Here is a 72089-nt window from a genome sequence, read left to right on the forward strand (position 1 = left end):
TTTTTTTTTTTTTTTTTTTTTTTTTTTTGCCAACTGTCATAAATCTTTCTTGTCACACTTCCTCAACAATCAATTTGTCTGGCTAATGTCTAAACTAAACTCCATTAGACATCCTTCCAGACCAAACAACACACACACTCACATACACTTACAACAAACTTCAAATCTGCAATCAATAACATTACAACACATCCTGTCAAAGTGTAATGAACAGTTAGTGACAATTTTCCGATTTTTCTCCACAATGATAAATGTTTATAAAAATATGTGTGGAAGCAGAAAAAAATTTTATACAATTTTCATAGATGACGAAACGTACACACTCACACAGGAGTGATGATGAAACTCAGTTACGAGTTTTATGAAATTCATCTCCATCGTCTGACTCAATTATTTTGCAAAATAACATTCCAGAGACGTGATATTCATAACGGAATGGTGCATACATACACATCGACATGTACGAGTACATACATGATGTGAAATTATCATCCATATAGATGTGTTGGTGTGTGTGTGTGTGCAGTATTAGATATGATGTCAATGAAGTTTTTTTCTTTTCAGAAAAAGAAAAGGATAACAGTAGGCGGAATTGTATTACGCTCATAATGGTTGTGAGCCTAAAGGTATGCAGCAATATTTTTGTGACACCTGAAAGATAGGCAAAATTTTGATTAAAATGAAATAAAATGCGAAATTGAAGGGATGGTATAGGGGGGGACATTTTTTAATGAAGTAGAGTTATTTTTTATGGTAATCAAATTCAAAGGAACAAAAACGAAAGGAATTTATTAGGAATGAAATTATATTTTAATTTAGATTTGTCTTCCATTTATTTCTCGTAGATTTTGCAGGCATTCTTAGGAGACCAAAAATCACATTTGGAGATGTTGAATTTGAAAAAAAAACTTTCAATCGTGCTGGAGAATATTCTATTTTTCTCTATAAAGAAAAAATTTAAATTTTCTTCAAAAGGGGACTCTTATTTGTCTTTTTCAGAAACTTATGGACATTTTCCCAAAAAAAAAAAATATGTATATAAAATGCGTGTCTGTTTAGTGTCAAAAATGTCTGTTTATTGTTTTGCCTTGTAGGAATATTTTGTGTCAGTAATCATTCATGAAAAAAATTACCAAAAATACCTGAAAAATGATTTCCTTTACACAGATGACTGTAATTGGGCCTGGACTTGTGGACTTATGTGTGTCAAGTAGTTTTACATTTTGGGTGAGGCAGAGACCATACAGTCAGTCAGTGGTGAGTGATGTGGCAATAACAGGTTTATTATTCAATTTTTTTGGCGTTCCCAAAGTAGAAATGTGGAATATGCCAAAATGACGTGAAGGGAACATTGTTTGGAAAATGGCTTTATTGTTGGTTACAGCCAAAATAAGATTTTTGACCAAAGATGTGCAGCAGGAAAGTGCAAGAAGTTTTGGTAAACAAAAAAGTATATATTGGTTTAATGACCAATATTTAATGCAATTGCAAAAAACTTAATTATTGCCTTAATATTTATTTTTTGGCACAAAATATTCAGATTTTTTTTTTTTTTTTGCATTCAAAGATTTTGTTGTTATTTTTACAGTTAGGAAATAAAATAATACCAATGATAATTTCCTTAATCTGTACAATAGAAAATGTGTATGATATTGTTAATTTTTTCCCCAACAATAAATTTTAAGAACAATTAATATAATTTTTAAATATATATATATATACAGTATTGTTCGAAACCTAAGCAACTTTTTCTTAGTAAGTAATCATGGTCTTTTATTATCTTGTTAAATTGAATTATGAAAAGTACTTATTTTATTAACTATTACATTATACAGTCGACACTATACGGTCGACTCCGCTTTATTGAAACGGAAAAAAATTGGATTTTTGAACTGAAAATAATTTCAGTTATCCGAACTCATCATAAGCGAAACATTTTTTACTTCTACGAATTTCAATCATCTCTATATCATAGCGAATATGTATGTTTCGATTTTTTTAAGAAAATAGACGATAGAAATTAAAACTGGTTAACATGTTCACTGCTTATGGGAATTTTATTATGAACAGTAAAACTTATGAACTTGTAAGGAAATCCATCGTCTGCCTGTTACAATCGTAAGACCTATCTTAAATACAACGTTTGATTTTAAGAACCTAAAATATCGGCCGATTTTAAGTCTTTTTAACAGCTGGCTAAGCTGTAATACCCAATATGAGGTTGTAATGAGTATAATACTTCCTTGCAAAATTTGACACCAGACCTCAATCCCATTGAGAACCTTTTCAGCATTTTAAAACGAAAGATTGGTACACGTCGCTTTAAAAACAGACAGGAACTAATGAACTGCTTAAAATCAGAGTGGGAAGCTATACCAAAAACAATTCTAAAAAATCTTATAGAATCAATGCCAAAAAGATGTGCGGCAGTGATAAAAAATAAAGGGTATCATACGAAATATTGAAAGTTGCTTAGGTTTCGAACAGCTGCTTTGTGAGTTAATTTTGTTTTCATTTCTGTATTTTTTTCCAAAGAAATATAATTTAAATTTGTTGTTATTTTCAGATTATAGACACATAGTATAATAGTAAATAAAATATATATTTTTTATAAATCAATTTAACGATATCATATAAGACCATGGCTACGAACTAAGAAAAAGTTGCTTAGGTTTCGAACAATACTGTATATATATATATATATATAAGTTTTTTGTAAATAAAATCCAAATTACAAAATAATTTCTAAGCATTTTTTTCTCCGAATTATTACGTTTTTTAAAATAATTTTCCTAATAAATTTTGAAATTCGTTTTTTATTTTTAATGAAAAATTATAAATACAAAAAAAAAATCAAAAATGTAATACCTCCTTTTCTGAACTGCAATATTCCATTCTTTCCCATTAGCAAAACACTACAGAAACAGGCCAAAGTCATTGAACTATGTCCAAGATTGCCAAAAAACAGAAACCATTGCAAAACACACCGAACATCAACGAAAAATGATGAAAGGAACAAGACGGGCATAAATATTCCACAAGAGTGCAACACAATTCGATATTTGGTCTCATATTATGTATACAGACAACAAAATGTTCGGCAGAAAAGCAACCAAAATTGTGAAGTTAAACATTCGCATTAATGTCAATGGTGTCTGTCTTGCTGCAGCGTATTTCCTGCGAATTGAGTAGTTGCAGTATTACTCAAACACTTTTTTAACAAAAAAAAAATTAAGAAGAATAACATACAAATATTCCCCTTATATTTCATTGATTTCCACACAATTTCAAGAACTGAGTAATTGAAAGAAATTCAATCATTTTGATATATTGCAAAAACTTTCCGAAGACCTAAACAAGGTATTTTGGTCAAATTTTCCATAGACAGGTCATATTCGATACATCTCCAAGAGAATATTCTCCAATATTTAAATCAGGACCGATAATAATGAATATCTCCCCCACCCCCTAAGAGCAAATAATGATTAATATGATTTTGATAGATTTAATTTAGTCCTGCAGGTTGTCATATACATTTCACCCCCAAATTATACAATCGAAACAATTAACATTGTCTAATGTTAATCAGGACATTTTTTTATTAAAAAAAATAGAATTTTTTAATTTTCAGTTCCCTTTCCTTGAAAAGGAATGTGATTATCCTGTTTAATTGTACATGATGAAATTGCTACTCGATGTTCCATGCAATCGCCTCATTGTGGTGGTGAAATTATTCACTTTAAATAGCCATGTTCTCATCGGGGTGGTTCATAGTTCGCACACAGCATTGGCTGGAATGCAAACAATAGAATATCTTTGCAAGTAAAAAGAAAGTGAATAACATATATAGAAATAAAATTTGTGGTGAAATCATTTATGTGCAATTAAAAAAATAATAATAAAACTTAACAAATAATTAACTAAAATTAACAAAATAATAAGTCTGAATTTCTCCTATAAGAGAAGTTGTATTGACATTTAAATACAATTTTATTTTTTGAAGATAAATAATCGGATTTTTTTTTATAAAAACAAAGCTGTATTTTATATTTCCGCCATATACAGAATTCTAAATAATTTGATTCGATTTAAGTAGAAAAATAATTATATTTTTGTGAGTTATAATTTTCAATCTCCAATTTTTTCTTTGGAAGAAAACGTTTCATAATAAAAATAATTGAAAAAATATATATTTTAGTGAAAAAAATTTGTCTAAAAAAAAACATTTTAACAAAAAATTACAAATTTGCAATAAATAATTACTAAAAATTCCATAAGTCTAGCGACATTCGCACAGCCACAAAACGATTGACAGCAAGTGTTAGTTTTAGTAACCCCATTTGTTTAACTTTTTTATTGTTATTATTTTTCTATTGTTGTTGTAGTGGTTTTTGTTGTTTTATTGTGAGAAAAAAAAATAAAAAAATGCAAAAAAACACACTATTGTCCGTACATGTGCAGCAATTAGTGGCACAAACATTGAAAAAAATCTCGTGTTGGTGCTTCAAGTGTTAATTAGAACGTATCACGTTATCACAAAAAAAAAAAATAAACAAAAAATCATCCATCAAGGTATTCCACTATGGCCAGACATCGGTTTTTTGTTTTACAAAAAAAAAAAAAAAAAATACACACAAAAAAAATGAGAGTGGCTAGATAGATAGTGAATACGAACATCCCGAAATCACCAGGGGATGGTTGTAATGCGTATGGAAGTTGTTAATTATATATTTTTTTATTAATTGACAGCGGTACTTATTTCTTCTATTAGTTAAAATCGGCAAGGTGGATGACATGTTGATTACATTACTTGATTAAAATTCTAAAGAAGGTCTCCTGGAGAACTTCCGTCGATAAAATACCTTCCACAGGCCTTCTCCATAGAATGTTCTACAGCAGTTCCATGTTCCTACATTATAACATGATGTGGTCTTCTATAAAAAGTAAAAGAAGTCTTGCCGTACCTCTACTGGACTTCTTCATAAAATATTCGTTAGTGCTCCTGTGGTCTTCCTAAGCTATTTAACAAAAAGTTTCATTAGATGGCCAGCGGTCTTCTCCCTTTCACTTTTGTCCATTGTGCAACATTGTTGATATATGGAATGTTGTATGCACTAAAATTCTTGAGAATCTCTACAGATGGAAGGTCTCCTGGAAGGCTTCCATATATAGAGGGCCTTATACAGATTTTTTCCATAGAATATTATATTGCAGTTCTGTAGTCTACTATGGTCTTCTATTAAAAGTTGTGTTGTACTCCACAGAATTCTTCGATAAATTAAAAACCTCTTCTCTAATAATTCATTGTAATCTTCTGAATGATTTTTTTTATTTCATTTGTAAAAACCGAGAATCTCTAAAGGTGGAAGGGATCCTGGAGAGTTTCCATAGATATAAAATCTTCTACAGGCCAATGACATGAGCTGTGGTCTTCTATAGAGACCACTGTGGTCCTCTATAAGAATTGCCTTCCATAAGAATTCTGTCTTCTTCTATAACAGGGCCTTGTGAATATCTGAATAGAAGTTGTCCTGGAAGGGTTTTATAGATAAAACACCTTCTACAAGCCTTCTCCATAAGAAGCCATGCGGACTTTTGTACTTCTGTACTTTTTGAATATCTGTAGGTAGAAGGTATCCTGGAGGGAACATTGGGCCTCCGAGATATTTAATACAGGCCACCTCCATAGAACAGTGCGTCCTGTGGTCTTCCAGACGAAAAGTGATGTGGTCTTGTATAACAATTCATATTGTCCTCTATAAGGGGACCTTTTTGTATTCTGTTAGAAGTCCTACGATCATATATAAGAGGACATTGTGGTTTGACACATGAAATTCCCGAATTCTTATGAAATAGAAGATCTCTTCTCAAAGAAAACCTTCCGATTATCCATATCCACCGACCTTATATATTCTATAATGTCTTCTTCATCTTACACATGTAGAATATCCTGCAATGGCGCTTCTATGAAGAAGTAGTTTTGTACCCTATGTAAGACCTGAGGTCTTCCTTATAGGGACCTAGTGGTCTTCTACAGGTGGAAGATCCCTAAAAGTTTTCTATGATCTTCTCTAGATAGAAATTTTTTTCTATAAGAACTATAGACCATCTTTCGTATATCTAGAGATCTTCTCTAAGAAGTTTTGTAGCTTTCAAAAATAAGTTATTTCAGAGGTTCAGGCACAGAGGTCTTCTAGAAAAATTTTGAGGTCCTCTACAGACCTCTAAGAAAATCATTTCTAAAAATAATTCCTTATTGAGGCAGATTTTTGTATAGAAAAAACTTCAGTATAAATGTGTATTAATGAGGCTATATTTTTTCTATAAAAAAATAATCTTTTTACTGAGACATATTTTTCTATAGAAAAAATCCTCTGTGTTACGGAGGAAAATAATGCTGAAAATGTTCCACCGCAAATTTCCTTCTAATATTCTTCTTTAAATAAAAGATATCAATAGAACCTTTCATTATATTTGTAAACCTTAAATTGAAATGAAACATATTTTTCCGTTTTTCTCAAAATATTTCCATTTATTTATATTTCAATTATTTTTCTAAAAATATTTATTTTTTGTTTGTCTAGTTATTTTGTTCTAGTCTACACCTGTCAAATCAAGATCGTTTCATTTTTTTAATTCAATTCCAATGCGAATGTGTTGCTATTTGACGATTACCTGATCTTCTAATGTCTCAAAAAATCATAAACAAAAAGATAATTGTTTATGTTTTTTCTATTCTTCTTCTTTCATTCCACTCTCCTGTCACGCTTACCGCTCGTGGGGTATTTTTGCAAAAAAATAAACGAAAAAATTGGCACACGCATTTGCTTTAGCTATAGCTTCCAAATAAAACAGCTGGTTGCGGTTTTTTGCAAAACAAAAAACACCCAAACAAATCGAACAAACTCTCCAAACATATTGTTTTATGCTCCCACTCTGTATCTCTTTGTTGGGAGCTCCAGTTTTATAAAAGACTCCATTATACACTTGTTTGTCACACAGCCATTTATTAACACTCAATAATATTAATAAAGAAATACGCTCCAAATAAAATACACTCACTCAATTATGGGGGGAATATGGTTTTGGCTCTCTGTCGTTCTTCTCTTTTATTGCCTTTTAAATTGGCCACTTGAAAAAAACAATAAACAAGTGACGTCTCTTATATTTCTTTTATTATGGGAATTTTTAGTGTTGGAGCCAAGGCATGCGCTCTCTGTCTCCCTTTCACTCTCTGTTATATTTCATCGAATAACGTTACACAGAGTTTGTGTGTGTGTGTCTTCCTCCATTGGCCGTTAAGAGCAAGAGAAATGCTTTCACCTACTACTCTTGCTGTGTGAGTGGTTGGATGTCACCCTTTTTGTTTATTTTACAATGCAATTGCTGGTGGGATTCTCTTGTACTCTTCCAATATTGTCCCCCATATGTTCAATTGAAGAGAACCTATTCTCTCCCCCTTATAGGAAACAGTAGTTAGTCGTTAGGCTTGTTAGTCGACTGGCTTGTTTCTCCCTGCACACAAATTGTCGTGTTTTGTCACACAATATTGAGAACTAATAGCAACAACAACCAGCCAGCCAGCCATCCACACAGTGTGAGTTGTTGTGTTGGAGGTTTCTCGGTGTCTCGGTTTCTGAGTGTATTTTTTATTATTGCCGTTCACAACATCAAGTTATTCAGACTATTTTTGCATCTTAACGTGCACTAATCGTAGGAACGTTGAAGATAACGCTTCGCGAGTTTTTGTTGAATAAAAATATAATACTAAAGAAATTTACACACAATTTCTTCTTCTTATTCTACTTCTGTTTGATTTCAAATTTTATTTGATGTGTGTGTGTATTTCATTGTATCATAATAATAATTAATAATAATAACAACAACAAAATATAAATAATAATAAAACAAAAGAAAATAAATTGTTTATTTTTGAAAAATTAAATTTGACAAAAAATTTTAAAAATTCAAAAAAAATAAAAATACTGAAATAAAAGTGTTTTATAACGCGCAAAAAAAACAAACAAAACCCAATAGCAACAACAACAAAAATACAAAAGAAAACCAATTGCATTTTATAAGTGTGTTAAGCTTTTTCCCCTGTAATTTATGCATTCAATTTTATTCAAAGAAGAATAAAAGTAAAATTAAAAAAATAATAAAAAATTAAAAATATGTACACAAATTTTTAAAAAGGTATAATTAAAGAAAAAAATTAAAAAATTTGAATACAAAAAATTCTATGCTGCTTTCATCGTTATTTAAAAAAAAATAAAAAGAGAAGTTTTAAAAAATTGAAAATTTTGGTGCATCAACCTTTTACACAACAGATGCAGTTTGCTGCATAACCTATAAAATTTTTTTGAATGAAAGAAAAATTTGCAATTTAAAATAATTTGAATAAAAAAATAATTGGAAAAATTTGTAGAAAATTAAAGTGTTAAAAAAATTTTTAATAATTTGTGTTAGATTGCTTAAAAAACTATAAAAATTGCATCTATTTTATTTTGTTACAATTTTTTTACAACAACAACAAAAGTATTACATAAAAATATAAATTAACAAAATTAAATCCCCCCAAAACCCATTAAGTAATAATTCAAAATTATAAAAATAGAAATTAAAAAAAAATACAACAATTTTTTATTACAAACCGCCTTTATTTGCATTTTTTTGTGTATTACATAAAACCGAAAAAGCCTATGCAGTTGAATGAAAAATAATAAAACAACAACAACAACCACACACGAATAAAAAAATTAATTGAAAACAACGTAAAATGTTAGTCTCTGACTGTGTCGTCGTCGTCGTGTTCATTCTCATCATTAGAGATTTTTTCATCTTGCTGTAACAGGCCAACAAATGGCAAAAAATGTGGGCAAAAATACAGAGGAAATCAAAAACAAACAAAACTAAGTTTGCAAAATGTGTATATGAGTGTGTTTGTGTAATTTACAATAAATTGTTCTTCTTCTTGATTCTTTTTTTGTGTTGTTATTAATCCTCGTTTGTTTTGTTTAATGGCTTTTTTAATTCATAATTCTGGTTGTTTGTTTGCTGTTTGATAACAGTACAACGAGAGAAAGCCTCCAACTGTAGTGATTATACCCTTCACCACACTGTGGTACAGGGTATTATGTCTTTGTGCATATGTTTGTAACAGGCAAAAGGAAACGAGATAGACACATGGTTCCTTTTGAGAATATGCATAGAATCACTTTTTAAGTCGATTTATGCATGTCCGTCCGTCCGTCTGTCCGTCTGTCCGTCTGTCTGTCCATGTTAAATTGTAAACAAAGTACAGGTCGCATTTATGATCCGAATTGGATGAAATTTGGCATAGGTCACTTATTCGGCCTAAGGACGAACCCTATTGAAATTGGGAAAAATCGGTTCAGATTTAGATATAGCTCCCATATATATATTTAACCGATTTAATGTAAACGGTCCCTATATATCTTTCGATTTGCACGAAATTTGGTACAGCCTAATCATTTACGTCTAGAATGATGTCTGCCAAGTTTCATGAAAATCGGTCCAGATTTAGATATAGCTCCCATATATAGTTTCGTCCGATTTCATGTAAATGGTGCACCAAAGTCCACATATATCTTTCGATTTGCACGAAATTTGGTACAGCCTAATCATTTAGGTCTAGAATGATGTCTGCCTAGTTTCATGAAAATCGGTCCAGATTTAGATATAGCTCCCATATATAGTTTCGTCCGATTTCATGTAAATGGTGCACCAAAGTCCACATATATCTTTCGATTTGCACGAAATTTGGTACAGCCTAATCATTTAGGTCTAGAATGATGTCTGCCAAGTTTCGTGCAAATCGGTCCAGATTTAGATATAGCTCCCCTATATATGGGGAGCTACATCTATCCGATTTCATGTAAATGGTGAATCAAAAGTCCCTATATATCTTTCGATTTGTACCAATTTTGGCATAACGTACTGAATTGAGCCTAGAATTATGTCTGCCAAGTTTCGTGAAAATCGGTTCAGATTTAGATATAGCTCCCATATATAGTTTCGTCCGATTTCATGTAAATGGTGCACCAAAGTCCCTATATATCTTTCGATTTGCACGAAATTTGGCATAACGTACTGAATTGAGTCTAGAGTGATGTCTGCCAAGTTTTAAGAAAATCGGTTCAGATTTTGATATAGCTCTCATATATAGTTTCGTCCGATTTCATGTAAACGGTGCCCCAAAGTCCCTATATATCTTTCGATTTGCACGAAATTTGGCATATCGTACTGAATTAAGCCTAGAGTGATGTCTGCCAAGTTTTGAGAAAATCGGTTCAGATTTAGATATAGCTCCCATATATAGTTTCGTCCGATTTCATGTAAATGGTGCCACAAAGTCCCTATATATCTTTCGATTTTCACGAAATTTGGCATATCGTACTGAATTAAGCCTAGAGTGATGTCTGCCAAGTTTTGAGAAAATCGGTTCAGATTTAGATATAGCTCCCATATATAGTTTCGTCCGATTTCATGTAAATGGTGCCACAAAGTACTTATATATCTTTCGATTTGCACGAAATTTGGCAATATGCTAAGTTTCGTGAAAATCATATATAGTTTCGTCCGGTTTCCTTCGATTTGCACGAAATTTGGCATAACGTACTGAATTGAGCCTAGAGTGATGTCTGCCAAGTTTCGAGAAAATCGGTCTATATAGCTCCCATATATATTTCATGTTAATAGTCCTGTTTCATATACCCATAGTGGTGAAGGGTATCATATAGTCGGCCCCGTCCGACTTTACTACTTTCCTTACTGGTTTTTTATTGCAAAGAGAGGGAGCCTAACATTTTGCCAGTGAGTGACAGTTACGGGAGTAGAAACCCGATTTCGGGTGATTTTGTGAATGATTTCTAAGTGATTTATGACAAATTGTTATTATAAACAAATATTAATTATTTATTTGATATTTGTTGTATTGTGATTCTGTTTTGAATTGTTTTGTTTTTTTTCGCAATCCCTTCCCTTGTTATTAGTCTCCTATTAAAGTGCCAAAAGATAAAGAGCCTACTTAACTAACTGTTGTGCACCTTATAAAGAGCACATCACATTTTGGCAAGTTTATGAGAGTGCTGTGTGTGTGAGAGATGTTTATTGTGAATGATGATTTAGGAGGCTGGCTAACTATGTAAATAATAATAAATTATTGTTGTTATCAAGTGTTATTTACATTTTTTAATATTTATATTGATATAAAAGTGTGTTATTTTTATTTTTTAATTCACAATCTTTGTTTTTTCTCTGTTGTATAAAAGTGCAAAGAGAGCAGCCTCATCTCAATTGAGCCTTATATGAGTGCAACATATTTTGCAAATGAATGAATGATTGTGCTGTTTGGGAGCATAGGAGTCCCCGTTGTGATATTGTGAATTTTTGAAGGCAGAATGTGAAATACAGACATATACTGTTTAAGGACTCTTGTTCTTCTCTGTTATTGTTGTGAATTCATAGTCCTTGTTTTATTAAAGTGCAAAGAGTGCTGGTTTTTTTCTTGAGAGCATAAATAACATATTTTGAATGAGTGAATGAGAGTTGTGAGGGGACAGCGGTGATGTGTTGTTATTGTGAATTCTTTAGGGAATGGGTGTATAAAATAGCTTTGTAATTTACTGTAATGTCTTCTTATTGTTAGTGCAATTAAGAATGATTCGTTTAATAGAATTTATATTTTTAAGTCTTAACTCTTGTTTTTTGCCAAGAGAAAGGGAGAACCCTTTTTATAAGTATGTGAATAATAGGAGGGAGACAAAAATATCCCTGGCAAATTTTATCGGTGATTTTAGGCTGAACATTTGTGTTGTTTTGCTTTTACATTGTTGTTGTTGCTTTTTAAAGAAAGTAGAGCCTAATATGCTATGTTAGGTGGCTGTGTAAAATAGGAAAAATATAGAAATGATTGCCAAAGTGTTTTATACGAATATTTTGAAGCAGTTTGGTAAAATGAAATAAAAGATACTTTCTAATGCAAATAAAATCCGAAAATAAGGAAAAATGAAAAATATTGGGTCAATTTTAAATGTTAAAAAATGAAGTTCCCATACCAATTGATAATATTTTTGAAAGCGAATGAAAATTTCGATCAATTTTAAGAAAATGGCCTCGTTATACACTTGCACAAATGACAAAATAAAATATAAAGTATTATTTAAAAAAATTAATTCTCTCTCTTGATAAAATTTTGAAAAACGAATATAAATTTATTTTTAAAAGATTTTTTTTTTCAATTTATTGTCACATATGATAGATTTAATAATTTTGAATATTTCTCTGCTCCACGACTTGCAGGAATCTACTAGTTATCAATGTTTCCTTTATAAATTTTAAATATGTATTGGTCTTGAACAGATTTCAATGCAATTAATTGTTTCTGTGATATTTTATTATTATTTAGTTCAAAAAATAATACATTATAGAGGGAAGTTAGTTAAAAAAATATTTTGTTGAGAATTTTTAATAAAAAAATATAAAAATAATAATGAAATAATGTCTCCTGCTAGAGTTAGAAATTCACAGTTTAGTAGAAGATAACTTTGTAATACATTTTTTTTTTAACAAATTACTGAATTTAAAAAATTTAATTTATTATATCAATAAAAAAATTATAAAAAATGTTTTCATATCAATTATTTTCCATTATATGAATTATCAAATTCGAAAAATGAATTATCATTTAACATTCATTTTTTATATTGATATATTTTGGTCAATAAATGCAATTGGTTGTCAAGTATTAATTTTATTATTTTGTGCATTTAAATGCAAACAAATGTTATTGGCTTATGTGGGAAGATAATACTCAGACACCATAATCATTTTTCAAAAGCCAACCAAACAATATTTGATTTTATAAATTATTAAAAAATTATTTATTTTTAAAATAAATGATTAATTCTTTAAAACAAATTTTAAATAATAATTAATAAATAAAATAATGATTACATCAAAAATTGAAAAAAAAAATCATAAAAATTGATCATTTGGTAAGGCAGGGACGACTATAGTTTCGGATCTCGCCACTGATCCTCTTCAGTTCCCTTACTTTTTTTGATTTGATATTGAACAAATAGTTAAAGAAAGTAAAATTTTAGGTGCTATTATTCAATTTTTTTTAATTAATTTTTTTTTTTTTTTTTGTAATAAAATAAAAACATTTTCTCTATTAAAATATTAGTTACAAATTTTATTGAAAAAAAAAAAATATGTAATGTTTATAAAAATTCTGAATTATATTTAATCCAAAATAACTAAAATAGTCAAATATTTATTAAATTTAAAAAAAAATAAAATCAGCACAAATTAGATGAGAAATAATTTGATTTTAAACAATAATACATAACAAAAAATAATAAAAAAATATAAATTCACCTCATTTAGAAGCATTTGATGTTACATTCAAAATATAAAAATATGTCTTATTTAAGTAATAATATAAAACCAATTCCAAGTAAATCCTCTTATTTTCCTAATCAATTTCCTTCATTTAAATCGCAATTCCATTAATTTTATCTGTCCTTCATGGCAACCCTAATCCATTCTTTATATTGAAGACAGCATTCAATCTTCACACACAAAATATGTCTTTTGGTACATCTTCATTACTCTCAATATTCCATTTGTAATGGTTGCTGTTGTTTTTGTTGTTGTTGTCATACAACATTTACCATCATAAAACGACAATTTGCCTTAAACATTGTCCAGACATGTAATTACGATATTTGGGATACAACTTGGAGTTCTGTTCTGTACGTACCCTCATAATTTTTGCCATGAAAACAGAAAACAATTTTTCCATAAATTTATAAAATAAGAACAATATTTTCCGAGACCCAAAGACCGACCTACATTATTTTATGCCTAACACACACCTCCTTATTGCATTGTATTTTTTCTCACTTTGTATCATCTCTAAATGACATAATTGTGTGATGATGCTGGACTGGGAACAAAATTGTAAGTGATGACTGTTGGATGAGGGAGTGTGCCACACAGTAAACCATCATCATTTAAAGTGATTTAAATTTTGTATTTGGTTTTTTATTTTTCTATAGCAGAAATGCATTTTTTGTCACTCAGTTTTGTTTTTTTTTTTTTGCTTTTGTTTGTTAATTTTTTTGGTCTGTCGCCTAAACAATTTTTATTGGTCTTAATGAGGTTACACAATATATGGCAGAGAAGTGGAGGAATGCAAATTGAAAATAAGACAAAATAAAACTTAAAAAAATCAACAACAACAAATGAAAATTATTGTTGTAGTTATTTATTGTTTAGCAGATTTTTAACATAGATATTAATTTTCTTAAAGAAATATGACTTGATTTTTAATGTTTTTCATTCTCAAAATTTTTTGATTTATTTATCAATATACTCGTAATTATATAAAATTATCTTTTTCTTTATTTTATTATTTGGTCCTTCGAGTCTTGAATTAAAAATATAATAACTAAATATGAGAATCAATATTTTTATTTGGCAAAATTGATGATTAGCAGATTTTAAACATAGATATTAATTTTCTTAAAGAAATATGGTATAGGAAATTAAATGAGAAATAAGTTCCACATCAAGAAAAAAATCTGGATATTTTTTCATTAATTTAGAAAAATTTTTTCCTCTATTCCAAAAATTTCAATAGTCTGCTTCTGTCAAATACCATTTATATTTTTCCTTTAAATATTAAAACTGGTTCTCAAATGTTTTTGTACAAATTTTAAATATTCAGGGTACCTATTGGTATGAAATTCTTAAAACTATGCATTTTTTGTACCCAATTCGATTTTTCTATTCTATTTTTTTTTTTTGAAGCACAAAATTTTGAAATAATGCCCTCAAAACTTGTTTGCCAATTTCTTGAAAGATAAGCCCCTATATGGGTTAGTATATTGAAAGTTGTACTCATAGTGGTTGATTATTTTGCACTAGCATAATATTTTCGATATCCTTTCTTATTCCAAAATTTCACTATTTTACACTATGCACATTTTGTGGAAAATATTCCTCTTCAATAGAAAATTATTTTTATTATTACAATATTTGTTTTTATTTTTTTCCTATGACGAAATCAGTTATTTCTTTCCCTTTCCCAACATGAATTTTATATTTCCTTGTTTTCCACCATTATCGTTCATCAGATGTTTTTTTTTTCTCCCCATTCAGGGAATAGCCACCATTGCTTTTCCTATGTATTTTATTAATTTACACATTACTAATATTATAAATATTTATTTATATTTTTGTTTTGTATTTTTAATTATTACTATTCATATCAACAAAAAATACTTATATGTATGTATATATTTACGGAATAGATTGCAACCTGTTAGGTTCACTGGGATATTGCGACGGGCGGGGCAGTTGCATGGCTTTAAAGTGTTGAGCGAATGATTGCCGCTGTCGTCAGAGTGTGCATCACGCGATATTATAATTTTTTTGCCATATAAATATATATTTTTTACACTGCAAGTACCGAGTGCAAGTACTCGTGATTTTTTGTAGGAAAACTAACAACTACATTTGTAGATGTGTATGTGTATATTTAAAATTGTGTTAGTTTATTTTTTATTTTATTTTTTTTTTTTTGTTTTTTTTCTATTGTTTTTATTTGAAGAGATTTTTATTATCACCACAGAAATTACAAATGCATATATATAGTGAATGAGGTGTTATGTGTCTCTAATGTATTAATTTCCATAGCGAACATTTTTTATTTTATTTATTTTTTTATAATTTAAATTAATTAAAATAAAATTGTGTAACAAATTTTGTGGCGATTTAAATTATTTATATTTAAATAAATGCTTATCGATATATAATCATATGTTCCTGTCATTCCCAAGGAGGGTGTGCTTTTTTATGCTTTTTCTGTGAAATTTGAAATTCAAATAAACCAGTCTTACTCAAAATAAATAAAAAATGCACTCTAACTGTTCTCCAAGTAGGTGTTAGTATTGAAAAAATATAGGCAGTTGACAGATATCATTTGAATTGTTGCTTCTAGCCTACATTTGGATAGGCAGTGGTGCAATAGGCATTTCCTAATAAACCGTTTCAATTTTCTTTTTTTCGGATATTTTTTCAACAATAATTTCTTATTTACAGTGATTAATGACTTTTAATTCATATGTGAAAAAAAAACAGATAAAAATTAAATAATTTTACTCGAAGGACCATAATAGCTAATAACAATAAAAAATCCTATGGATTAAAAATGTAACTATTCGTATATAAATCATAGATCAAAGAAAGGTGTATTTTTTTACTCGAAGGACCATTTAAAATTTTTACCCGAAATGTAGTCTCAAATATTAATTATTTAATTTCAGGTCGGAGGACCATTTAAATCTTAAATATGTGGTCCTTCGACGGAATTAATATTTGAGATATTTTTTTATATAATTTACTCGAAGAATAGCTATTATATGTTATTAAAAAAAATGTCCATCAGTTAAAATATATTAACATGGTGAAAACAAATAAAAACCTTTTCTAAGGTTTACAAATGTAAGTATTCCTATAATTTTTTTTACTCGAAGGACCATTAAAAAACATATTTATATTTCGCTTATAATATTTTCTATTTTTACCCGAAATGTCAAAATATAGTTATATCAATTAGTAGATCCTGTAGTTCAAATATTAAAATCTCAAAAATACAAATGAAGTTGTCAAATATTAGTTATTACATTTCAGGTCGAAGGACCATATAAACCCTAAATATGTGGTCCTTCGACCTGAAATTGAACAATTAATATTTGAGCCTACATTTTTATTTTTAATACGATTTTAACTAAATAATCATCTATTTAATAGGTATAACTCTTTTGGTATTTTGAGCCAAATAAAAACTCTAAGAGTCAATTTTAATTTTCTTGTAAATTGGTCCTTCGTGTAAAATAAAACTTTGGAATTTTGATCTGAAATTGTAATATAAATACAGTCAATTTAAATTTTCTTGTAAATTGGTCCTTCGAGTAAAATAAAAATACGTGGTCTTTTGATCTGAAATTGTAATATAAATAATCACATTTGTAATTCTTAAACATGTTTTATTTTTAATATGATTCACTTATTATTGAAGTTATGATCTCCCTTATTGACATAACAATTTTGGTCCTTCGAGTAAAAAAGTAATGTAAAGATTATTAGACCAGAATATTTTTTTTTTAATTTGATCGTTCGTGTTTAATTAGAAAATAATGTGGGGATATTTTTATGTATTTTTTATTAATTTAGTTTGAAGGTTGTATTTATATGAAATATTATCATAGTTTGGTCCTTCGAGCGTTGAATAGTTCCAAAAATTCAAATTGATATTAAATGATTAAAAATTTTAAATTATTTTCGATGTAGAATCTTTTTGGTCCTTCGAACTACATTAAATTTATAAAAATAAATATATTTTAATAAAAATTATGAAATTATCAAAATATGAAAATATAAATAATAATGAAACTGTCTATATCAAAAAATTTAAACATTTTTTTCAATATTTTGTCAGCTCATAACTGGTGATTATGAGGTGACAAAATATTGAAAAATGATTTCAATTGGCCCTTCGATCGCATATAAACAGATCTCACAATTTTAAATTAAATTTAGTTCCCTGTGTTCCAATAAAAAATGTTTGGTCCTTCAAGCTATGTTAAATGTGTCAGAGGTGTATAGAAATGGCAAACAACCAACCAAAGAGTTTATTTTTTAAACATAATTTTAGATATTTGGTATTATTTGTTGGTCCTTCAAGGATACTAAATATTTTAAATTATATTCCTTGACGAAATGTTGATCCCTTCACCCTTTAGTACTACGAGTGTCAATTGGTCCTTCGATCTCAAATAAAAAGATCCACAATTTAATTTTTTTTAATTAAGTATAGAAAAATTATTCGAATTTTGATCGAAGGACCAAACTTTGTAGACTGAAATATCTGCACAAGGCATTTATAATCCTTATTATTTGTTGAACATTTTTTGAATATCATTTCCATTTATATTTATTAGTTCTTATTTTTGTCTACAAATAATTTCCGCTATACAATTCGATTTGAAATTCCAAAATTGTGTATTTTTTTCATTTTTCCTTGTAACAGTTATTCAAATTAATTTCACTTGGAGTTTATTTTTAGAATTGTAAATAAGTTTTCAATTGTTGTTGGTGTTTTCATGAAAACTTCTCAATTGTTTTTATTATGCATTTCTCCAATTCAGACAACAGTTTTGTTTTTTGTTAAGGAATTGCTCTAGGAAAACAAAAACGTGACTTCATTTCAATTTTGTTGCAAAAATTCTACGTTTCGTTGTAAGTTAACAATGATCCGTGATGAATGTTTTTTTTTACTTGTAATAAATATTTATAATTCAATATATATTGAATTAGAAAAAAATTATATATACACATTTGCGGTTTATATGTAAAACATGTGAGTTAGTCGTTTTTTGAAACGGCAAAGGGTTTTTTTGTAACGTAGATAATACCAAAGCGAATTTAAGGGTACCCTACAGCAAAGGAATAATTCAATATAATTAAAAATAATTCAAAATAATGAAATATTTCAAAATGTGGACCTAAAGCAGATCAAAGAGAAAAGTCTTGACTTCAATCCTTTACCATAAATATATATAAATGTGACATTTTTTAAAAAAATTGGAAATGTTAAATTTCTTGTGGAAAAATGGAATTAATTTTTTGCGAAAAAAAGGGAATTCAGATTTTGTGTTTGTAGCTAAAAATGTAATTAATAAATCAGGCTTTCAAATTACCAACTTTTCGACTCAGGAAAAAAAGTTTCCCCAATTTGCAATTTAAGTTTATAAAAATCTGCAAATTTGACATATTTCGAATTTTCCACAATATTGGAAATATTTTCAAACCAAATATGATAAAAAAAATTATTCCAAATAGAAAAATTCCAATCAAAATGCTTTCCATTCCTCAAAAATATTATTTTTAAATATTTTCTTTTTTCATAAAAACAAAATATAGCTATTTTTCCAAAATTCTATACACAAGTGGGTGTAGGCAGAGTGTGTGTGACAATAATAACAACAATATTTATAGGCCGTATTATGGCCAGTTTTTTTATGTCGTCAACATTTTTTTCTTTATTCAAAAGAAAATTCAGGCAAACGAAACATGTCAACAAAATTATGTTGGGGTTTTATTTTTGTTTTTTGAAAAGTCAACAACAAATGAAACTAAATTTGTTTTATTACAAAAAAAAGAAACTTAAGAATTTTCTTGAAAAAATCTTGTAGTTTCGATTTGTAAAAGAAACTAAAAATATTTGTTGTGATTTATACACCCCTTTTTGTAAAATTTTATTGATTTCTATAAATTATTTTGTTGGATATTTTGACATTGAAATATGTTTGCTTAATTTTTATTTGGTCGAAGGGCATTAGAAATTATAAAATTTAATAAAAAACATTGAATCGTGAAAGTAATGAATAAAACATGAAGACAATATTTTACTAGAAATATTCAGAGATAAATGAAAAATTATTAACAAAAAAATAAAACTTTTGGTCCTTCGACCAAAGATAAACTATTCGATTTTTTTATTTAATTAAAAAATTTATCAAAACATGTTAACTAGAAATATTTACAATTAATAACTTTTAATAAAAAATAATAATATATTTAATGGACGAAGGACCAAAAATGCTATATTTTTAGTTCTTCGACCAAATTTTTTTGAATATGTTTTAATTATTTAATATTATCATTGTGTTGTTTTTAATTAATCAAAAAATTCAAAATGAAAATATTATATATTTGGTCGAAGGACCAAAAATATAGCATTTTTGGTTCTTCGTCCATTAAAAATATTATTTTTTTATTAAAGATTATATTATATATATTTTTTTTTTTGTTAAATTATGAATATTGTCTTCATTTTATTTTTGTTACTATTTAATATTAATTTTTATACATTATTCACCCAAGTTAAAAGTCATTCCTAAATCTGTGCGAGTGTATTTTGACCGGCATATTTCAAATTATTTAATTTCATAGTATTTTTTACCGATTCATTGTAGCAACTGTTCCCCTCTCATTGATGAGTAATAGAGTCAAACAATTTTTATTTGAACAACTTTGGTAATTGCATTGTATTGTTGCTAGAGATAGTCAAGCAGGGAGTAGTTGGCCATAAAGAGAAGAACAATCAATAATTATACAAATATATATAAAACAATAATTAAGATAAGATATCAAGAAAGAGCCACAATAACCACCTTATCGAAGTATGGAAGGAAAAAATGCTCTTCTTGAGCAATACGATTTTTTAGAAACAAAAAATGTCTCAAAATAAAAAAAAACGGGTTCACTTTCAGTATTATTATTATTTTTTTATAAAAAGCAACGAAACTAGTAATGGTAATGAATGGCAAAGGAAACACCTTAGAAACATGATATTTCTATATTTAATATTTTGTTCAACAAGTCAAGAACAGCGGGGGAAAAGTCCAAATATTTTGAAATCGCAGAATTGTTGTCAATTTTTTAAACAACAACAACAACATACATCAAATAGATTATAGATTTTTTCTTTGATTTTGAAAAACAGCTGATTTCCATATAACCATGCCAGACCAGACCTCAACCGTTCTGCAGACTATACCACCCACCCCTCTTTAGTTTGCTAATCACAAAATAATAATAATAATAATCACAATAAAAAAACAAACAGCCAACATGCAGATATCGATGGTTAGGCATGCTGGTCTAACGTGTTTTTTGTTTGTATGTCTCTTCCATTTTCAAAACGACACCAATTATGCCGCATTAATTATTAAAAAAAAACAAAAATTAAAAATATCGATAACTGAACCGGTTTGTAGACAAAAATCATAAAAATATAACAACATAATTTTTTGATAAAAAAAAATAATAAAAACAAAGAAGACGGGACGCTTTTTTAACGTAATCAAATTGTTTATTTTGAATTTATAATTCAAAATCAATTTTTGGTCCTTCGAGCAAAATAAAAAAATTTTATAGGCAATTTTTCCTATGCCTCAATATTGTGGTTTAAAAATATTTCAAATATTTTTGGTCCTTCGAGCAAAATAAAATTATTTTTTAAGAAAATTAAATCTCCATAATTTTCATGGAAAATACGTAATTCAATTTGTATAGCCGAATGCTCTAAAATTTTATAAAAAATTAAACAAATAATTTAAATAATGGTTTATGGCTCAGAAAATTCTTAAAAAATACGGTTTTAAAAAACTTGTTAGTCCCTTAAATATACTATAAAATTGCACACATAATTGCCTTTGAAAGAATTCATGTGAAATTCAACATTTATGGCTATCAATAAATTATTTAAAAAAAAAAACTTGTATTCAGGGATCTGGAAGTCCTAAGAATATACTTATAAACATATTCGCCTCCGTTCCTCGGTATTTCCGCACATCATATTTTTTGAAAATTTCCTAAGATGATTCTTTTATGTTAATTTTTAATATTTATTGATTTCTATATTTTCCCTGAGGTTTTTATTATTCCTTATTTTTTCCCCCCATATACATATATTTATATTTTCTTTCAATAATATATGGCAAAGACAACAGCTACGTTCAATAAAAGTATTTATATTAATTTAATAGATGTATACAAACAACAACTCATTAACACTTTTATCTTTTAATATAATAATAAAATATTTATCTTATAAAAATTATAAAAACAACAACATTTTACAAAATATAAATTTTAAATTCCCAAAAAAAAAACACCTTTATTACCCCAAAAACATCAAACAAAATTTATAGATTACAACAATTTATAATGCAAATACCCAACAATTTTGCATTACCAAACAAAGAAACAACCTAAAAATACAAATATATTCAATTATAACAGATATGCAAAATTATCATCTCCCTCTCGATATACCAACATTCAAAATTTCTTTAGCTTCAGTGTTTCATTCTAAAAATTGAAAATGATGATGATTTTGTTTTTAATTTTTTGCTTTGCAATCAACCATTAATTGCTGCCATGCACTCCGCCCCATTGCAAAGGGGGCTGGCGGCAACAACACATTGCAATTTTTTATTTCTTCTTTATTTTTATTTTATTTTTTTCTCAAAAAATTGCATACAATGAAACAAACGTAACCACAAAAAAAGAACAACAATAAAAGAGGTCAATAAGGCACCTCAAGCGAAAGAAAGAAGAAAATGATTTTATTTTTTTATAGCAGCTATACATATTCCCTCGCTCCCCAACAACAACAACGCTGCAAAAAAATTTGCAAACAAATAATAAATTTTGCCGGTTTTCTGTCGTCTTTCGTAACAACAGCAACTGCAACAAGGAAAAAAATAAATGCATATCGCCAAACCACACCACACAATAAACGAACGGTAGGCAACAACAACAGCGACAACATCAATAAAATGCAAATTGTTGTCTTCGTTTTTTCGCTTGTTGCTTTTCTATTGTATTTGTGAAAAAAAAAACACATTCGTCAATGGAATTTTTATCTCATGACTCGACTCCTCTATCCCCAATACGTAAGCAACATTTGCCATCCATATGGCATATGAACCGACAACACGCTCTTACGATGTTGTAACCACATGGCAGAGAGTAGTTTTTTTATTTCAAAATGAGAGAGAGAGGTTAAAAAATATCAGGTTTTTTATCGTCGTCAAAAATGCAATTATTTTATTATTTTATTTTAAGAGTGATTGCAATTATAATCAAATATAAGATCAGCAAAGAGAACGAAAGATCTCTTTTTTTCAAAATTGAATTGCAAAATTTTTGCAAAGATGCTCCTTACTTCATGCATTTCAAAGAGAGCATATTTACATCCATAAATGTAATCCCTTCTATTTTACAATGTAAAATTCACATTACGTTAGAATAGTAAGTTTTCGTAAGAGTTTCCCACAATTCTCTGTACCCACTCATTGCACTTTACAAAAGATCAATTGCACAGCTCTTTAATTTCTTTATTTCAATAGGAATCTCTTCATTGCTTTGCTTTTACTGAGAGAATTTCAATCATTACATTATTATTAAGCTCTAATTAGGCAAATTTAATATTATGTAATGCCCATATATAAATGAAGTAGATTTTTTGTTCACATTTTTCAAATGAGAGTGTGAATAATTTCTAAGTAATTTCCGCATTATTTTTTATAATTATTTTTTAATTATCACAATAAATGTATAATAGAAAGCGGAGATCTTCTATAGGCAAATTAACTTTCAGAGGATTATTTAACCGTATTCTACGTCTACGCATATTTTATGGACCTCTCACTACCATTAAACAGACCTAAAATCTTTCAAATACAAACTGTAATTTTATGAATATTTATAGATGTAGTATGATGAAGATTCTGCCTCAGGTAGTAGACTACAGGCCGTCTATAAAAAGGAGATCTTCTTACGGTTGTATACATCTAGAAGAGACCATCTTCGAATTGTCAATAGAAATTAAAATTGTTATAGATAAGTGTTCAATAGATATCTTCTGTCTATAAATATATGAGATTTAAAAGATATTCCGTAGTTTAATTTGAAAAAAGCCTTGAAGAAATAGTTTCTTAAAAACCATTGAAAATATATTTCTTAAGAAAAATTGCCTCAAAATTTATTGTCAATAAAATTTTCTTGAGGATAAGGAATTCCTCAATATGTACAATTCGTCTAAAAATTTTCAAAATTCTGCAAAAGATTTTTTTCCACAAATTATATATATAATTTCCAAAAATCAGGTCTATACAACCTCTTAAACAGTCCTTTAAATAATATTTTTCAAAAATACTACGACTTTGATGTTTAAAAAAATATGTTTTCGACGAACCTTTTAAAAATATTTTGCGAAAAGTCTACGACTTCGATAGGCTTTTAAAAAATGTATTTCCAAATTCTTCATTTGAAAAAAAAAATATTTTTATTTAAACTACGCATTTGAATCGCCCTTACGAAAGTATATATTAACAAACGAATTTAAAAAAAAACGCTTTTGATTTCTTTTAGAAAAAAAAATTTATCTACACCTTTGAAACATCATTGAACAATTTTTTTTTTTTTACTAAGCCTCTGAAACATTCTTTAAAATATAAGTATTTGATATTTTTTTAATTAATATGCTGTCGAAAAAGTCATAAAAAATCACGCTTGACTCCATATACAGTCTTGGGAAAAATAATTTATAACAATTCTTATTTTTAGATTCACGCTTAAATATTTTAATCCTTTCTAAAACTCTGATGAATCTTAAAATATCCATCAAAATCTTTACATATGCCTTAGATTTTTAAAACCTCCATCATAGCAAATATATCCCTTGAAAATCGATCCCTTTTGCTACCTGCATAAACGCTTTTTTCACATTTATGGAGGTATTTCTATCTTTTAAATATCCTCTATTTCACCTATCCCTCAATATTTAGAGAATTTAATTTTTAGATCAATTTCTGGTGACTCTTCATGCATAGACATCCTCTAAAATGCGGGATTTTAATTTATTTTTCACTAATTTTATCATTTAATTTATTATTACATTTTATTTCTGAAATGTAACATTTCCAACCCTGCCATATAAGCAGCCATTGCTTTTGAAACTGTTTGTTGATTTTACTATGAAACTCTCGGTTCGTTTATCTGTTTCACTCACTGAATGAAAGTCTCCATTCTAGTAAAACAAAATATTACAACAATTACACAAAATGCATTTTTGCCTCTTGGGATCTCTAACAGTATTCACACTCTCCCTCTCTCTTTCTTACACACTCCCTCACATTGCAATTACTCTGTGTAGTTGTAATTGTTGTTGCATTCAATTGGGAAGGCAGGCACTCTTCTGATTGCAGTTTTCTACATCCAAAGAAGAGACCGTTCTCCCTCAATGTAATTGTCTTCTGCCTACTAATGAGGGATATTCATTGCACTACTCTCCTAAACTCTTCTTCGTTACATTACAAAACACGACCGTTCATTTGTGTGTGTGGTTACTTTGTTTGTTGTTTTCTTTCTTTCTTTCAAATGCATTTTTTTGTTCATATATGTGTTTGTGTGGTCAGTCGTTCGTACTCCCACACAAATTGCTTGCAGAATTTGGTTGTAAACAATTTTGTTGTTGTAAAAGAGGAATGTGAAACAAAATAAAATAGAAACAATTATTACATCTCTCAACGCGATATAATAAAACAATATCACGTGCTTTGTTTGATGATCGTGTAAAAAAAGTCGCGCAAAAACGAAAGCAGTATAGAATTGTTTAATTCTATTTTGTATATAAAATAAAATATTATTATTTTAAATATAAGAAAATAATACAAGTGAAAAAATTGCGTCTCTATAATCGTGTGCGGATTTAATTTGCATTTTTTAGTAATTTGGAGAATAAGCATGAAATTTACACTTTACAACAATACGAAGAATCACAAAAACTACAAAACGTCGAAGACATCAAAGGAAATCATAACAACAACAATACTGGCTGTAACAATAACAACAATGAGATTTTAAATAATAATCTAAAAGATTTGAAAGAAATTAAATCAGCTCCTTCGCAACAACAACAAAAAGGAGAAAAACTTGAAGACCTCAAGGAGCATAAAATTGAAATACCACTCAATAATAACAACAACAATAAACAAATTGATAATAAGCCACCAGAAATAATAACTGATAATCTTATAAATTCCATAAAAATCAAACGTGAACAAACACCACCTGTTGTAACTCCCACTACAACACCAAATACCATTGCTTCTAATAACAACAACAATATCATCAACACTATTGAACCACAAAAACCCATAATCTATAAAAATAATAATACCACTGAACCAATCGATAATAATAATCCATCTCTATTGGTTGTGCCAATACCCCAATTGCCCCAACCAGCTGTTGCAACCGCTTTACATTGCCCCACAACAACTGTTACGCGTACCATTTTCGAAAATAATAAAACCCAAAATCCGTTACCAACACCACCACAACAACCCCCGGCTTCCACAGTGACCCGGGCCATTTTCGAAAATAAACCATTTGTTAAATACGCCGATGACAAGGGTCCCAAGACCGTAACCTCATCGATTTTACGTCCGGCTACATCGGCCGTATTACAACACGGTGTTAATTTGCCAACCACAACTTCGACCCAGGCAATTTTACAACAATTGCCAACACCAACAGCAGGAGCGGCATCTAACAATAATTTGAATGTTAATCCTTTGGGTAGTGCACAATCGGTGACAGCATCTGTATTTGCACCCCGATCCCAACATATACCATTGACAACAACAACAGCATCTATTTTTGCTAAGCAGCATCCACAACAACAACAGGAGCAGCAACACCAGGCAGAGTCGGTCAATCAACAAGATATGAATAAAGGATATTTAACATTTGCCGAAGATGCCAGTGAATTAACAAGTAAGTACCGAATATTTTTTCTATTATTAGATTTTTTATGAAATGCCAAAGGTGTTAGGGTGATTATTTAGTGTGCTGATTGTTTGAAGTTATTCCTCAAAGCAATTAATCGGTAGTCATTGAAAAAATATCACAACTTTGATAGCCGCTGAAAAAACTTCGACAAATCTATGACTTCTATACTTTCTCAATAAAATTCTGAATACTAAAAACTCTGAAAACAATTTCAAAATCTATCTATGCCTCCCAAAGGCTTTGAAAAATAATTTAAAAAATTCCGGCATTCAAAGACCAAAAAAAAAAAAAATGTTTAAAAAACCTACGCCTCACAATGCTCTGACAATTTTCTTCAAAAAATTCTTATAGCCTTGAAAAAGGCCCTGAAAAAATATTAAAAAAAACACATCTCAAATCCCTTACAATTTTTTTCGACAACATACGCCAATGCTTAGCAAAGTCCATGTAGTCAATAAAATACTCCACTAGGTCTGAAATAGAGCCTACACCATTAAAATGCCATTGACTTCCCATCCCTGCTTTCAACAATGTATCTAAACATTCATTTTTATGTGGTACTTCGAGATGTGAATGTATTTAGTTGTTTTTATACGATTCCAAAATATTGAGACCCTGGAGAAAAAAGTAAAAAATACACAATTACAATTAGTCTGCAGTTGCTAATCTCCATCTCTGCTTGCAACAATGTTTCTATGCATTTCTATGTACTTGGTCCTTCGAGATAAATTCTATATTCTCCACAGAGGTTCTTATTGTTAAATGGTTTCGTTTTCTGTTTTCCATCCTACTCTAACATATTTAGTCTTGAAGAAAGAAGTCGAAAATATATAATTAATTTTTATCAGTCTTGATTATCCATACCCGCATGCAACATTGTTTATAAACATTAATTTATATTTGGTCCTTCGGGGCAATCTGTATATACTTAGTATAGTGGGCCTTTATAGCTTGTCATATGTTCTTGTTTTTTTTTTCAATCCGAATCTTGGAAAAAATGCGAACATATGCAATACAAATTTTCAGAGTTTGGATTTTCCATCTCTGCTAGCAACAATGTTTATAAGCATTCATGTTTACTTGGACACAATTATTCTATATGAAAAAATCACAATTACAATTTGTCTGCAGTTACTATTCTCTATCTCTGCTTGCAACAATGTTTCTATGCATTTGTATGTACTTGGTCCTTCAAGACAAGTTATATATTCAGCTTTGAAGTCCTTCATAAATCTATTGTTATATGGTTTCATTTTATTTTTTGCAATCCTACTCTAAAATATTTAGTCTTGAAGAAAGAAGTCGAAAACATGTAAATATTTTTTTTTTCAGTCTTGACTATCCATCTCCGCTTGCAACATTGTTTATAAACATTAATTTATATTTGGTCCTTCGAGGCAATATGTGAATATATTTAGTACAGTGGGCCTTTATAGCTTCATTATTAAATTCGTATATGTCCTTATTTTCAATCCCAATTCAAAATATGGAATCGAGAGAAAAATAGGCGAAAATATGACATCCCAATTATTGGAGTCTTTATTTTCCATCTCTGCTTGCAACAATGTGTATATACATTTAGTTGTAGTTTGGTCCTTCGACACAACTATTGTATATGAAAAAAAATCTATTGTTTCAATGAACAATTTTTTGTATGGAAAAATAGTTATTGGTCCTTCGATGTCCAATTGTAACTATTGGAGACTCACAATTTCCCTTAAATGATTAGTTTGTAACATGAAGTTCCCTTGTTTTTAGTTTGAATTAAATATTGGAGTCTTAATTTCCCATCTCTGCTTGCAACAATGCGTATATGCATTCAGTTGTTTTTGGTCCTTCGACACAATCATTCTATATGAAAAAAAATCCTTCTGCTGTTTCAATGATGAAAAAAATTGGTCCTTCGAGAGAGCATATTCGATTCTCAACTGTAACTATGCTAGCCCCAAAATTACCCCTAAATGATTAGTTTGTAACATGAAGCTTCCTCCTTTTTTGTTTTTAAAATTACTGGTTCGATACACTGTCAATTAAGCATGTCAGACTGCTTGTTGTTTAATGAACGTTCAATTTGTAACATTTAAACTTGGACTCGGCACGAATGTTATCAATATGTAATGCTTCACTTATTTCGGGATCTCATATCAGCGATTGAAACTAGCAGGGCATGCACAAAACCACACATATTGGATGAACTACACAGATGGTCATTGCAAATTTTCAATTTGCTAAAAAAAGTTCTTCAATTCTTACAGTTTTTTTGGGCCATATAATTTCTTAAAAATTAAACAAACATATAAATTCCATGAATATTTTCTGTCCTGTCCTCAAAAAAATATACGTTTTCAAATAGTCTGCGAACTGGCTCGAACCACTATATGACATTGTAAATATTATGATAACCCACTTGACAATGTCAATAAAAATGCATTTACGATAATAAAAGCATTTAATGGAATCGATCCATATACAAGTTCGTCATGTTTTTTGCGAGGAAATCGAATATCAATCCCCTGCAAATTCCACAACATTATCAATATAACAAATCAAATAATAAACACACAGAAGAGAGGGTAAACAGCCGATAAAAATATAATAATGGAACTAACCTAGCGTTCTTTTTTTTGTGTTTCCGAAACGAACGATTTAGATAAACTATAAAAGACTATCATTGAGATTATAAAACACCTCAAATAAAGATAGGAGAAACATGCAAAAATAAAATGATCATTCCCTATCAGAATATATAAAAATCGAATGTCGATGAATATATGTTTTTGGAAATTAGACGTCTGAGAGAAGGACAAAATGTTGAAGTAGATAAAAAATAATAAAAATGTTTTGAAAATGAGAAATATGAATTTAGAATTAAAAATGTAAGAAATTAGGAAATACACTGTTGATGCAACATTTCAAAATGTTTCAGCAACATAAATTAATGTTTCAGCAACATAAAAAATGTTTCGGCAACATAAGCCATAGTTTTGTCAGCATTACGACAAGTTGATAGAAGTAAGTTATGAAGATATGTTTGAGATAATAGTGAGGAAAATAATATAAAACGCTTTGGTACTAAGAAATATGAACATAGGCATAAAGAATTTAGGAATATGAAACATTTCTTAATGTTGATGCAACACTGTGAAATGTTTCGGCAACACAAATAAATGTGTCAGGAACATAAGCTATTTTTAGGAACTCTGTTATAAAATAGCTTATTTTCATTTATTTTCTTTTTATTAAATCTTATCGCTTATTCTAAAATGGGTTTAAATACACTTTGTTTAATTTTATTTTCTATTACTTCATCAAATATATATTTTCTATTTTTCTTCACTTTTGCGGTTTATTGTCTGTAATATAAGTAGTTCACTCAAGAACATTATTAGTCCGAATGTGTTCAACTAAAAACCGCAATTATAAAATTACCTTTGTTTTTATTGTATTGCGGAAAATTTGTCTAGAGGCTAAGTCATAGCTAGCTTTGTCATTTTACATTTTCCAGATATTAACTGATATAATATATACATATATATAATTTTTAGTTCATTCTATCTATCTTTATCTTGGATGGAAAATACGTAGTCGTCGAACTCACACCACACTACTGCGAGCTTTGTCACTTGAGAATCAAGTAGACAATTTTGTGTATATTCTTCGTTAAGTGCGGTGCAATTGTTTAAATAGATTAAAACACTAATGTACTGCTGCGACTTGTGTTGTACTTAAGACTTGTGTAAATATATTTAGTTTTTTTTTAGAATTTTATTAGAGTGCAGATGCATATTTGTTTGTAGAACGTAATAAGAAAAATATCATATATGTGACTTTAATTCTGAAAATCAGGAAATGTAAACAATACTGAGGTTATAATGTTGCAGAAAAGAATAAAGTCTAAATATTCAATATAAAAATCCATAGGTCATATTTCAGAATTTCCATCCCAGCTTGCAACATTGTCTCTAAAAATGCTTTTGTATTTTGTCCTTTAATATTTTTGTATAGTTCTTATGCTCCATCTCTGCTTGCAACAATGTCTCTATACATTTCAGTGTATTTGGTCCTTCGAGACAAGTCTTATATCCCTTATTAGCATTTGTATTAAATCGTGTTATTTTATTGTATTCAATTCTATTTAAAAATATGTAGTCTTTGAGAAAATATTGAGTCAGTTTTTCCAGTTTTCATTTTCCATACCCCAATGCAACAATGTTTATATACATTCATTGTTATTTGGTCCTTCGAGATAACCAGTATATTTTTTGTATAGTGGGGTTTCATAGTTTTATTTTTAGCGTTTATATTCTTTATATATTTTTATGTTTTCAATACAAGTTTCAGTTTTTATTCTCCATTTATTCTTGCAACAATATCTCTATACATTTGTTTGAGGTTAGTTCTTCGATACACGTTATATAGTCTTAATAGCGTACCTTCATAGCTTTATTAGATCGTTGTATTTTATCGTGTCTTTCTAATTTAAAATAATGAGTCTTAGATAAAAATCTAGAAAATATGCAATTGAATTTTTCCAGTTTATTTATATTAATTGTTATTTGGTCCAATCTATTATGTCCATTAGGCCAGTAAATAATTCTAATTCCTTAAAATATTAAATTAATCTAATTCTGAATGTCCATCCAAGTTTTTAACATTGTTTCTAAATATTTCTTTACATTTTGTCCTTCAATATTTTCTTTACAGGTTTTTATTCTCCATCTCTGCTTGCAACAATGTATCTACACATTTCTGTGTATTTGGTCCTTCGATATAGTTTTTGTAGTGGGATTTCACTGCTTTATTTTTAAATCGTTGTATTTTATTGTATTCAATTCTAATCCTAAATATATAGTCTTCGAGAAAAAATCTAAAGATGAGCATGTTCATGTATTGATTTCCCATCGCAGCTTATATACATTTATTTTTATTTGGTCCTTCCAGACAAACTGTATTTCCAGTATAGTGGGTCTTTATAGTTTTATTTTAAGATTTAGCATAACACCTTTGTATTTTTTAAGTGCAATTAAAAATATTTAGACCCTGGAGGAAAAAGTAGAAAATACAAAATTACAATTTGTCTATAATTTTTATTCTCCATCTCTGTTTGCGACAATGTTTCTATACATTTGCCTGTATTTGGTCTTTCGAGACAAGTTGTATATTCTCCATAATAATAATTATCCATACCCGCTTGCTACAATATTTATAAACATTCATTTGAATTTGGTCCTTCGATGCGAGTCATATATTCCTTAGTCTGGCTTCATGGTATTATTAAATCGTTGTATTTGTACCGTATTCAGTCTTTATTCAAAATATTGAGTCTTGGGGAGAAAAACTAAACTTATTTTTTCAAGTTTGGATTTTCTATCCCACTTGAAACAATGTTTATATACATTTATTTGTATTTGGTCCTTCGAGACAATGTTTATAAACCGTATTTTGGGCATTTATAGTTTTTTTTTATTATATTTGCAATCTTAATCCAAAATATTGAGTCTTTGAGAAAAAATCTAAAATATGCAATTACATTTCCCCCTTTTTGATATTCCATCCCCGCTTGCAACATTTGGTATTGGTCCTTCGACACAACTATTCTATATGAAAATATTGTTCTCATATTTTTAGTGAAACACTTTTTTATATCAAAAAAAAAAAAATTAATTGATATTTCGAGAAGTTTAAAAATTGTTTGATACCCAACTATACGTTTTCCTAATTCCACAGTATTTCCCTTACATAATAATTTTGTAACCTGATGATTCCTTCTGTTTTTTGTTTTCGAATTTCTGGTTCAATACATTGTCAATCAAGCTTGTCTTATTGCTTGCTGTGGTTTAATGATGATCGTTCAATCTGTAACATTTGAACTCGGACTCTGACGAATGTTATCAATATTTAGTGCATCACTGCGATTTCATATAAGCGATTGAAATTAGCAGGGCATGCAAAAAAACTGAAACACAACAATTTTTTATTGAACTATACACAGATGGTCGCTTGCAAATTTTTCTAGTTTCTAAAATAAATAGATAATATGTTTTGCAAAAAGAAAACAAAAATTGATTTTACAAATCAACAATAATAGGTTGGAGTGAGAAAATGTATATAACGATATAAAAACAATATAATAATAATTTGGTATATATTCAAAATCAATCTAAGTGTCTGAAGAAGTTAATCGATATTGAAACAAATAATTAAAAAGAGGAAAACTTTATAAATAATGAAATATTGTTATGAAAATAACAAATTTGAATTTGAAATAAGCAAATATACGAATTGAGGAATAAAAATGTCGATGCAACATTTGAAAATGTGTCGGCAACATAAATAAAAGTTTATAAAATTTCATCAATGCCAATTTCAAAATATTTAGACCTTGAGAAAGAGTTAGAGTTTGTCTGCAATTTTTATTTCCCATCTCTGCTTGCAACAATGTATCGATAAATTTGTGTGTATTCGGTCCTTCGATTCTATATTCTCCAAAGAGGTCCTTAACACCTTTTTTGTTAAATGATTAAATGATAATCTAAAAAATCATTGCCTTACATAACTATAGAAAAATGTATCAAAGGTCCTTCAACAAGTTATTAAAAAGTTTATCGATTATTCAAGCAACATTTGAAAATGTTTCGGCAACATAAATAAAAGTTCTTCAAATGCACTTTAAAAATACACTGGTCTAATGGATCTTGGAAAATCGATGCATATTGGTGAATAATTCTTCCAAAACTCATTGAAAAAATATTTCAATATATTTTTTAATTTAAATATTATTTTTCATATTTTTTTATTTCCTATTTTTAATTCACACCATATCACTCCACCCTATTACATTATTTTCAAGCATTACAACGACACGACAATAATTCACGTCAATTAAAGAACAAATAAACCGTTAGTTTTATTTTCTCTCCCCTCTCTACCTCTTTTTGTGTACATAAATAAAAATGCATTTACGTTTGAAAATATTTTTTTGTGCTATTTATTTATTTGTTTTTCTAAAAAAATGAAAAAAATCATCTAAATACATTAGTGTGGGTAACATGTTTAGAAATGGCCTTGATCGTTATGCACCTTGCAGGCTAATGCACTCAATTGATGATGTTGATTGGCTCGCTGATCGACGAAGCGCAATAATCAACAACAATAATAAAAAAACTTAGCGGGGCATATCACTAGCTATTTTTTTTATTTGGAATCTTTTTTTTCATTTCTTCTCTTCTTCAACAGATTGATCTGTTAAAATTATGTTTCAGAATTTATTTTTATTTATTTTTGTTTTTTGTCTGACCATAAAAAAGTTCCAAGATCTCATTAATCCGTCAATTGTCAGTGAGGCTTAAATTTCATATTTGTATTTTTTATCAGTAAATATTTGTTTTGAAATGCAAAAAATTAAATGCATGATTAGTAGTTGATAGGAACAAAAAATTATGAAACTTTGCAAAAAAATCTATATAGAGTACGATTGATGATCAATGACGTCTGTAAGAGTGCAACAATCAAATGTAAACTAATTGCAATATTGATAACAATCAATCAATTAAAGGCATTTTTTATTTATTATTGCTGATAATACTGAACAGGAAAAAATATTAAAATATTATTGGGGATTATGCAATTAATATAAAACAAAAAAATACCTCAATATTTTGTTCAATTATAGTTTAAGAATTTCTGATTGATGGTAAACTTCCTTAAAAAATCGATCCAAAAAGCCTTGAAAAAAATTACAAATTTCCAATAGAGGAATTATATTTCAGAATTTCTGATTGATGGCTAAAGTTCCTTGAAAAATCGGTCCAAAAAGCCTGGAAAATATTTAGGATGGCTAAAGTTCCTTGAAAAATCTGTATAAAAAGCCTGGAAAATATTTAGGAAAATTCGGAAAAAAGACTTCCAAAATTATTCCATTTCTGAAAATATTTTCCTTCATACCTCCACAAATATTAAATTACATTCATTAGAGACTCCCAAAAGAAAAAAAAAACAACACCAAATAATGTAAATATAGACACAAAAATCAGGAGGTATGTCCATCCAAACCAAACACCCATGTCTGACCTGTAACGTCATCCATTCAATTTTCAATACGTATCATTTTACGTTGCGACTTTATTTCATTCAATAAAAATATCGAGACGGTAAACAAAAACATGTCCACAAAAAACCAACAAATTCAACTGTCAAAATAAATATACAATATATATTTACATAAATATGATCAAATAAATGAATATCCTCACACAGACACACACTCACCGACGTCAGTGGATAATAATTTTTTTATTGACCAATCATGCCACCACCGTCGTATTTCTTCTATTAAATAAATGAGTTGTGTGGCACAAACGTACGTGGCATTCAAAAAAGAGAAGACAAAAACAACACAAATATATAAATTGCAAACAATAACAACAAATATTTTTTGTTTAAAAGAAAATAAACTTTTTCGTATGCCGGTTCCATTGGCTGCGGCAAATAAATGTATTTGGAAAATATATGTATATGTAATGGAATTAATTTATTGATTGATTCGATTGAATTTGATTCGTTCGTGTGCTGTGCTCTGCTATTGAATTAATCAATTTTTATTAATGAAAATTAATTTGTAGATATTTTTCACACTTCATTAAGAAATCCATTAATTATTTTTTTTTTTTTTTTTTTTTTTGAGATTTTAAAGAGAAAAAATCTTCTAAATGCTGTTCAAAAAATAAAATTTTCAAATGCTATAAATGCTATTCAAAAAATATTTCATTGAAAACACATTTTTTTAATATTTTTAGAATATTTAAATAAAAATTAATGTATTTTACAAAGTTTTAAATTAATAAAAAATATCTTTATAAAAAATTAAATATTTTTTAAGTATTGCATTTTTATCGAATAACTTTTTTTATATTTGAAAAACGTTTAATTTTTTTCAAAAAATATATATTTTAAACAATGTAGAAAACATTAGATTCAATGAATAACATGTTTATAATACTACAAAAGTTATATATTAAAAATCAGATAAAAAAATTCTAAAAAATAATTTATAAAATAAAAACAAGTTTGATCGGATTCAAATATTTTTACCCAAAGGATTCAAATATTTTTACCCAATTGAATTTATCGATAGACTTCATATTCGGACTTGCTTAATTTTAATCGGATATTACTTTTTCACGTACGTACCGATAATCTTGACCTTCGTAATTAGTGTGAATGTAGGTGGAATATATCGATGAGCCAAGTATGGACTAAAACTTAGGGTCTAAAATGTTTTTTTTTTTCGATGAGACCCTTCTCCATGTAAAATTTCGCGATGTTTGGACCATAATTACGGCCTTTAGAGCGACAGAAAAACCGACAAAAATTAAGTATTTGGTCGATAACATCTCCTAAATATTAACCGATCTTTACCAAAAACAATAAGGGTCTTCATTGGTCAGAACCCATCCTACATGCAAAATTTCGTGAAGATTGGTCCATAACTGTGGCCTGTATAGTGGGGCTGCACAAAGCTATAATACCCTGACAACAAAGTTGGGTAGGGTATAAAAAGTAGTTTTGAATAGTCAGTAGAAATATTAAATAAAATATACGCCAAAACTGGTCCCTCGATATTTAAAAAAAAATCCTTACTTTGGATAGCTACTTAAAAAATATTAAATAAATCCAAAAAATATTAAAAAATTTTCAAGAAACCTAACACCCATCATTGTAGACCTATTTCATTAAGCTGTGCCACATTTCATGCAAATCTAAGGATATTAAGGGACTTTGGTGCACCATTTACATTAAATCGGACGAAAATATATATGGGAGATATAGTTCCCGTATATGTTTTCGTCCGATATGAACCTATTGTCAGGAAACTTAAAACACATCATTCTAGGCCTAATTCATTACACTGTGCCAAATTTCGAGCAAATCGAAAGGTATATAGGGACTTTGGTGCACCATTTACATTAAATCGGACGAAAATATATATATTGGAGCTATATCTAAAACTGGATTGATTTTCAATAAACTTAACACACATCATTCTAGACATAACTAGGTACACTATTCCAAATTTCGTGCAAATCGAAAGATATACAGGGACTTTGGTGCACCATTTACATTAAATCAGACGAAAATATATATGAAAGCTATATCTAAATCTGAACCGATTTTCACGAAACTTAACACACATTATTCTAGACCCAATTCATTACGCTGTGCCACATTTCGTGCAAATTTACATTAAATCGGTCGAAAATATATATGGGAGCTATATCTAAATCTGAACCGATTTCCCAATTTCAATAAGGTTCGCCCTTGGGCCAAATAAGTGGCCTATGCCAAATTTCATCCAAATCGGATCATAAATGTGACCTGTACTTTGTTCACAAAAATACATGGACGGAGGTCGGACAGACGAACATGCATAAATTGACTCAGAAAGTCGATTTTATGCATATGCTCAGAAGGAACCATGGGTTTATCTCGATTCCTTTTGCTTGTTACAAACATATGCACAATGACATAATACCCTGTACCACAGTGTGGTGAAGGATATAAAAATCCGGTTTGTAAAGCTCCTTGGTATTTTTTAAACCACCATTTAAAAATGTTCAAATTTTTTTTCGAACAACAAATTTACTCCTAGAATAGTCCCTCTGAAATACATATTAAAAATAACTTTAGAATAACCCCTTGAAAAAATATGATATAAATGAAAATATTTCAAAAATTCCTCTGAAAGTTTTTTTTTTTTTTTTAATTCACGACTTGAATAATTTTGAAATGTCCACAACATCATAAATATTTTTCAAATATATGCTGTATTGTATAGAATAACTTAAAAAAATATTCATAAAAAATGTCTGACATTCCTTGAAAGGGTTTTTTTTAAATCCAGTCATTTGTAAAATATTCATTGAATTTTCGAGTCCTTAAAAAAATTTTGATAGGATTGAGCATAGCAAAATAGTCTGTACATTGTTGTTGTTGCAGCTATTTCCTTAATTTCATTTAAAAAAATTAAATAATTTGATCTCCACTTATTGGATTTTTCCACAATATAACTTAGTCTTTTTTTTTTTTTGATAACTGCACTAAAATTAAAATAAAAAAATATTCATCATCGTACGACTTTGTTCTAGATTCACTATTGTTATTATTAATATATTTTTATTTTGTTATTTTCCTCAGTCACATGTCCCGTGCCTCAATAAAATAATACACCAAAATGATTTTTTTATATGTTGGAAAATTTTTTCGTTCATAATAAAATTTTCTAAAAAAAAAAAAAAAAAAAAAAACACAATTCACCACTGATCTAGATACACCAGCAACATCTGAACTATGTCCACGCAACTTTGTATTTGGCATTAATACTGTTGCCATATGACAAACCAAAAAATTCAAAACAAAAATATTAAAAAAAAAATTCTAGACACTCGGAATTTTTTTCACTAGCTTCCGCTGATGATGCTCTCAAATCGTCAATTAATTTGTTAAATAGTTGTGACAAAAAAAGTTAAAGAATGAATACAATTTGTGTGATGGTGGGGCTCGGCTCTCCCTCCCACCCATCATCAGGCTGACTATAGCTTCCTTTATTATAATTCTTTTGACTTTTTGTGATCATTAACTTTTTGTTTTGTTCCGAGAGGAGAACATTCATACAAACCTATAGATATATTCGTCTGTCCATTTTGGGGTTTGTATGCGTGTATGTCATTTATTTAAACAATTGGCGCGTGTATCTTGTTTATCCGCAGCACACAAAGTAGCAACCTCATCATCATCATCGGCAACAGCAGCAACAGCCAGCTATGCAAGTTGTTTTAATTCAATGGATGGATGATGGGTGATATTTTTCAATTTCAGGTATAGAAATAACAACAACATCAAATGCGACAAGATTTAAGGGAAACAAAATCACAGGCTGAAAAACACTCACGCAACGCGTGTATATTTTTAACCACATTCAAAAACTAAATTTACTTTTTTTGTTTTTTTTTTTTTTTTTTTGGTGATTCTATCCAAATCTATTTTTTCGTCTTTCACGTTTGGGGTAAATGTCCACTGAGTAATGGGAACATCATCACAGGAAAAGTGTGTGTGTGTGTGGGGTTTTTTGTTTTATTTTTTTATTCGGATTTTTTTTTAGAAAAAAGGGGGATTTGCGAAATTTTTGTTTACGGAAAACACTCAAATCGCTTTAAATGGTGTTTGGGTGTTGTGGCAACAAAAAAAAAAAACATGATTAATTTGCCAGATCATTTGTTGGGTTTTTGTTTTTTTTTATAGTGGGATGGAAATAAAAAAAGCTCACGTTAATTTAAGTAAAGAATATTTAAAAAATCCATTCAAAATGTCCTAAAAAACCCCTCGCCTCTAAAAGTTCTCCGAAAAATATTACAAAATCCTCGAAAAGACTCCCAAAAAATATTTCTAAAAAATTCACGCCTGGGATAGTTGCTTAAAAAATATTTACAATAAAATCAAAATTTGTTTATTCAATTTTTTTTGCTCCGCCTCTGTTTTTTCGATAATATGCATAGAATCACTTTCTAAGTCCGTCCGTCCGTCTGTCTCTCCATGTTAAATTGTAAACAAAGTACAGGTCGCATTTATGATTCCAATTCGAAAAATCGGTTCAGATTTAGATATAGCTCCCATATATATTTTCGGCCGATTTAAGGTAAATGGTTCACGAAAGTCCCTATATATCTCTCGATTTTCACGAAATTTGGCACAGCATATTGAATTGAGCCTATCGATTCAGATTTAGATATAGCTCCCATATATATTTTCGGCCGATGTAATGTAAATGTTGTACCAAAGACCCTATATATCTTTCGGTTTGCACGAAATTTGACACAGAGTACTGAATTAACTCTAGAATGATATGTGTTAAGTTTCGGGAAAATCGGTTCAGACTTACATGTAGCTATCATATATATTATCGTCCGATTTAAGGTAAATGGTGCACTAAAGTTCCTATATATCTCTCAATTTGCACGAAATTTGCCACAGCATATTGAATAGAGCCTAGAATGATGTGTGCTATGTTTTTTGAAAATCGGTTCAGATTTAAATATAGCTCCCATATATATTTTCGTCCGATTTAAGGTAAATGGTGCACCAAAGTCCCTAAATATATTTCGATTTGCACCAAATTTGACACAGCGTACTGAATCCATTCAGTTTTAGATAAAGGTAAATGGTTCACGAAAGTCCCTATATATCTCTCAATTTGCACGAAATTTGGAACAGCGTACTGAATAAGGAGGAGAATGGTGTTTTTTAATTTTCGTAAAAAATTTGACACAGCGCACTGAATCCATTCAGTTTTAGATAAAGGTAAATGGTTCACGAAAGTCCCTATATATCTCTCAATTTGCACGAAATTTGGAACAGCGTACTGAATAAGGAGGAGAATGGTGTTTTTTTTAATTTTCGTAAAAATCAGTTCAGATTTAGAACAGCGTACTGAATTAAGAGTAGAATGGCGTGTTTTAATTTTCGTAAAAATCAGTTCAGTTTTAGATATAGCTCCCATTTATATTTTTGTTTGTATGATATAACCATCTGCATTTTTTACACAATATGAAGTCTGATATAGGGAACAATTCTGCATTAGTAACACAAAAATCACAATTTTTGATTTATGCCGGTCTTGCAGTAAATTAGCGATATGTACAATATACCCAAAGTTGTGAAGGGTATCATATAGTCGGCCCAGTCCGACTTTCCTTAGTGTTATTATTATTATTTTTTTTTTAATTATTTTTTGTTTTGTAGCTTTGGGAAAATTACTACCCAAAACTAATTTATTTCGGCTATTGTTTTTGTCACACGTAAACTTTACGCGTGCAACTCTCCTTTCCCCTTCGCATCCCCCTTTTTCTCTATGTGTGTGTCTAGTCTCTTTTGAATATAGTCAATAAAACTGACATAAATCATTTAATTCATGCAATTGTCAATTAGTTTCAATTGAAATCAGTCAATTAAACCAACAAACAGCAACAACAACAATAACAAATATTTCGACTACATGTATGGAACTAAATAGCAGATTCGACGAAGAGAGGGGCCAACAAAATAGATGGAAAAATTTACAAATCAGCTGTGAATTTATTTCTTAAAGCAAAAAAATGGTGAAAATATCTTAATTTCCATTTAACGATTTATAGCCTTACAAGGTGATCATTTCACACACAAAAACTAGACTAGGTTCAAAAAGTTAGCACTTTGCTACTTTTAACACCTTTGGTCATATTTTTCGTATATTTCTCCTTCTTTTTATTTTAAATACTTTTTCTAATATATTTTCCATTTTTTTCTCTTCCCCTTCACTTACAGTGCTTAAAGAAGAACCCGATGATCTAACAGCCCATTTGGTGGCACCGAATGCCGTTGATGCTTGCCTGCCACTCGATGAGACGACACCATTATTTAGTGAAATGCTTGTCGGTCTAATGGGCACTTATGGTGGCCTCTTATCCGATGATATCAGTTCTTTGGACTCATCCAATTCATCGTCATCGAATACAGTCGATCAATGCCACCACCATCACAGCAACAACAGCAGCAACAATAGTTCTGCCTCATCGCCCTACAGTAATCATAATGGAACAACAACAACAACTTCGACAACACATAATCAACAACACAATCAGCAGCAGCATCATCGGCAATCGCCATCACTGCAAATGACATCGAGTAGTGCAACAAACGGTAATAGCAACAACAACAACAGCAACCATCATCACCACCACCACAACAACAACAGCAATTCACCAGTTACAAATAATACAACAAATAGCACAAATATCGATCCATTTATAAATAATAATCGCGACGAATCGAATGATACCCTTTGTTCGCAGCATTTATTATCATCACCAAGTGCTTCATCAAAGGTAATTTTTGTTTTCCTTTCCAATTTTTTGTTGGCTAATAATTTATGTGTGTATGCCTACTAACTACACCCCATAGACAGATATTAACAGATTAACAAATTTCGTAAAAAATCCATGGCTAGACCTTCAAAAATATTTTTAAACCCACTTTGGAGCACCATTTACATTAAATCGGACGTAAATATATATGTGAGCTATATCTAAATCTGAACCGATTTTCAGGAAACTTAACACCCATCATTCTAGACCTAATCCAGTACGCTATGCCAAATTTCGTGCAAATCGAACGGTATATAGGGTATTTGATGCACCATTTACCTTAAATCGGACGAAAATATATATGGGAGCTATATCAAAATCTGAACCGATTTTCAGGAAATGTAACACACGTCGTTCTAGACTTAACTCAGTACGCTACGCCAAATTTCGTGTAAATCGAATAATATATAGGGACTTTGTTGCACCATTTACATTAAATCGGACGTAAATATATATGGGAGCTATATCTAAATCCGAACCGATTTTCAGGAAACGTAACACACATCATTCTAGCCCTAATTCATTACGCTTTGTCAAATTTCGTGCAAATCGATAGATGTAAAGGGACTTTGTTTCACCATTTACATTGAATCGGACGAAAATATATATGGGAGCTATATCTAAATCTGAACCGATTTTCATGAAACTTAGCACACATTATTATAGACACAATTCAGTATGCTATGCCAAATTTCGTGCAAATCGAAATATATATAGGGCCTTTGATTTACCAATTACCTTAAATCGGATGAAAATATATATGGGAGCTAAATCTAAATCTGAACCGATTTTGATTTGCACACATAAATCGGACGTAAATATATATGGGAGGCATATCTAAATCTGAACCGATTTTCTGGAAACTTAACACACATCATTCTAGACCTTTCATTACGCTGTGCCAAATTTCGTGCGAATCGAAATATATATATAGGGACTTTGGTGCACCATTTACATTAAATCAGATGTAATTATATGTGGGAGCTATATCTAAATTTGAACCGATTTTCCCCAATTTCAATAGGGTTCGTCCTTGGGCCAAATAAGTGACCTATGCCAAATTTCATCCAAATCGGATCATAAATGCGACCTGTACTTTGTTCACAAAAACAAAGTACAGGTCGGATGGACGGACAGACGGACATGGGTAAATCGACTCAGAAAGTGATACCCTGTACCACAGTGTGGTGAAGGGTATAGACTTTGAATAGGCATCTAGGCCTCAAGGAGATCTCCAAAAACTATTCAATATTTTTTAGGTTATGACATAAATTCTCCTTTCCTCCCCTCCTGCACCTCATTAACATACATGTGTACAAAAAATATTCCCCATCTATTAAATGCACTTGACTTAATTTATATTTTTTTTTATATTTCTCACACACAGAGTCCCGATGGCAGTAGTCTACCCTCGTTATGCAGTCCCAACTCCTTGAGCCAAGAAGATGACTTCTCCTATTACACGATGAATGTTGACGATATGGATGATTTGACAATGCGTGCCCCCTATATTCCCATGAATGAACAGGACGATTTACCCCTGCTGACAACCGACGATTTCATGTGGAGTAGCGGAAATGCCTTTAACGCCGACGACTTTTCTCTCCAAACGAAAGATACCACGGACAACAATTTGCAGGCCTTGCAATCGATTAATCAAAGCAATATCAATTATCAACAACAACAATTTACCCAACCGCAACAACAGCAATATTCAAATTCATTATGTTCATCGCCAGCCTCAACAGTATCGTCGTCAATGTCGCCATCGTCTCCTTTGCAGCAACAACAACAGCAACAAATTCAACAACAAAATAATTCTCAACAATTTTTACCATCGGATTCCAGTGAATTGGCTGCCCTTTTGTGTAGTACGGGTTCCGCTTCACTATCCCTATTGCAGGATAATTCGAACACAACAACAAACAATTCATCGATTGGTGGTAATTGTGGTGGTAGTAATGGTGTTAGTGTATTAGTGAGTAATGGTGTGGGTGCCGCCGGTAGTACCGACAGTGGTGTTATGTTAACCGATGATTTGGATAATGTCAGTGTGGCCTCCGGCTCAGCATCATCGGCAACAAATAATCTCTCCCAACAACAACAACATGAATTCCAGCAGCAATGTTTGCAACAATTGCAAGATCAATTGCAGCAACATCAACGCCAACAACAACAACTATTATTGAGTGGTCTAAATATCAGTTGTAAAAAAGAGAAATTCGACGTTACGGCCAACAGTACCCCGACAGTGTCGCTAACACCAAGTTTATGTGATTCCATTGAGGATTCGTTCGACAGTGTCTACAATAAGAATTGTAAGTAATCGAAAATCTCGCGTAAGAGAAACCCGAAAAATGGTGTTTCTTTATTTTTATAAATGAAAAGTGTGTATATTTTGCAAATGACGATGAGATTTGCTTTTGTGGGAAAATCTTTTTTACAGGAATTTGGGAAAATTTGTTTAATTTTTTTTTTATAGAATATTTTCTTATCGGAATATATTTTTTAAAATTATCATAATTTTTTTTAATCTCGAGAGCTTAGTCTATTACACATAGAATGCACCGAAGAATATCTAATAAGTATTGTTTTTTTTTTTTTTTTCTTATTTATTATAAAATATGTATTATCTCTTGCTCTTATATTTAAGTGTTTTTTTTTCTTATATCTTATCAGCGTTTGCAATTTATTTTTTATAACATATTAAAAAAATTATGAAATATTATCACGTGAAGCGAGGATGCAGTTATAAAATATTTTTATTTTATTTGAATGATTTCAAGGTGGTGTGATTGCTGATATTGATAACCACCCGGGTAGAATTAAGTATGTGACGCAGTTCACTGACCTAATCAACATTGGCGCCAATTGCGAGTTTTAGTTTAACCCATTAAGTGAAAATTTTTAATGTGAAAAATTAAAAAAAATATATTTCTAAGTATTCTTTTTACAAATTTAAAGAAGTTTTAATGTTCCAAGAATTTTTGAATAAAAATCAGGCGTGGAGAGTTTATCAAAAAAAATTAAATCCTCATCTAGAAAAGTTCCCAGAAAAATTCAAACGTCAACAATATTTGTAATACCATTTACAAAATCCGCGCTTTCAAAAGTATTTGAAAAAATCTATGCCAAGAAAAATCATCAAAAAATGCACACCTGGAATATTGCTCAAAAAATATTTTTTTTTTCCACGCCTTAAAGAGAGACCCTAAAAATATTTTTTTTAATGCACGCCTTAAGAGACCTTCAAAAAATATTAAATATTAAATCATTAAAGTGTTTACAAAAGAAAAATGTTTAAAAAAATTACGCCTTCAAAAGGCGTCTGGGCCTCAAAGAGTCCCGCAAAAACTATAAACCCATAGAAAAAACAATAAATAAAAAAATCCAAGCCTTAAGAGATTCCCACAAAATATTTTCAAAAAATCCCATGTCTTCACAAAAACTATTAAAAAAAAAATCACGTTTTGAAAAATTCTACAAAATATTTTTTAAAAAATCCACGCCTCGAAAAAACCCTTAAAAATGTTTCAAAAAAATCCATGCCTCGAGGAGACCCTCAAAAATATTAAAAACAAGTGAGCGGAGCAGTATAGTCGGACGGAGCCGATCATATGATACCCTACACAACTTCCACAAAAACCTAACTTTCCGAGGTTCTACGTTCTGAGCTTCTCTTTACCGTGGGTTGTGTTGTGATTTTCGGCTTTCAATTTGGAAAAAACGCAAAAAATTAAGTTTTCGGTCCACTTCATGCCAAAATTATTATATGATCATCACCAAAAATTATAGGCGTTGTCCTTGATCAGAACTGGAACACCACGGAACATTTCAAAGCGATCAGCGCTATATTCCGCCCTCTAGTGTGTTAATGGCTTAATAAATAATATCTGAATACGTAAGCACCTGTAAATATTACAGTGTAACTCCCACATATAATTGGTATCATTTTAAATGTCAACCACTCCCCTTGGATATACTATCAACTTCTCGGGTATATACCCTTCAGGGGTAAATCTATACGCTATAAAATACATATTTTTTAATTTTTCACACAAAAGTCAGGGTCCATTTGACCCCCTAAATATTGACCGATCTATATCAAAACAGGCATACTTATTCTTTGGCCCGATCCACTTCTCCATGCAAAAATTCGCGGTATTTGGGCCATAAATCTTCCAGAAAAATTAACAAAAATAAAGTTTTTGGTCCATTTCATCCCCTAAATATTAACGATCTTTTCCAAAAACATTAGCCAGAACCCATCCTACATTCAAAATTTCGTGAAAATTGGTCCATAAGTGTGGCCTTTATCGTGTTTACAAATTATAATGGACAGACGGCGGACGGACGGACACACATGTCAGATCTAGTCGGGATATGACGATCGGTATACTTAAATGTGGGTCTAGTATCAATATTTCGCGGCGTTACAAACTCTTGGGGCTGCACAAAGCTATAATACCCTGACAACATAGTGTAGGGTATATAGGAAAATTCCACAAAGAAATATTTTTAAAAATCCACGCCACAAGAGGAGACCCTGAAAAAAGTTTAAAAAATCCAAAGCCTCGAAAAGACTCTCAAATATAATTTTTAAAAAATACACGCCTCGAAGAGACCCTAAAAAAAACTCTAATAGTCCCTCAGAAATATTTAAAAAACAGTCCCTCAGGAAATATTAAAAAAACATACGTCTCAGACCCACAAAAAATATTTTAAAAAAATCGAATTTTCGAGGAGACGTTTCAAACAATTTTTAAAAAAATCCACTAAGACTAACAAAAATAGTTCTAAAAATGTTCGCCTAGAAAAAAAGTTCCTCAAATAGTTAAAAATGGTCTCCAACCCTCAGAAGCCTGGAAGTTCTTCAAATATCCACGTCCAAATATTCTTCAAAAACTAAAGCCTACAACTGTAGAAGTACTTCAAAAATTGTTCTTCCAATATCCATACCTCTCGTAATTCTTCTAGAAAATTTGATCCAAATATATAAAAAACGTCTGAATTTTCCTTATGATGATATCCTGCCCTAGTATTGTGAACGTTTTTTTAACGTTCACATATTCGTCAAAAATTAAAGTTATGATAGCTCTTCAAAAATTATTCTTTAAAAATCCAAACTCTCAGCTCTGGTAGTTCTAAAAATAAACTTTCACTCTGCTTTTTCTTTAAATATCCAAGCTCCATCCCTGGGAGTGCCCCAAAATATATTCCTACGCCCTTCTTAAAAAAATGGCCAAATGGTAAAAATTCATAAAAAGTCTGACTTGTCTGGAAATTTTTTCAAAAACCACATATTCTTCAAATACCCACAACCACAGGACTAGTAGTTCTTCTGAAAAGTAAACATTATTTCCTCTGGTGGTTCTTCACAAAATATTCTTCAAATATATTTTTTTATGATTTTTCTTAGAATATTCTAAAGTCTCAACAAAATATTTTTAAATTTTTATTATTTTATTCTTCTTTAAATAATTACAAAAATATACCTCTTGTTTTCCTCAATTTCCTCGCTCTTTGATGTTGCCAACTAATTTACATGTTTTTACTACTCCTACACATAAAATGTCAAATAAACTGTATGTGTGTGTCTGTGTATGTGTCTGTCTGTGTGTTTGAGTGTACGGTTCTGTGTACTTCTAATGTTACTTTTAGTGGATAAGTGGAAGGGGATGATGACTGCCACTGAGCTGGGCACTTAATGTCAACAACACTTTTTACCCCCCAAACTCGGGTGGCTGGCGGTCGGTAGGTCGGTTTCCTCTTTTTGGTTGACACTTTACAAAAATTTAAGTGTTTTAATGTATTCATTTGTAACCAAATGAGTGAGTGAGTGTGTATGTGCGTGTGATTGTGTTTATGGAGATTCAGTAAATTACAACACGTGTAATTTTCAAAATTTTCTGGTACCACACACGCACTTTCAGCAATCCAAACTCCCCAGGAAAAATCACAACCAAAGTGTCTTCTTTGGAGAAAAATATTATATTGTCACTTAATAGTTGTTTGAACATATGTATGTGCCTACATAGGTTTGCCTCTTGTATTTTGTAGCCATCCTCTACCCATAGAAGTTTTTTTTTTGTATCTTACACTTTAGTTTCATGCATCACTGGCTAATCACTGCTGACTGGTGTCGTGTGGTAGCACTGTGGATGGGCTACCGAGGTTGCTCATATCATGATGAGTTGTGTATATCCATCCCAAAATATCCATCATTAAAAAAATTCAGTGTGGGCATTAGGGTTGTACATGCATACATATGTATTATAATAATCGCCTACTCTAAGAATCCGAGAGAGATATATTGTTGGCATTAAATTTAATTTCAAAATAATTCAAAGGCAGATTATATTTGAGTTTTTTCTTTATTTTTCACTATTGTTAATTGTGTATGTGTGTGTGGATAAAAATAAAATTCCCAAAGGAGTATTCAAAGTGAAGAAATAGTATAGAATAGGATTTTAGTGAGAAGAGTTTACTACGGACCCACTTGGTTAGAGAGGTGGGGCTATTAAATACAAATTTAATATTTTGAATAAGAGGTCATAAAAGTTCAAATATTTGGCCACCAATTAAATTAATTTTGTGATATCTTTTGAACTTACATTTTAAATATCGAGAGACGTCTCCTAGATCTATTTGAGATTTATATTTACTTTATTGGGGTCTTTCAGACATCCCTTTGTGTAAAAAAAGGCATTTCAATTTAATATTTCAAACCCTTTTCCTTAACATAAATTACAATAGTTCTAAAAATATGTTTCCATGTCCGAATCAATTTCAGCATCTAAACTTCGTCAATTAGTTGTTTCTTTACTTATACCCATTTCTATTCATTTTCCCTACAAAAATAGTTTTCAGTGAATAAACTTTTCCCTCCATACCCCTCTTTAATATGTTCTTCAAATAAATCATGTTTTCCGATATAGACACGTGCTAGACAATTTTCACTTTGCTGTCAAATTTTGTATAAGGAAATGACCGCCACCACCACCATCGTCACAACCGTCATCATCCTCGCCATTGTTATGTTAATGTGTAGGTGTATACATTTCTTAAACATTAATGGTTAATTATATTTAACTGTCATCAGTTTTTAAAGTCTTAAATTTCGGCACTTTTTGTTGTGCCATAGCCGGTGTCAAACAATTTAAAATCTTAATGAAAAAAAAAGAAATCATAAAACGAAATATGAGGAAGTCCGAACGGAACCGAACAACTCATGAGACGACTTTTGAATGACAGTTGTGATGAGTTTTACTGACACATCCCCATCAGTGATATTTGATTTGACACAAATGATTGTCGTTTGAATGTAAGCCTATCAATCTACATGTGACACACACACACACTTTACATGTGCGTGAGAGGGATTTTTTTATTTTTTCATTAAAATGAAAGATGAAAGGGGAAATTAATATTGTAATAATTAAAACATAATTTATTTTAATATAAAATAGACAGTTCCAATATTTTGCAACTGTCATATCGGTCTTGATCTTGAAAATATATTTCTAAAAATACGTTATAATATTTAAAAATCCAGCTCATAGAATAAAAGATATAGGTATAAAAAAAAACAACTTCATATGGAGATTAATTATTTAATCATAAAAATATAAAAAATAATGTTTTTCAAAAATTAAGTCGTAAAACAAATATTTAAAGAAAATTGAAATAATATATTTTTTATTCTAATCTTACTTGAACAATTAAGAATACGCGAAATATTGGTCCTAGACCCACCTTTAAGTATACCGATCGTCATATTTCGACTAGCTGAGTCGATCTAGACATGTGTGTCCGTCCGTCTGTCCATGAAGACCCCTATTGTTTTTGTTAAAAGATCGGTTAATTTTTAGGGGATGAAATGGACCAAAAACTTTATTTTTGTCTGATTTTCTGGTCACTCCACAGGCCTCAATTATGGCCCAAATATTGCGAATGGAGAAGGAGGGATCGGGCCAAACAATCAGCATGCCTGTTTTGATAAAGATTGGTCAACACTTAGCGGGTCAAAAATGGACGCTGACTTTTGTGTGAAAAATTACGAAATTTGTATTCTATAGCCTATATATTTACCCCTGAAGGACATAGACCGGAGAAGTTGACAGTATATCCAAGAGGAGTGGTTGACCTTTAAATTGATACCAATTATATTGTCGTATGTACTCGGATGTGGGAGTTACACTTACATAATTACAGATGCTTATGTATTCATATATTATTTAGTAACACATTACCACACTAGAGGGCGGAAATATAGCGCTGATCGCTTTTAAATTTTCCATTAGGATCCAGGTATGGTCAAGGACAACGGCTATAATTTTCGGTGATGATCAGATAATAATTTTGGGATGAATTGGACCAAAAACTTAATGTTTGTTTTTTTCTCGAGTCGATCTTCAGGCCACAATTGAAAGTCGAACACAAACCACAGTGAAGGCAATCTGGACAAGTAATTAGAAGAGCTGTACTGAATATTAGTAATATTTGGAATATATGTCAGTGTAAGGAAGAGGTGCTGTTTATTTCTAATCGGGCAACAGGGTACAACTATCACTATCGGCCCCGTCCGACTATACTGCTCCGCTCACTGGTTTTTAAATACAAAAAAAATCCCCAAATTTAAATTTTATAAGAATAATTTTTTGACCCCCACTTAATTTGAAAAATATCTTTATAGAAATATCATATGAGTATTGAAAAAGTTAAAATTTTACAAAATTCCGCTCATATAAAAAGTAAAAAAAAAATTAAAACTTCCAAAACAATATTTTTTGTTAAATCATAACATTTATTTTAAAGTCTTGAAAAATTTTTTTAAATGATTATTTATACTCTTTCGAGTCGAGCTTGATGATCTAAGTTTTGCAATGAAAAGGACTCGAAAGAGTATAAATAATCACTTAAAAAATTACTTTGGAATGATCACTGCCCTTACAAGGCAAAATTCAAATAACAAAAATTAATTTCAGCTGAGCACGGCTAGGGCTCGAACCTAGGTCCTAGGAGCAACACAAATGTTGCCAGACCACTCAACGTTCTGAGCCATCAACACACTTCCAAAAAACGGTTGCGCAAAAACATGTGTATACCATGGAAGAAATTGTAGGTGTGTGGATTAATTATACATCGCTACAACAAAAATCTGCTTTGAAAAGGACTGTTCCTAGAATGAAGGCAAATGTCGAACTTTGACAAATTTGAATTTAATTCGCATATGCCAGTTTCGCATCAGGGCGGAATAAATACAAGTTATCAACGTACGACCTTTGTAAAGCCACATAGCCCAATATGCCTGATGAGCCGCATAACCAACGGCGAAACGCGTCGCATAATGGTGGGTACGTAGGTTCTTCTCCTGGCTTTCCTTTTCATTGCAAAACTTAGATCATCAAGCTCGACTCGAAAGAGTATAAATAATCACTTAAAAAATTACTTTGAAATGATCACTGCCCTTACAAAGCAAAATTCATATAACGAAAAAATATTTTTTAAATCTTAAAAAAATAGACTTTAAATCATAAAAATGTTTGATTTGGATCTTAATTTTTTTGGATCTTAATTTTTTTAAATATCAAATTTTGATCTTGAAAACGTTTTTTTAATCTTGAAACCACAATATACTGAAATATATTAAAATACAATATATTGAAACAAACAATATATATAAAATCTACGAATATGTTTTTTAATATTTATTGCTCAAAAATATATACTACTCAATTCATATTTCAATAACACACTATGCTCAAGTTCAGGGTTACACGTGTTATATTTTCAAAATACTCATATATTTTTTATATATAACTTTATATGTATACGTGTCTCTATTAATTTTGAACAAAATAGCAATTTATTTCTAACTATTTCCTAATTCTTATATGAAACGATTTTTTCCCTCCACAATTTCCATCAATTTCGGCATTTATTTTTCTTTCTTATTTCCATCAAATTAATCCCACGGATAGAGTATGGTAATTATTTTTATTGTGTCAAATGCCACATTTAGGTATCATTTGCTACAAATTTATTATGCCACACGAAAAATTGTCCACCAATCTTTTTTTTCTAGTTTTTCCTCCACAAATGCTTTTTTTGTGTTCACATTTTTCATTTCATAGAATATCTTGGCGGATTGTTTTTATGATTATTTATGTTTTTTCCTTCGCCTCTTCTTCTTTTTCTTATCTAATTCAATAGATATACACAGCAATCACATGTTTTGGACTAAAGATATATATAATTATTTTGTGGATATATATATTTTAAATAAAATTAAAACCAACCAGTCTACTAGTAGCCGATATCAATGATGACTGTTTATGTTTGGGATTTGCTCGATTTAATCTAATATATATATATATATATATATATACCTATATACATATATATAATTATACATATATTTTATTCTTTTCTAGAAAACGAAATGAATATTTTTTTCCGTTTTGTTTTAATTGTATACCCTATAGATGGCATTGAAAATCGGAAGATAAAACAGTTTATATTATATGCTAATTTATTGCATTAAATATTTATCTAATTTTCTGCAATAAATTAATGTGCCTTTAACTTTTCCACTAAAATATAATTTTTTTATCAATTATATAAGTTTATGAAAATATGTTTTTTTTTTTTTTTATTTCCATAAGAAAATTTATAAATGTTCAAAATTGTATTTTGTTGGATATTTCTCGAGAAAAAAAAATGCCAACATGGATTGCGAAAAAATGCCATTGTCGACGGATATGAAAATTTCAAAAATTCTATATTTTATATTCGGAAATTTTATTTAACTGTAAAGAATAAATTCTTTAAATTTATATATATTCAATACAATTAAAATTATATATTAAAATTATATATTATTATATATTAAATTAAATTTTATATAAATAACAATCTTTATGAGAATAGAAACCAATTGTCAATCGATTAAAAAATTCAAAAATTAAAATATTTTATATATAATTTTTTCTTAAGGGAACCCCACCCATTCTCGATTTTAATTTTTCAAGATTTTCAATGGGCTGGTAAATCAATACCAATGCTTGTTAAGGTTTGTAGCTTTGCACATATATATTTGAAAATTTAAAAAAGTAGAAAAATAATTTACAAACAAATTTTGTTATCGCTTTGTTGTTGTTTTTTGTAATTTGTAATTATTGACTTCGCTCTGAAATTAACAAAATGGCTCTATCCTATTTCATACGTTAGCTATACACTCACAGAGAAACGTGTACAAATTTGAAATCGATTGGGTCATTAGTTTTTGAGTTATCGTGCCCGCCATTCGCAAAAGAGAAAAACGTGTTTAAAGTTTGAGAAGCCCTGTAGCCGTCACTTGATGCTGACACAATAAATCGGCTATATCTTCAAGAGTTCTTGAGATTTTCACATGAAATTCTTGAATTAGTGTAGAATCGAATTAAATAAAAAAAAAATTGACCCCGAGAATGGGGGGTCCCCTTAAATTATTCCCCCATACAATTTTATTTTTAATATATTAAAATTATATATTAAATTATATTTTTAATATATGTATTTTTAATTACTATTCTTTTTTTTTTTTTTTTTTTAAATCCAAACAAAAATATTTTAGGTTGGGTTTTTTTCTTAAATTATTCTCTGTATACAATTTTGTAATGTTTTTATTAAATCATATTTTTTAATATATGTATTTTTAATTACTATTTTTTTCGAAAAAAAAAATTCCAACCAAAAAATAAAAAAATATATATTTTTTTAAGGGTAGGTTATTATTGTTTCATAGGTAGGTTATTTCAAAATTTTATATAATTTTTAAATTAATTATTTTCTTCGACAAATTTTCCAGCTGCTAAAATACAATTCTTTATTCTTTTAGCGTAGGGTATACTCAAAATATTTCAGTTATTTTTTAATTTAGTTGACATATTCCTACATATTTCTATGTCTATAACATATGCTATATATTTATTATATATATATATATATATATATATTTCTAGCTAGGCATGTGTTATAATTTATGTTTTTTCGTCGGTTCTTCTTCTTTGTTATTATCTTTCGATGTTTTCATTTATTTATTTTTTTTTTTTTAATTTTTCTCTTTTTAGTACAGCCAAGTTCAGGGACATCAAAATATTTGTTTAGGTTTTTTTCGGTTTCCTTGAAAAAAAAAAATAATAAATAAATAAAAACAAACATTTTATATATAAAAAATAAATTTAGAAAAAAAATTGATAGATTATTTTAGTTAAGAAAATTCCGGAAGAGAAGAAAAAATGCAACAAATTTTCCTTAAAAAAATCCTGCAAAATAAATATACACACTTTTCAATATTTTTTTTATTTCCCCACAAACACCAAAAAGCAAAAGAAAAATTAAAAATAACAAAAAAATATATTATTTCCTCTTCAATGATTAGCATCAAATTTGGATTGTTGGAATGAGTTCTTGCAAATTAACAACAATACGGACAATAGCAACAATACAGCAACAACAGCAACGCCTCAGCAAACAACAATAGCCACATTGGAAAATTTACGACATGAAGACTGTAAACAACAATTACAAATGCAATTGCAGCAGCAACAACATCAGAACATTATTTTAAATGCCGTGCCATTAATAACAATTCAAAGCAATAATAAAAACTTGATTATACCAACAACAACCCAACAGCAACAACAACAATCCCAAAACAGCTCCCCCAACAACAACAACAGCACACCATCGCAAAGCAATACAAAAATTTTAAATACAAAAGTGAATACCATCAAATTGACTCCCCTGACCAGTACGGCCACAATACGCATTATTGAGAATCGCCAACCATTGATGCAACAACAACAGCAGCAGCAGCAACAACAAAATATTGTTAAAACTGCCTATTTGCATGCTACGAACACCACCGCCAGCCATGCGGGTAATAAACGCAGCAATTCCCAATTTTCGTCTAATTCGTCGAACAGCAGCAGCATGGATTCGAAACGTATGAAGGGCATCAACAACAATGACACATCGTCGTCGTTGACAACAACAGCAACTTCCCAACTGCTACAACAATTGATAACAACACCCAATGTGAAACAGCAGCAACAACAACAAGTTGGCAAGGATTCAAAGGGATACAACAACAATAACAACAACAAGTGGTCAAGTCAAAATGCCACAATGGCCATGGCTGAAAATAAACCACAGAAACAACAACAAAGGCAGCAACAACAACTTCCACAACAATCAAATTCTGTTCTTAAGAATCTTTTGATCAGTGGCTGCGATGTAAGTGCGGGTTATTGCATTGTGCCGATGAGGCCTAAAACCAAACTAGCCAAAGCATAATAATTCAAATAAGGGTTTCAAAACTACTACCACTACTACTCCATCCCCAAAATCTGAAAAAATGAAAATATTTTTACAAAAAAAAAAAACGCATAAATTTTTTACAACACCTGCCTACAAGAAAAATTATATATTTAGTTTTTATTATTATATAAAAAAAGTATACAAAAACTCTTTGTGTTGCACAAATGAATACAAACATTTTTGAATATTTATCCCAGGGGTTTTTTTTTGTAAATATTTTTGTTCGTTTTTTATGAAAATTCCACATTTTTTTCAGAACTCAGCTCCGAGAACATTTTTGGCCTTTGTAAGACTAAAAACTGTAAATAAAATTTGTTTAGTTTACGAATGAACAAGTTCAATTGATGGATTCCCTAAAAAGAGCATATGAACTAGTTCCTTCAGTCTAAAAAATGAACTATTTATTAATTGAACAAAGTATTCACTTATGCTGGACAAAAAACGAACGGTTCATTACCTACGATCGATCGACGAACTGGGTAGTCAACTATAAACGATTTCAATGGTGATCGATTGATCGACTAATGAACTATGAAATAATGAACGAACTAGTTCAATCAAAAGGGCTGAACTATAATGATCTGAAGGCCCAAAACTACTTCAAATTATCAACTTCTTCATTATACAATTTTTAAAGAACTATGACCAGATCATTGATATTCTTTGTGATTTATTATTATTGCTCGAAGGACCAATATTTCTTAAGGTCAGGAAACCAACTGATTTTTGCTATTTGAAAATTGGCCTCGAAGGACCAAATCTAAGAAACTACTCAACACAAATTCACAATAGGAAATGAATTTACCGAATAAACTGATGTTCGAAGGACCAAAACCTCATAATATGAGCAAGCATGCATTTTCTCTGTTATGAGTTTCTTCGGGATGTAATATTTGTTAAAAAAAAAATAATTGATTAAATACCTAAGAAAAGGAGGTAGAAGTAGGGAATAGTTAGTCGAAGGACCAAAAACGTATATTTCTCATTTGAATTCAAGAAATAACTGATGTTAGTTAAGACAAAGGTGCTCGAAGGACCAAAAAATCAGCTTGGAAATCTTTTCTCTGCTCTGAGATTTTCCTTAATAAAATATTGGACGATCTTACACATTTATTGATTCGTAACATAACAAAAAAGGGACTAGGGTTCGTGAAGATTTGATCGGAGGATAAAACTAAGTAATTTCAAAGGTGCTCGAAAGACCAAAATCTCAAATAATGAGTGTTACGGAATACCTCAGTTTTTCCTAACGACTTAATTCGACTTAACTAAAAATTAATAAATTCATATCTATCAAAAAGAGACTAGAAGTAGAGAATGTTTGGTCGAAGGACCAAAAAAAGTATTACAGTTCGACTAAAGCGTATAACTTACGTTCTAACAGACATTGACGAACTCAGATCGAAGAGGTTTTGAAGCGGAGAAGCAGAATATTATAGTGAAATTATGTTTGGTCTGTATTCTACTTTAAAGGGTCGAAAATGGAAAATAATAGTATTCACACCTTAGTCTTTGAAGAACAGACTCGAGAGAAGTCCTTCTCTCCTTTTTAATCTACAAAGAACTTTATAGTCGAAAGACCAAAGAATTAGGCTTCATACAAACTCCCTTGGTCATTCGAACAGAAACTAATGAATTCAAGTTCCCATATCTTCAATTCTAGATTCACAGAAAATAGTCTAGGTATTTTAGGTATCCGTTTAGGTATTTTTCTGCGATAAAAGATCTTCACAGAACATCGTACTTGGACAAATGTTTCTACTCGACGAAACCATCGAAAGAACTTTGTATTTGAAGGTTAGAAGATGTGGTCCTTCGACTGAAAACTAACGAATTTATGAACTATGAGCTAATCTGAGTATCAGTTAATTCTAGAAGTTTTTATTAGTTATTTTTCAGTGATCTAATAATCACATTGGTCCTTTGTCCAAATATTGACAAATTACAAGTTTCAGTTCACAGAATGGGGCATAGAGCTGTGTATAATTTGTTGTTTTTAATCTAATTAGGTCAGAAAATTTATTAACTTTGGTCCTTCGACCAAAAATTAAGGAATTTCAAATTCCCATCTCCGCGTTTGGTCCTTCGACTGAAAACTGATGAATTACAAATTACCATTTATTCTATGTGTTAATATGAAGTTCAGTTTACAAAATAAAATAAATATGTAAAGCCTAAAGTTGTGTATTAGTTATTTTTGTGACTTAAGGAGGTTATAAAATTGGTATATTTTGAACTCTGCCTTGGTCCTTCGACCTAATATTGACAAATTTCATGTTCCCATCTCTGTTATGGGATAAGAATTTAAATGCTTTTTGTATTTATGTCTGAATTGGCCTGGCAAAAATAAAAAGCTTGCTCATTTTAACAGATCCAGAAAAAAGTCGCTGATTAAAAATACAGCTCTCAAGAGATAAAACTGGTTTCTTTGCATGCGAATAGGTCAAAATGAATGATAATTTTTTTGAAGGAATTTAAATCTTATCAAGTATATTGGTCATAAATCTTCATTGAGGCCCACCATAAATGTCCTATAAATAGTTCAGTGCTTTCTGCTTTTATTTTTATTTATTTTTTATGAAATAATTTTTAACAGATGAAATTTAAGCTCATCTTAAAGGTTAAACTGTACCCTCCCCGGAGCTGAATTATAATTTATGAACAAAAAATATTCATTTATTAAAAACGAATGCCAAAATAATTACAAAAGCCCCAATTATGACCCAAAAAAACCTCCCGCCCATCTTCGAAAAACAACAGTCACCTAACGTATTGTAAAAATTATTATTAAATAAATCATAAAAAATTGTAAAGACGTAATTTTTAAGTTTCACCCATCTCATCAAAACAGAATATCCTTCACATACTCATTTCACCGAACCCGCCCCTCTCTCTCTCCACTAATATTTCTTTTGTAAATGGATCGATTTTATAGACATATACATATAGACATATACATAATATACAATATATAATAAATATATACAATAATAATATATATTAAACTAGTTATATAGTATCAAAAAAGAAAAAAAAACGAACTTCAAAATTATATATATTTTCAAAATATTATTATGTTTTTTAATTTCTTTATTTTTTTTGAGGAATTTATTTTCTAAGCTTTAATTACACATATAGCCCTTATGTCGTATTAGTCCTTACAACAACAAACAAGAAAAAACTAACTAAAAAACACACACAACTTAGTCAAAGCAAAAAAAACTACAAAAAAGAAACTTCTAAAATTAGAAAAAGAAAAAAGTAAACTAAACTTAAAAACCTATCGTCTATTCTCTTTAAATTAGTATATAAGGCTTAGTAAATAGTTATTAGGTATACATATAAGTATATATATAGTATAGTTTTTAGTATTTTAGAGACATTAAACTATATGGTAGAACAAGAAGAATGAACAACAAAACAGTGGAGTTTGAGTTGTGTGAGGAGAACAATAAAATTCGTTCGGAATTTTTGGTCTTTTCTCCTCCACTGCAGGCTTTACTCCATTTTTCTGTGTATTAGAGAGACTATTTGTTATAAAGAAACAACAAACGTAAACTGATGTTAAATGCTTTAATGAAAAAAATACACATACATATATACTATTTTTTTAATTTTCAAATTTTCTTTTTTTTAATTATTGTTGTTATTCACTCAATTTGCCTTTTTTATTTTCTACAAATTTTCCATTTATTTTGGAAAATTTTGTTCTAATTTTTAATTTTTTGTAAATAAAATCTTTTTTTCTTCACCTCTAATTTTTTTCAAATCACTGTAAATATTAATGAGCTCTTCATTTTATTTAAACAGAAAATCGAAAAAAATATTACCTTTAAGTGTTTATTTTTTATTTTTGTTAATTTAATCTTAAATTTTTTATTATTATATAAATAAGAAATACTTTTTAATTATTTTTGTTATATACACTTATTATTATAAAAAACGAAACAAACATCACATTTTTTGATTTTTGTTATATAATGAGACGAACAAAGAAAAAAAAACAAATAAATAACGAAAAAAAAACTTTAAAAAACATTTTATTGAAATTTGTTTTATTTTACTTCTTTTATTTTTTAAATTATTCAATATATCTTCCTTTTCATTTTTATAAATATATATTCGTAAATCAAGGGTTCAAAATATGAACGGTATTATTTGTGTATCTTGAAACACAGAAAATCTTATGAAAAATACCTTCTATGTTCTATGCTCCTTCCAAAAACTAGCTCAAAGATCGTGTTCCACAAAAGAAACGATCGGTACTAGATCAAGTTCAGTTAGTTCGAACTTGTTTAAATGAACTATTATGCAAAAGCAACGATCGGTACTAGTTCCGGTTCATTCGTTCACCTAGTTCATTTTTGCTCCCTTTACTTACTTATGTTTTCAACCGTCAATCTAAATTATTTGCATCTAGGAATGAAGAATTGAACTAAATGGAACTATGTAACTAAATAAAAAATCCAGTTACTTTTGTTCACATCTACGAAAAGCGGCATTACAGTAGTCTTAACGTTTTATATTTAAATTACCATTGTATTTTGCTACTTTTCAGGTCCAATAACTATAATACGTATCTCTAGATAGATATTTTTCGAATAATTTCCCATTACTACTAGACCTTTAAAAGCGGTACCGCAATGCAAGTTGACCGAAATAATTTACAAATCCGTTAATATATATCGAGCAGTAAAGGTAAATTGATTCATTCTTTGTCCTCGAAGGACCGAAATAAGTAAAAGTTGAACCATTCTCTTACTGGATGAAAAAAAAAACGGTTTGGTATTGACTTCGATCGTCGATAGGCCATATCAGGTAGTTTTAAACTTTTTTCACTTTTCAAGAAGACTGCCTTAAATTTTTAAACTTTTCATTGGTCTGTACTTTTCCTCAAAGGATCAAATCATCAGTCTCTTGAGGGAAGTCTTCAGCTTCTAAATCATTAGATCATAGAAGTTAGAAAGACCGAAACCAGATTGTTATTGAAAACTAGTACTTTGTCATCGAAGGACCTAAAATTATTTAGTAAAGAACTAGGATTCAAGAAGTTTTTAAAATTTGTTCTCATAAACCTAAGGTGGCAATGAAATTATATAAATTTATTGTTCCTCGAAGGACCAAACATGTTGAAACATCTCCAACATTGTTCATCGAAAAAGGTGTCAAAAATGTATTCGAAGCGCAAAGCAATTCAACTAAGTTGCTCTGTTTCGATTGAGAACTATTGAATTCCAAATTCCCATCTCTTTCATGAGATATATAAGGTTTTTCAGTTCATAAAATTAAGCCTAGAGATGCGTATTTCTTAATGCCTTCAAAGAATTTAGGGATTCAAAATTAACGCCTTATATAGATTTGTTTGTCCTCGAAGGACCAAAAAATTTTAACGTGAGGTAGTCAGTCTTATTGACGAAGTTTGGTTTGAGTTTGGTTCGTGGAAATCTGCAAAAAACGTTATAATCGAAAGACCGAACAATTCGCCTGCAGGTTCACTCTTTTGATACTTCAATCAAACCCTTTAAATATAAAATTTGCATCTCTCCTAAGAGAACTAATCTGTGGATCCGTTCACAAAATATGCGTACATTTTTCAGAGCTAAAGTCTTCAAGCAGCACTGTCAATAGAAATTTGTTTGTCCTCGAAGGACCAAAAACTGTTCAAGATTAATCTTTAACCTTAAAATTTGCAACACTTTTGCGAGCTAATCTGCTTTGGTTCGGTTCACAAAAATCTGTCTTTTTTACTTCATTTTTGTCCGCAAAATATACAGCTTATAGAAAATAGTTTGTCCTCGAAGGACCTAAAACTATTTATTTATCTTAAAAATTTGTATTTATATCGAAGTTATTACAAAATTGTATCTGCGAAGTAATTTTAAATGTACCAAGATTCGACATCTTTCACCAGACCAGAACAGTACTTTTCAGAGCTGATTTTTCTTGCTTCGTGCAATTTTCTTAAGTTAAGTTAGTTAAGATGTCGGATATAGAGTTGTTATAATGTTCAGTGTTCCACCTCATTATCGAAAAACTGTGTTCATGGAATCTCCAGAAAGCATCTTTGTAATTGAAAAATCAAATGACTCAGCTGCTGGCAACCTTCTTTGTTCATTCGACAATATTGGTCCTTTGACCATATAATAGAAGAATTTCAACCTGCAATTTTTGTTTCGTCGAGAAACGAATTCTGCAAAAACAATATTAAAACAATGACCAATTTTTGTTTATTAATATGACCCTGTCGTACAAATAGTGAACGTTGGGTAATTACTCAGACTCCTTTTCATCAGCTTAAGGTCTAAAAAGTAATGAGTTATTTGAAAATAATTTTCAGATCTTGTAGAAACTTCAGAGAATGGAAATCAGTTTAAATGTCTGTCATAAATTCTCCCTCTTTGAAAATCAACCAGTTTTATGAATTATTTTCATAAAATTCACAAATCCGAACTTTATGAACACTATTCATATGCTTCTTTCTGGTCAAATATCTTACATTAAAAGAACCACCACCATGACAGTATTTGAAGTTTTTTGAAATCAGTAAATTGAAAACAATTTATGAATTCTGTTCATGAAAAATCTGAATTATTTTTTATATAATCATATTATTAATTTTTAATTAAAACATTACAAAGCCGACCGTATATTTTGCGAACCTTGATTTACGAAACAATTTCATAAATTTCCATATTTTTTTGATTTGTCATTATTTTCTTTTAAATACACCTTAAATTTGTGTCTAATTCTACATATATTCCCAAACATACATATTTGCAATACAAAACAACAAACTCGTTTCAAATATATACAAAAATAAACTACCTCCATTTAAATAAAAAGAGAAATACAATTTTGAAGTGCAAAATTTTTAGAAAAATTTTACAAAACTCCAAATCCTCCAAGAAGAAAAAAATATAACAAACATAGACAAATATGCATTTTTTGGGAAACGAAAAAAATCCCCCAACAAGTAAATACAAAAATTTTGAGCGCTAAAGGTACAAAGATAAACAATTTATGAAAATATAAATCAATCCCAAAATCAACGTAATATTTATACATACATACATATAAAATGAAACACAATTTTTAGCAACAATTTTTTTCTTCCACTCCAAAACAAAGTAAATTAAATATAAAAAATGCAAATATTTATATACATATTGATATCATTATTATTACTATTATTAGTAAAAATCATAATTCCCACATAAATTGAATATAATGAAACATATTGAAATGGAAACAAAAAATCTATAACCTTAAATACCTCAAAAAATGTTGAAAAGAAAATGAAAAGCTCAAACAAAAATTTGGAAAATGTGTGTGTTACTTTTTGTTTTAGGAAAAAATATGGAATAATAATGAATGTTCGTCAAAAAACACATTTTGAGATATTTTGAAATAGATTTAAAAAATATTTAAATAAAAAAATAAACTTAAATATCTGAAGATCCTCAATTTTTCCTATATTTTAGTTTACTTTTTAATTCAAATATTTTTTTAAATATTTTCAAAATATCTTAAAATGTTGGTTAAAAGCAATAAATAATTGTTGTATTTTAATTTTGTTTTTATAAAAAAGGCTTATTGTTACAGTGAAATATTCAAATTAAAAATATCCTCCAACAACCCTCCTTAAAATCTAACCTCTAAATCTGCCTACCTAAAACTATTTCTAACTTCTTATAATACTGTGAATTACTGTTGTTTTTCTGTTCTTCTACTGTTAATTATTACAATATATATATATGTGTCTGTATATATCATTTTTTGTAATACAATTTATTTATTATTTTTTATATTTTTTAAGTTATTTATAAGAATTGGTTATATAGTTGTTAGACAAAAAAGAAAAACGATCAAAACAATAATAAAAATATAAAATCGAAATAAATGAATAACAATTGACTGTTGAAATTTAAACAAAAATTACAAAACAAATTGTTTTATTTGCCATCTAATCAAAATTAATTACATTTTTATTACATTTATTTTTACTTTTAAGTATTTATTTCTGAAAAAAGAAATTGCGTTTAATTTTTGCACATTTTTAAATATTTTATTTTATCTTTGTGGAGGGTTCAAATCCTCGAAACCATCTACGTGCAAGTGGTATACTTTTGTATTTCGGTGTTCGGATGAGCTTGTGAAGTCCGAGCTGCCTATTTTATGTGATTGATGTATTTGAAAAAAAAATATATATATTTTTGGTGATAACTTAAAATATTCTACACCGTTTCTAGATTGTATTCAAAACATTTCAGTTCAATATATTTAAATTGAAATACAGGGAATCCACTTTAAAATTGAAATATTTCACTTTTCGTTTAAATCAATTTATTTGTAATTCAAAGTATTCGGTTCACTTAAATCTATTCATTTGCAATTCAAAATATTCCATTTGAAATTTAAGACATTTCATTTGGTTTATCATTTAATACGTTTCGTATTACAATTCTAAGCAATTTGAATTATAAAATTAAATGTTTCGAATGAATTTAAAATTGCGCATTCGAATTACAATTGAATTATTTTGAAATTCAAATTAAATTTTTAAATTACCAAACAAATGTAATTCGAGAATTTCAATTGGCAACTCATTTGTAACTTATGATTTTAATTTGAATGGCAATTCAAACATTCAGTATTAAATTCAAAAAAATGTGTTTATAATTCGAAATATTTTATTTGTATTTTATTTAATATTCAAATTATACAATATAAAATGTTTTGAATTTTAAACAAAATAATTTGAAATTCAAACAAAATAATTTGAAGTGGAATAAATTGATTTTCAACTTGAGTAATATGGGTTACAAATTTAATTACAAATGAATTGGTTTAAACTACAAATGGAATGTAACAACTTACAAGTACAATTTCTAGACAATACCAAATAAAATTTTAGAACTACTGATGAATTACTTTCAAGTAACAAATGATATTATATGAATTACATCTTTACCTTTGATATTCATTTTTATGTTGAATATTTTTTTCAAAATATTCAACTGAAATATTTTGAATTGCAAATGGAATTTATGAATTAAAAAATGAAGTACAAGGCAGATCTCTTTACGTCTCTTATTCTTTCCTATGTGAAATGTTTTACCAAAATATTGAAATTATTATAATTGCATTGCTTAATAATATTTTTATTTTTCAGCATATATTGAAAATAATACATATACATATTATATATCTTACCTTTATATATCACATTCAATTTTTTAAATAATTTTTTCACAAGATTTTAGATGTCTTGATTTAAAAAAAATTTTTTTTCAGATATTCCTTTACTTCTCCGCCGAGCTATTCAGTTATTTTTAAGTGAAGCATTTTTTTAAGTGCGAACGAAATATCAGCATTTTATTTTCCAATCTGATTTATTATAAAATGCATATTCTTTGTCGATCCAGATTTCTTTCTTTTTTTAAATTGTTAACAATATCCACTAGGTAGTATTTTTTCAGTGAAGTGTAATACCATGGAATAATATCCCCATTATTTTGGGTTGGCTTTAAAATTGTTGAAGGACCAAATTCTACGGAACCAAAGAATCTGCTTAGCTAGGCAATTATTATTTAAATCTAGTAGGACATGTGATTCACAAATTCGTTAATGTTATTAACAATTCTCTACTTTGTCCCTCTCTCTTTTTGGAAAAAAAACTTGTATAAAACCACCATCATTTATTTATTCACGCTCTTTTTTCCTCACTTTTATAATTTATGTTCATAAAATACAGAAATTCTAAGATTGACTACTCTTTATGAACACTTTTCACAGAAAATATGTATTAATTTGTTTCTCTCTTATATGAAACCTTTATATATATATATACAAAAAAGAAAAAAATTACGATTAAAAAGCGTAAATCTAAATTACCACCATTTCATATTTCTTCATTCATTATTTGAACTTTGGCTCTAAAATTATAATTGGGGAATATGTGTATTTTTCACAGAACAATTTCGTTATAAGTCTGCGTTTCTACATAGCTCCCTTCATGGGTCATTTTCGGTATGTTCAAGGACTTAGACTTTCTGTAATTTGGTATTTCGATTTTTCTACTGATAGCAATTTACCATACCATAGGTCCCCCACATCAAAAATTCACGATCGATATATACAAGCTGGCTAAAAAAAGACTGAAGGTTTAAAAATAACTGTAATTTTTTGTTTTTATTTTTTTATTGATTTTTTATTTGTTTAAATATTTAATTCATGGACATTTTTTACATTTAAGTGTGAAATATAACATCTCTCAAATGGTGCCCATTTTCTTGCAAACAAAAATTGGCTCTTTTAACCGCATTTTCCTTTACTGTTTATTGGGTTTATTGATATACACAACATCCTTCGAATAGCCCCACAAAAAAGTCTGGAGGGGTCTAATCTGGAGGCCAAGCAAAATCACAATTTCTGGAAATTATTCGAATAGCATACTGCAGGCGTGTCTGATGGTCTTGGGGGAGCAGTTGCAGTTTCATACAGCCTCCACAACTGCTTCATTGGGCACAGATCGGTCTCTTCCTCTTCCTGGTCCTTCCTGATCTAACACCCTTCCATGTTCCTCAAAATGGGATACTAAGCTCCTAATCATGTTGTGACTGGGTGCTGTTCGGACATTAAAATGACGACGATATTTTAGTTGAGTTGTAATAATTGACCTTCCAGAAGAATAAAAAATTCAATGATATTTCACATCATATGTATGCAATGAAATTCACATCATATGTAGCCATGATTTATCTCCAAAAAAAGTAAATAACCAGAAAAAGACAAGAAAAAAATATTAAAAACAAAACAGATATAACCTTTTTAATCCTTCAGTCTTTTTTGAGTCACCCTGTATTTGGAAATGTTCGAAGGAGGGTAACATTTTTTTGGTCAGTTAATGTATAATGGAATTAACTTGGCTACATATCATTATCTTAGGTTGTACATCAGTCTAGAAACCGACTGATTTTTTCAAGTAATTTATAAGCCTTATATATCACATATTCTTTCCATTTCCGGTAAAAAAATATATGCCTCCCAAATATATACACCTATTTAAGTTATCTTATTTTTTCCATAATTATTTATGTTTAGTCTGCTCTACATTCCGAATATACATAAATATTACACACTAAGCATGTTTTCTATATTTTAAAGTAGAAATTTCGTATTTATACTTCAAGGACTCATCACTGTTAATTGGGTAACGTAAAATCATTCCGAAAATCTAAACGAAACAAAAAAAAAACTGAAATAGAAACTTTATCGATGAAATTTTTATTTTTTCATTTCATTTTCCTTTTTGGTTTTATTTTTCAATTCAATTAACTTTATTAAGGAATTTCTGATACTTGTTCTCAGAGTTCTAAATACGTCTAAGGCTAGAGGATTTTTGTTCGAATTTAGAATGTATGTGGTTAGGACCAATTTGAGGGTGGGGGATGATTTCTTTTGGGTTTGTTTCTAATTTCAAAGTATGTTCATGAAGTTGGTTTGTTAGGCTAACAACCAGCCACCAACTTCGCTTAGCTGTTGTACCGATGTGTTTGGTAAATGAAACCTCTGTCAAAAAAAAAAGACGAAACATTTACTTGCCACAACGAAAAAAGCCATAAAAACTGAACATTTAACACGCGCCGCATATTAAATAACATCGTTATAACACTACTAAATCATATCAAATGTAACCACTGAATACCACAAGGAGAAGTAGAAGGAAGAAGTAATAGGAAAACTGTAACCCAAACACACAAAATCTTGTAATGTGTGGCATGAAACCACAAGAACCAAATATTCCAAACAGTAAGTCAAAAATTATGTGGTTTGTAATTCTAACTGTTCCACCAATCCACCTCATCGTTATTATTAACGCCTATTAGTTTATTTTTGTTATTTTTTTCGTGTGTTTGAGTTGTTCATTTTCCTTGGGATTTATTAATTTGTTAAAATTTACACTTCATTTCCAGGTTGTTTTTATTTTACTTATTTTTCCTAAGTCCTTTTGAAACACGTGACATTTTATTAATATTCCTTAACTAATCCTAAGATAGGGCAATAAAATTGTTGATTTTATGTTCATGTTTTTCTTGCTCTCTCTCAAAATCAAGGTTGTTATTATTAGATTTTATTTGTTTTTTGATAGGTATTTTTGTAATAAAATAATTCGAGAAGCAAGACGTGTTTTTATTTTGAAGAGAAATATCTAAAAAATTATTGGAATTTTTCCCTTAGGGAAATATTTACATTTAATTGTTATTTTCCGCTCGTGTATTTGATGTTCGTTTTAGCCACGTCATAACATTACACCTACACCTTTCGAAAAAAATGAGTAATTTTATGGATTAAGAAAAAAATATATTTCCTTGATTTAGCAAGTTTGTATGTTAGATTTTTTGAGGTGGTATCTGAACGGTTTGTGGTTAAAAATTTGCACAAACTGATATTAGTCGCTGGTGTACCAAAGGAAAACCAAGGTGTTTGCTGACTTCTACAAGTCGGCCTGAGGGTCCATGTTGTCGAGGGCTATAAACATTTGCAGAGGGGTTGGAGAACACCTAAATTAGATCCCTATAAAAATAATGAAAAAAAACTTAACCTATTGGAAAGCTTTAATAAAATTACCGTGAATGTTTTAGATTATCAATTAATTTTGAATTTTAATACATATTCCTTTAATGTATATATAATTTTGAATTCCTAGAGGACAGATCTGTATAGAATAATGTACAAAAAACGGCATAATTGTCCCAATTTTATATTAATTACAGCGCTATGTTTGGAGGGGTACTGATCTACCATGGTTACTTATCTACGTAGGTAATAATTAAATTAATTTATTAAAATTATGCAAATGGGAATAATTTGTAATGTTTTCATCGTTTCTGAGTAAAAACGCCTCAAGAATGATTCTTCAAAATTTGATACAAATACTTCCATTAATGAAATTTTTAATCAAAAAAAAAGTACCTGGTTATTAATCGAAGGGTTAAGATAGAGCTTAGAATTTTTGACATACACTGCTACTACTCCTAGGATGTTTGGATGATAAAATAAAATATATCGGCGCACTTTTTATAATTTCTCGCATACCCAACCGAATTGCCTGTAATTTGGTATTCTGGATTCTCATTGGGTAACAAATATTACTTTATTCTGAAATATTAGTAATTTCTGAAATGTTGACGAATTTAGACACGCTTTTTAACCGAATTCTCTCTTATTATTTATTTCAATATATATTTGAGAATTTTGGTCACGATATGACCCACATTGGGGGTAATTTTGTATTTTCGGTTCTCATTAGGTAGAAAATTTGCCTCTGAAAAATTATCAATATGGGCCCAAACTTGAGGTCAGTTTGGCTGTAATTTTACAACTTGAGATTCATTAAAAATCCAAATCTTCCTACCATTAAAATATCAGTATTAAATTTTTGGAAAAGCCTCATATAAACACCCAATGTTCGGTATTTTTACATTTTCATGCAAATTTTTCAATCTAATTTTTGGATTTCATTGGTTGCCAAGCCGTATCTAATAAAAATTGTCAATATCGGCCCGTTATCAGATATAGGCCCCATATAATGGTACCCTCTACTATTCGTTATTTTGAAAATTTCTGAAATAAACTCAACGGCATTTGTTCTAATTTCATATTTTGAATTATCATTGGATGGCAAATCTTTTACCAAAAAATAGAAATTTCGGCGGATCTTTGGTTACAGTCCCCAAATAAATTTGCAGCCTCTTTATAGATATGTTTATGGTCCTAGGCACACTTTCCAAACAAAGTGACAAGCATTACAAAATGTCTATAATTTGGTAAACCATGAAATTGCTCGGTAAACAACTTCTTCGCAAAAAAATTGCTATATAAGTCCATTTTCCTATATTGAACCCATAAAAATTGCAGGCACCATTATCCTTAATTTTTAAGGTCCTGACACAATTTGAGAGTCTATATTATAATATTTCATTTTCTGCTCGCAGCAATATTAATGCCATAGACCCCATATATTCGTATAAGTCTTGATAGACTTTAGGTAATTTCAATGTTCAACTCATGAAATATGTACTTTGTTTTTAACACCCTTTCTTCTTAAAAGAACTTTAGCCTTATTCCTAACAAGGGCAATCATTATTTGTAGGGTCCGAGCCCAGTCTCATGACAATGTTTTCTGCTGGTGACATTTCTGAGTATATTGTTCTTTATTTGGATCGATGTACGGCTTCGGCGATAAAAGTAGGTTTCTTATAGTTGAGTTTAAATATAATTAAGCTCACTTTTGAAAGTGGCTATGGGTATAATGAAATAATCCTACACGACCGAGAATATGTCTATATTGTCTTCTACAAATAGCTGTCTTTTTCGCTATTTTAAATCGCAATTAAAATTAAAATGTGGTCTCAAAATGTCACCACTAACCTCAATACACATTGTGCGAAGTTTTCCAATGTATTGGAAAAAAATATGATTTTCAAGAATGTGTAGTATTTAAAAAAAAACCTTCTAACTTTCAAAAAACTCTCCTAATTCAATTGTAATATCATCGATATACATTTTCATATTTGAAACATAAAAAAATCTCTAGTTTTTCCAAAATTTTTATAGTTTCACAATAATATTTACAATTTCTGGGACAAACTGACAGAGTTTTCTTTCAAAGAAAATTAGTAAAATATAATTATAATTATCCTGATTTTTGTGATTAAAAATTAATATTGAATGTGGCCCTTAGAAATATATGCTTTCAGTCCTTTCCATAATCTGTGTGATCCACATTTAAAATTTCAAGAATCACTTATTTTATTTGGGTGTTTATAAAAATAAATTTTCATATTTAAAATACAAACATGTGTTTTTTAAGATGAATTTATTTGAAAACAGAAAAATGTATTGCCTACATTTAGGAGTTAATTTACTATAAAAACCATTTACAATTTTTGGGTTATAAATTCACATAACACACAACACGATATGTTTTAACACAATATAAATTAAAAAACATGACAACACTTACAATAAGGTGCTCTCTTGCAGAAATCGCAAATATTAAATATTTTTTTTTCTAATAAATAATTTTTCTAATAAATGTTTAATAATTTCTATATTTCTATTTTCTCTTAAATCCCCCAAAAAATAAAGCAATCATATTATGTTTTTCTCTATTCAGCTAAGCACAAACTATATTGCCTACTTTAAGGAGTTAATCTACTAGAAAAATCTGATAAGATTTCTGGGCTATACAAACCCCAACTAAAAGTGTGAGCTCATCAAAATTTCTCAGTCAATCGTTATAACACACTTACATACATACATGCATATCCCTGCAAATAATGCGCCTAACCCTTACACGCGTGTAAAGAGTAGTCCATAACAGACCAGGAGTAGTCCAAAACTAACCCAAATGCATTGAAAAAACCTAACCGATTTAGCATTGCTATGTCCTAGGGCCGGACCATGTAACCCAGCTTTGCATTACATCAAAGTAGTTTCAAAACTAGTCCACGTCATTACTCTATGGTACACCACATACGGTTGATCTTAAAACTAATCCGTGTAACTAGTCCATAGAGTACCCCAGAGGGCTAGTTTTGAAACCAATCCATTAAGTGGTCTATTTATTTTGCGCTTTTCTCTGATTTAACGATATATACACTCAGAGAAAAACAGGAAATAATACAACATAAGTAATGTACTATAAGTATTAGTGTTTTATTCTATAAAACATAAAAATAAATATTTCATTCTGCAGGTACATTGATAGTCTTTAGTGAGATAAATAATATAATTAATAATAAATTCATTAAAAAAACTTAAGTAATATTCCAATTCACTGTCATTAAAAAAATTAAAAATTACATGTAATTAACAAATTATATAATTAATTTTTGTTTTTGTTTTGGGAACAAACAACTCGGAAGTGCCTTTTTTTTACGACTTGGAGTGCTGCTCGAAATTCTTTTTCGCTATTGGGGGAATAGTCACTTATTGCAGCTAAAATAAAGAAATTCATTAAAACTTAATAATGTTTTAGAATCAGAATACTTACCAATAACAATTTTATATATTCTTTTAAAATTCTTCAAACATTTTTTCCCACAAATACCATCCGTATTGTACATTACGCAAATCTCCCGGGAAAAAATGCGTTCCAAATTTTTTATTGCGCTGCCATCGATTAAATACTTTACAGCAGATATCTAAAAATAAAAAAATATTGAAAAAGTATATAATTTTAAAATTGAAGGTATTTCAACATATATACAATATAGGGCAACGATTACTTACATATTTTTCTTCATTCGAATCGCATATTTCACTCTCAACTTTTTGGAGATCTTCTTCGGATTTGAGGGGAAATTTGCTTGACAGGGAAGTAACATTTTTCTGGGACTTATTGAGGGTTTGCAGCTGTAATTTGTGCTCTGCTAACATTTCCACTATTATTTTGTTTTGCTGTTCTGTTGTTGCTATAAGAGAAAGAACTATATAACAAAAAATAACGATGACGAAAAAAACATTATACTTTACTTTGTAATTTTGAGAGCTGTTCCTGTAATTTTTTTTGTTCAGTCATCATCCCAGCCATCATTTCTATAAATTAAACAATGTTATTAATAAAGACGAAACTCCATATTTAACAAAAACTACCTTTGAGTTCTATGCAAGAACAGCATGGCGTTTCTTTGGCACTATCTGAAAAACATAGTAATATGGCTTTAGAAAATTGAAAAATGTATGTTATAAATTTACTTACAATTAGAAAGTCTGTTGCAAGTATTTAGATGTTTAAGATTTCTGCCCTCCATTTTAAATATTGTCGAATTGCGAAGATATCAGTTAGAATTGCGTAGATTAAAAGTGTTGGCTATATTAAATAAATGAGACGTTAATTTTTGCAACTTTAAATGCAACTATGAAGAATTGGCATTAAAACCACTTTATTTTCAAAGGGCAATGATATTAGTTTGCAATTAATATTTTCAATATTAAATATTTCCTCACTATCTTCTAATATCTTATCAGCAATACATATACCTAATGCTGATAATGAGTCCAATGGCTCTTCAAAAAAAGGACAAATATTTTTGAAACGTCTCGCTTTAAAAAAAATTTTATTATTCTCTCCTCGTTTGAAGCCTGTAATTTTTAACGGGGTAAATGGCATTACAAGACAAATGTTATCTGGTGTTTTAATGCTCAACCAGTATTCATCACCCAAGTAACCATAAATAAGTCCATTTTTTTCTTTTAACCCCAATGTTTTTGGCTCTTCTATTAAATTTTGCAAGACAT

The 72089-nt window shown here is 29.4% G+C and overlaps 2 protein-coding genes across 5 annotated transcripts in view; one reads left to right on the plus strand and one right to left on the minus strand.

The window, feature by feature from the left end:
* Positions 1–26218: 26218 nt before the first annotated feature.
* On the plus strand, positions 26219–54604 carry LOC133326241 (protein similar-like). Its single transcript, XM_061534925.1, has 7 exons — positions 26219–26448; positions 40819–41378; positions 42805–43735; positions 53842–53942; positions 54099–54256; positions 54335–54528; positions 54570–54604. Exons 1-7 carry the CDS (start codon positions 26400–26402, stop codon positions 54602–54604), a joined length of 2028 nt encoding a protein of 675 aa, XP_061390909.1. The 5' UTR covers positions 26219–26399.
* A 15877-nt stretch (positions 54605–70481) lies between these two features.
* Positions 70482–72089, minus strand: part of LOC133326239 (uncharacterized) — a 3464-nt gene continuing 1856 nt past the window's right edge. The window contains exons 2-7 of one of the 4 annotated variants that reach the window (XM_061534920.1): positions 71551–71661; positions 71445–71489; positions 71325–71387; positions 71082–71254; positions 70843–70993; positions 70482–70787 (exon numbers count right to left, since the gene is read on the minus strand). In XM_061534920.1, coding sequence (XP_061390904.1) covers positions 70675–70787; positions 70843–70993; positions 71082–71254; positions 71325–71387; positions 71445–71489; positions 71551–71602 — 597 coding nt within the window. In that variant the 5' untranslated portion in view covers positions 71603–71661 and the 3' untranslated portion in view covers positions 70482–70674. Of the gene's footprint in view, positions 70788–70838; positions 70994–71081; positions 71279–71324; positions 71388–71444; positions 71490–71550; positions 71662–72089 lie in introns of all 4 variants that reach the window. The other 3 variants (XM_061534919.1, XM_061534923.1, XM_061534922.1) reach the window with 3 other exon arrangements.

The sequence above is a fragment of the Musca vetustissima genome, unplaced genomic scaffold (assembly GCF_032173495.1).
Source record: "Musca vetustissima isolate MV318-11 ecotype Yass unplaced genomic scaffold, APGP_CSIRO_Mvet_v1 utg8112, whole genome shotgun sequence".
Taxonomy (NCBI): Eukaryota; Metazoa; Arthropoda; class Insecta; order Diptera; family Muscidae; genus Musca; species Musca vetustissima.

Coding starts and splice junctions, on each gene's coding strand:
- LOC133326241 (XM_061534925.1), top strand. CDS start 26,400: ATGAATAAAGGATATTTAACATTTGCCGAAGATGCCAGTGAATTAACA. Junction 43,736..53,841: donor CAGTGTCTACAATAAGAATT/GTAAGTAATCGA, acceptor TTCAATGATTAG/CATCAAATTTGGATTGTTGG. Junction 54,529..54,569: donor GCAGCAACAACAACAAGTTG/GCAAGGATTCAA, acceptor AACAACAACAAG/TGGTCAAGTCAAAATGCCAC.